The 70,319-nt window shown below is 53.5% G+C and overlaps 1 protein-coding gene across 1 annotated transcript; it reads right to left on the bottom strand.

Moving 5' to 3' along the window:
* Positions 1-11,881: 11,881 nt before the first annotated feature.
* Positions 11,882-66,861, bottom strand: EPHA8 (EPH receptor A8). The gene is made up of 17 exons (XM_058039496.1): positions 66,777-66,861; positions 53,695-53,759; positions 43,585-44,248; positions 30,697-30,852; positions 28,342-28,677; positions 24,773-24,897; positions 24,486-24,648; positions 23,276-23,372; positions 22,567-22,634; positions 21,971-22,096; positions 21,038-21,223; positions 20,368-20,429; positions 19,797-20,006; positions 17,677-17,826; positions 15,759-15,949; positions 14,627-14,782; positions 11,882-13,343 (listed from the first exon to the last, which is right to left on the bottom strand). The coding sequence occupies exons 1-17, from the start codon at positions 66,859-66,861 to the stop codon at positions 13,229-13,231; spliced, it is 2,955 nt and encodes a 984-aa protein (XP_057895479.1). The 3' UTR covers positions 11,882-13,228.
* Between the last annotated feature and the right edge of the window lie 3,458 nt (positions 66,862-70,319).

Genomic DNA, 70,319 nt, shown 5'->3' with positions numbered 1-70,319 from the left:
AGCTGATGAGCAGGAAGAGATAAAGCAGGATTAAAGAACACACAAGCTGGAAGTCAGACAAACGGGCAGGGAGCCATCCCCACTCCTCTTGGAGCTCTGACAGAAGGCACAGAGGAACAAGACAGGAAAGTCCCATTTTAGCTCCACTTGGCCCATTTCTGGTGCCTCTCCCCAGCGTGCCCAGACCAGTACAGCAGCTGGTGGCAGCTGGTGAGCCTGTCACTGGGAGAGCCTGCTGCCTTTCCCTTGCCTGTGCCAGGTTCCCAACTCCCAGCAGTATTTCTGCTTTGGCCTTTCATAGAATTACAGAATCATTAAGGCTGGAAAAGCCCTCTAAGACCACCAAGTCCAACCATTAACCCAGCACTAGCAACTCCATCACTAAATCATGTCCCCAGGTCCCTCATTCACACATCTTTTAAATCCCACCAAGGATGCTGACTCCACCACTGCCCTGGGAAACCTGTGCCAATGCCTCACCACCCTTTCAGGGAAGAAATTATTCCTAATATCCAACCTAAGTGGATATGGCCCAACCTGAGGTTGTTTCCTCTTGTCATATCCTGTCCTTCCAGTGGCTCAGGGATGCCATGGAGATTGTGTGGAGAAGCAGCTGATTCTGGTGGAAATATCACTGGTGCTGGCCTAGAAGAGCCCGTGGTTGTCTGCAGGACATTCCAACCGTCCCACCACTGTAGGAATGTGCCCCCTGTTGACAGAGTGACTAAATTATTCTTTGTCTGCTTAAAAAGGCAAAAAGCCCAGAAGTTTCTCTCCCAGTTTGGTACAAAGACACCTCATAGGACCTTTGGGACTTCAGACCTGGGGCTGCCAATTAGACAGAGGCCAAAAGGTCCCACTTAGGTAATTCACTAGAAAGGGAAGAGAACAAAGGAAATAATTGCTTTTGTGGGGTGTTTTAGCAGGAGCAAGAGCCCCTTGCCTCTGGCTCAGTTTTCCTCTGTAAGAGCTTTGTTATTTTGTCTTTTATTAAACCTTTTTCTGTTTCCAACACTACCTCAGAAGCCATCCTGCTAACTTTGTGCCATTTGGGGTAGATGGGCTGTCTCGGGTGTTACGGGTTCTCTGAGAGCTCATAAAAGCTGGCTTGAGGAGAAACCCATCACAGCCCCTTCCAGCCCTGCCTTACTTCCACCCCTACTCCACGCCTCTGTCAGGAGCACAAAACGCAGCAGAGATCCTCCTGCAGTTCAGTGGCAGCTGGTGGGTCCTGCCCTCCCCAAGGTGTGTCCTGAGCCCTCCAGCTGTGCTCCAGGGGTGACCAGGCTCCTTGCTGTGGCCAGATATGGGGTGTGAGCTCCAAGAGTAGAGTGCAGACATGTGCCAGGGAAAAACCTGGGCACCCCTGCACAAGACTGCTGTCTCCCTGGGACTGCAGCTGCTTCCAGCCAGACGGCACCTCCTGGGCTCCCAAAGCTTTCCAGCCAAAACTGACGGCTCCTTTGGGCACCAAGGGCACTGCCAGGCAGCTCCCCCCAGCTCTGTGGTGCCAGTGGGTCAGAGGCAGAGGAGACAGATCAGATCAGTCCTACATCAGGAAGACACTGAGGCAGGAACTTTGCCAGTCAGGGGTACCAGAGCTGTGCAGGAGCAGGGAGATATCATCGAGGGAAGAGCAAAGGAAGGACTGGCAGGGGCAGCCACCGAGGCTGGGGCTCATCAGGGATTGCCACGAGGCTGTGGCATCCCTCACCCTCCTCCCAGGGCCCCAGAGGATGCTAAAATGTTCAGGGGTAGTGGCTGAAAAGGTGATTGAACCCTCCAGGCTCCCGCTGGTCTGGGGTGTTAGGCAGCATCCCACACTGTGACCTGTGCACAGGGAGGGGGCTGGAACTGGGAACCAGCAGCCCCACATGTAGCAAGGGGCTCGCCTGAGGGCAAACCCAACCTCCTGTGGGTGACCAGGGCAGGGTGTACCTGTCCTGGCCCCATAAGCTGCAGGCTTGTGTCACAGACATCTTTTCATTAAAATCCTTTCTTAGGATTTTTTCCTGTTGAAGCTGAGAAGTTTCAGCAACAAAGTGTAAACAATGGTTATCTGCTGCTGTGGAATGCAGCAGGTGGATCCGTGATTGGTCTCGGGTGGATGTTTGGATTTACTGACCACTCACAGCAGAGCTGCTCTCGCTCTCTGCTGGGACACAGATCTTTTTTATCATTCTTTTCTATTCTTAGCTTAGTTAGCCTTCTGAGGACTTTTCCTTCTATTCTTTTTAGTATAGTTATAATGTAGTATATATATCATAAAATAATAAATCAAGCCTTCTGAACATTCTTGCCTCTCTCTTCACCTGCAACCCTTGTGACCACCAACACAGGCTTGCATCCCCAGCTCTGCCCCAAGGGAAGATACTGAAACCACAACAGGGAGAAGAAGGATTCAGTGCAAGCAAACAAAAATACCAGCAATTTCCTGCATGGCTTCTCCAGATGGAGCCTTCCCTACCTCCTCTTCCCACTGAGTGTAAACTCATGACGTGTCTGCTCTCATGTCCTACACTTGAGCTTCCAAACCCACACAAACACACAGGCACAGGGAGAGAGAGCCGCAGCAGGATCCGTGGGCAGTCAGCACAGGTGCCTCCCATGGACACCGAACATTCTTTGAAAACTGGGAATGTCACCCCAGCTGTGATGCTGGCCCTTGAAAACCTGCCCTAGGTGCCAACCCTGTGTACCAGTGTACCCTTTCCACTGCTCCTAAATTCCACAGTGTCCCCCAAGCCCCCCAACAGCCCTTGCAAAGCTCTGGGATGTAGAGAGGCTTGAAGAGTAAATGTGGATACAGACATGGTGGTGGACCTGGAAAATTGAAACAAATGATGCAGGACTACAGAGCATCAGCTGGTACAGAGCTCTTGTCTTCCAAGGCTGTTTCATCAGGCTGCTGGAGAACTGGGCCTGGTGCTGCTCATCCTTGAGTTGCTTCTTTTCACCCCGACAGCTTGATCCTCAACACAGGCCCTCCCCATTGCATCACAGAACCAAAGAGAAGTTTGGGTTGGAAAATACCTTAAAGCTTATTCCATCCCACTCCCTGCTGTGCACAGGACACCTGGACTGTCCCAGGGTGCTCCCAGCCCTGTCCAGCCTGGCCTTGGACACTTCCAAGGACAGGGCAGCCACAGCTTCTCTGGGCACCCTGTGCCAGGGCCTCCCCACCCTCACAGGGAAGAGTTTTTCCCAATATGCCATTTAAACCCAGTGTCTTTCAGTTTGAAGTTTTTCCCCTTTGTCCTGTCACTCTCTGCCCATGAAAAAAGTTAAAATCCCTCTTTTTTTAAAGCCATCTTTAAGTACTGGAAGGCCACAATGAGATGTCCCAGTTAGAGGCTGTGAGAATAAAGGTTTTTTCAGACTGCACCAGAGCTCTGGAATGGAACAGGATCCAGCTGTGGATTCTCAGCAAGGGCAGGGTGAGCGGGAGGGCTCAGTCCCTGTTCCAAAGCTGTCATGTCAGGGAAAACGAGGGTGTGCAAAGGCTGAGGGTGAGGTTTTGTCAGTGGTGGGGAGAGGATCAGACTGAAGGCACGGCTTTGCAGGGGCAGGGAGCTGGCAGCTGTCAGCTCTGGAGGGCTCATCAAAGCTCCCCGAGCTCCCAAAGCACACCCCGAGCATTGCTCAGCCCAGCCACGTCTGTCTGTCCATCCTGTCCTCCCAGAGGGGGGCGTCTCTGACAGGCTCTCTGCAGAGAGAAAACAAAACCCAGCTCCACCCAGCCCAGGCCCCTCCTGAATACATGTGCAGGGAATCTCAAATGTGCTGCAACTGTGCTTCTGCCGGGAAGGAGCTCTGTGCTGCCATCCTCTTGCAGGCAGGGTATTGTCCCTGTCACAGCTGTCCTCCGTGGGCACTGCCCTGCTCACAGGACACTCTCAGGGAGGTGAAACAGAGTCTGAGACTGGGAGAGATCCTGCCATGGCAGGGACACCTTCCACTGTCCCAGGCTGCTCCCAGCCCCATCCAGCCTGGCCTTGGGCACTGCCAGGGATGGAACAGCCACAGCTGATCTGGGCACCTGTGCCAGGGCCTGCCCACCCTCAGAGGGGAGAATTTATTCCCAATATCTAGTCCTAACATCCTAGTATCTATCAGAATGTCTAACATCCTAATTCCTAATATCAGGAGTGGGCACGTTGCCTAACCCTGCCTTCTTTAATTTTCAAACCATTCCCCCTTCTCCTATCCCCAGTGAGCACCATGGAATCCCTGAGCACCCCAGATGTTTTCCCACCCTGCCCACTGCCCTCAGTGGGCTGTGAGGAAGCTGAAGGAGAGGAGGTGGAAGGCTTTCAGGAGCAGCTGAACACAGGGCAAGGGAAGGGTATGGAAACCAGAGCAGGTGAGCTACAAGAAGTCTCGTGGTCGCTTTCTTCCAGGACAGCGTCTCCAGGCTCAGAGCACAGCAAGGCTCAGCCTGCAATCCCTGCTCCATTCCTTCTCTGCCATGTGCACACACAGGCTGAGCCTGCCACCGTTTCTCTGTGGGGGCACTGCTGCCCCAAGGCTGTCAGCTCTCCTGCAGCTCGGGCAAGCCCACAGCCACCCCTCCTGCTGCTGCCTGTGCACCCAGGGGATGTGGGACAGGCTGGGGGACAGGATGCTCCTGCTGCTGAAGGGCCAAGCCCTTGCTGCTGAAAAAGATGAAGGTGGGGAAATGTCTCAGAAAGCTGTGTGATGACATTTAGGTGCTTTATGGGCAGCATTTATCGATGGGTTCTGCTGCTTAGAGAGGTTTCGCTGCCTGGAAATTTCATAGGATGGAGCAGGGCTGGTGACGGGGGCCTCGAGGTTCTCCTGGCCTGCATCATGTTTATGGTGTCGCTGTCCCTTGTCACAGGCCAGGCTGTCCTGCAGCACTGTGTGTCCCATGCAGGGGTCCTGCCAGCCTCTCCTGATTACAACTCCTCTGCTCCCTGGCAGCCCAGCCCTGGGGCTCTCTGAGCAGGCAGTCCCAGCCCACTGCAAGCACAGGTGTGTGCTGATCACTGTCAGACACAGTGCAGGCAAAGGAGCTGAGGCATGCAGGGGCAAGAGCTCGGTTTCTGGCTCAGAAAGCACCAGGAAGCAGAGGCAGGAGCAGCACTGAGGAGATTGACACCTCCCCTCAGGCTGGATGTCCCTTACCCTGTCAGAGCCTGAGAGGGGCTGTGCTGGCAATGACAAACCACGTCTGTGCCCCTTCCCTGAAGTACCAGAGCACTGATAAATGAAAGGACCTGGAAAAGCAAGGATTCAGGGAGGAAGGTCAGGTATTGATAGGAGCAAGGGCTGGGGTTTGTTTTCTTGGTGAGACATGCACAGAAATGTGTCCATGGGCAGAGAAGGGGCCACACACCAGCAAGTCCCATCCTGTTTTCATCTCTCTGAGCAGAGACACCAAAGATTTCACTAGAGCTTTTGTTTCCTTTGCAAAGCCTGTGCTCAGTAAACTTTTGCCTCTACTCATGAAAAGCCCTTTTCCACACCAGGTACAGCTTGCCCTGGGCTCTTATTTCATCTACTGCCCCACTCAGGCCTACCTTGACTTCCCTGTGCTCCTTGTCTCCCTTTCCTCCTCCTCCTGCCTCAGCCACATCCTACTTCACCTGAATCTGTCCTATCCACCTTCCTGTTCCCACCACCCATCCCTCCGTGTCTCCTGAAGAGCTCCACTCCCTGGGCAAGGTGCTTCCATGCAATGTTTCCACCTCTCAATGACAGGACTGCAGCAATGGAGCTGCTGGTGGACTTGTGTCTCCTCTGAAGTGTCTGGAGTTAAGGAGGCTGCTGCTCTGCTCCTGAGAGCCTGCAGAGCCCAGAGATTTGCAGCTCCCCCGCAGTGGGGACCTCTCCCCACACCACAGCAGTGTCACATCAAAGAGCACAGCCTTTTCCTTTAGGCCCTGTTTGAAGTTTGCTGCTAATTTTTGGTATGCACGGAGTGGTGGTTGGCTCCTGCTTGTTCCTGGAATAAATGCTCATTGCATTGCTCTTAAATGATTGGAGACCTCCAATTTTAATCTTTTATTCATAATCTTCTTCCAGCTCAGATACAGAAAAAACATGTAAATTCAAAACCTGCAAGAATTGAAAATTTCATAAGTGCTGCTGACCCTTCACTGGCAACTCTGAATGTGAGAGAAATAAAGGAATTGTAATGAGGAACCTCGTTTTTGATAACAGGTTTAGAGGACCCAGGCATTAAATGGGGTTTCACTTGTTCCTGCTGTGAGATGCCATCAGTCCTGCTGGGCAGGGACTGTGATCCTGCTGCTCCTGCCTCTCTGCCATCTCCTGCCTCTCCCTCTCACCATCTCTGCTCTGAGGTGTGAGCTCACCTGGTGGCTTTGGGACATCCCTGCCTGTGTTGCCTCACCTGCTGGTCCCCAGGCTCACATCCCGTTGGCCACCAAAGCCCATCCATCCCAACTGCCTTGGTCCTGCTGTGTTCCCTCAGCTCCTGCCCAGGCACAAAGGCCACTGCTCCCCATGGCCTGCACCACATCCCTCACCTCTCCTTAGAATCATGGAATGACAGAATCATGGAACATTCTCAGTTGGGAGGGACCCTCGGGGATCATCCAGCTCAGCTCCTGGCCCTGCCCAGGACACTCCAGCAATCCCACCCTGTACCTGAGAGCGCTGCCCCAAAGGCTCCTGGAGCTCTGGCAGGGCTGTGCCCATCCCTGGGGAGCCTGGGCAGTGCCTGCACCCTCTGGGGGAAGAACCTTGCCCTGATCTCCAGCCTAAACCTCCCCAAGCACATCTTCTGCCATTCCTTTGGGTCCTCGGTTCACCCATCCTCTGCACCATTCTGTGCTTGGGAAGGAATATACCTGAACATTGCCTGTTGTTACCTGCTCAGTGCCACCCCTGCCCACTCCCTGCAAGGACCACTTCTCAGGACAACTTTGTGAGAAGAGGTTTGGAAGGCAGGGAGGAAATCAGAGACATGATGAGTAATAAGAAATCTTTAAGAGTAAAAGGCTCTGGGGTCAGGCAGACAACAGTGAGTGCTGGGACAATTTCACCTTTTTTCAGCATTAGCAAAATAGAAAACTTGTCATGGCTGAGATTCAAGATCAACAAGTTCCAAAGCCTTTACCCTTTCCACAAATTTCCCATGTGGTGTGCAACCCCTTTGCCCTTTTAACTCAGTAAACAAATTCTTGCTTTTTGTTTTTTTCTTCCTGAAATGAGTAGGATGGTATGTAGGGAAATACTTCCTGCTCTGCATCCAGAAACTTTTCTGGCACTTGCAGATTATCTGCACTTCTATTCTAGACAGACCATCATAAGCAGGAGATGTGCACTGGGGTTTCCCAAAACACAACTGCCAGGAGTTTTCACCCAGGAAAGTGAAGAGGCTTTGTTGTTTGACTGGATACTGGAGATTTTGACAGTGTGATATGTAATGTAGTTAATTCATGCTGTATAAACAGATATGTGTGGGTATAAAATATTGTAGAAATTATGTTTTAACCTCCCCAGCCAGGAACAGAGTTCTATTCAGATTGCAGCTAATTCCTGGCAGCTCAGGATAGCATCAGGCCTGTCTGAATGGGACCTTCCTGTCCCATTGTTGTCTCCTGTACCTGGGTGATAACATCAGGGCCTTCCTGGCCCGTGATAAACTGCAGTGTCCCAAGGATTTCACTAGATTCAGACACGTCCTGATTGCACCTGACTACTCAGGGACTGATACCAACTTATTTCATGCGAAAGCAAACTTCCCCTGTGTACCTAGACTTCTGTCTGCAGACCAGGATCCGTCTTTGTCTATTTCAACATTTGTATGGAAGTGGATTTACAATCGAGGAAGTGAATAGAAAGATGTGGTCATCTTTGCCTCAGGCACAATAAACTGTATATAAACTGGAGCTGCAAACACTCAGTGTGAACCTTTGAGGGGAAGCCATCACTCTGTTGGACGATGCTGTCTGGATTGTGGTGGTTGCTCGAAATTCTATTTTTTTTTGTAATTGACCAAATAAATAATTGTTCAGTTTTTCATAAATTTGGCTATCGATTTGATCATTTATAACAGACAGCCTGTTCAGAAGAGGGCCCGACAAAGTGCTGAGGGTGCAGAGATGAGGATCCTGCTCACAGGCACAGCAGACCCTGCCATGCCAGGCTCTGGGGCTGGGACATTGCTGCCTGAGGAGCGGGGCTGTGGGGCTGCCCCAGCACTCCCTGAGGAGTGGATGCTGCAGGAGCAGTGGGGCTGCCTGGGATGTGCATCCCGTGCCTGCAGGCTCAGCCAGGCTCCTTAGTCCCGGGTTACACCCACAGGAGAGAGGGGATGAAGGGCCATTGCCTTCCTCCTTCTTCCTGTCACAGCAGGGACTGCTCTGAGATGTGAGACCCGCTCTCCTGATGTGAGACCTGCCTCTCTGCTCTATTCCAGGCCTGCAGCAGAAGTCAGGGTGGCTGCAGTCCCTGCTCATCTCTCCCCAAGCCTGGCTGGCTTGAGGTGGGGAGACATTGGGCTGGTGGCAGAGCAGGCACTTCTGTCATCCTGGGATGAGCTATGATGGAATCTCAGTTCCTTTATGGTGGCTTTCAAGATATGACCTATAGAACACTTCAAAACCCATGCAGAACTTGACCCATAATCCTTCCAAGAGTTAAAGCAGCAGCTGGGGCTGATATTTCTATCCTACATCAAATTATCCTGAGTAATTTATTTGGACGTGATGCTAAACGACTGTGCTAAAAGCAAGGAGAGGAGGTGGTTTGGGAATACAGCCTTCTTGGCAGAGGAGGCTGGTGTGTGATCAGACAGGAATCGTAGCAGGAAATCCGAAGCCGAGTTCACCATCTGTTCCTGCAGCCCCGGAGCCGTCTGACCCTGCACAGGGGCTGGCAGCGAGGGGAGGGCCGGGCAGGGCTCAGCAGGGCTCAGCAGGGCTCAGCAGGGCCAGACTGCCACCTCCAGGCACTCGCAGCTCACAGAGCTCCCTGCTGATGGCACACAAACCAGCCGGGAAATGCTGCCCACAGGAGTTACTGAAAGCCTGGGGTAGTGCTGGTGTGAGTGGGAAAGAAAAGCTGTTTGACCAGGGAGAGACCAGCTCCCAGTGTGCAAGATGGGATGAAATCCTCTTGGGGGACGTTTAAGTAGGTGTGAAAATCCTGAGGTCCCTTTTGGTACAGGAAGGGGTTCATTTGCTGGTGTGTATGAGAGGATGCCCATCACCTCTCCTTGGATGGAAGACTTTGCCTCTGGACCAGCCCCAGGATCCTCTTCCCAAGGGCTTTCCTGCTGAGCCAGTTTCTCTCAGCCATCAGGATCCTGGCCCCAGCCTGGCCAGATGGGAGTGCAGGAGGTCTGAAAACCTGGCTCTGTGTCCTGGAGAAGTGTCTCCAGCGATGGGCCTTTGCCAGGATGGCAATTCCCTGGCAATTTCTTTAAAAATGACACAACTGTGCCTCATCTTCCTGGGGCTGTGAGCAGGGTGATGCCCTGGGTGATGCCCACAGGCTTTGGCAGTGATGCTGTAGTGGCCAGGCCCCTCCCCACACAAAGCCATGCACAGCAGCCTGGCTGAGTGCCCCTGCCCAGGGAAGGAGCCAGGCACCAGCATCATCCACCCTTCCAAAGGTTTGCTCTAAGAAATGTAAGGAAGTCTTGCACGTTTTGCACAGTGTGGACAGCGGCTTTATTAATAACTGAGATACAGCAGTGAAATGTGTGTGTGTGTCCTCAGTGAACAGTAACAGTTCCAGCATGCCCAGGCTGTCCCACTGTGCACAGTGGCAGCCCTGGACCACGAGCAAGGGGTGATGCAGCTGCTGCCCCTGTCTGCATGATGTGATGGGGCTCTGAGCAGAGCCTGCACAGGTGTGTGCACTGCACAGGCACCCGGAGGGGTGGGATGAGGTGACCTTCAGAGATTCCATCTAACCATATTTATCACAGAATGGTTTGGGTTGGAAGGGACTTGAAAGCCCCTGTTCCCCACCACATGCCATGGGCAGGGAGGGACACCTTCCACAATTCCAGGCTGCTCCAAGCCCTGTCCAGCCTGGCCTTGGACACTTCCAGGGATGGGGCAGCCACAGGAGAAGGGTCTGGAGAGAGTCAGGGTTATAGTGATGGGAGATGTAAATGCAGAAATGGGATAGGTGAAGGGGAATGCAGAGCACAGGACTTGTAAGCTCAGCCTCAGCACAGGGGCACTGAGCAGGAGCAGCTTGTCCAGCTGGGGCCTGTGCTGCTGTGAAGGGCACCAGAGAGAGCAGAGGGAGGGGGCCTGTGAGGAAGGAAGCTCTGGGTGGGCTGGCAGGATAACCTGGCAGTGTGCAGGGCCAGGACAGAGCCCTGGGCTGGCCTTTCCCCATGGCTGGGCTGGGGAGCAGAGCTGGGGGCAGTGAACAGTCACACTGTCTGTCCTTGAAGTGTGGCAAAGGCTGGGAGCACAAGGGCAGGCAGGGACAGCTTTAGAGCCAACCCCACCCTGCGCTGTGGGGCCCTTTTGCTTTTAGAGGGCATTTCCTGAAAATGGGGCTTTCTTTGTCCTGCAGCTCATCTGCTGGTAAATCCTTCTCTGACGGGCAGCTGGAGCACAGCTAAACACCTTCAGGAAGAGTTTTGCAAGCAGACCTACAATATACTTCAGCTCAGACTTCAGGAGATGAGAGCTGAGGTTTTACTGGTTTGGATTTTTGGTGTTAATTTTTGTTCTTTCTAAAAAAATAAAAAACTGCATCTCCAGAACAAGATAAGGCTGAGTCTAGGGAAACCTGTAAGACACCCCTGAGGTTGAGAGCAGCCTTTGCACATGAGGTACCTTGTTCTTGCATCATGTCCTGCATGAGATGCTCCTACACAGCGATGACTCTGGTTTTGGGGTGTCCTCTTCCAGCCCACAGCACCCCCTCTGGGAGCCTGCAAACATCCTCCAGGCTGTTCCCTGTGGGCCCATCCCATGGATGCTCCTGCCTAGCAGAGAGGCATCCTTCACTTGTGGGAGGCTTTCTGGAGCAGGGGTTTGGTGGCTGGCTGAGATCTCCCCCTGAAGCAGCTGGGGTGTCCCCTGTCCTCACTGCAACAGTGACAGCTCTGTGCAGCCCAGTGACAGTAACAGGCAAGGAGATGGATCACGGAAAGAGGGATTTTTATTGTCCAGGGGGAAGCACACACTCTGAACATAAAAGGCAAACCCTGCCCCACCATCCCCACAGCCAGGAGCAGCGCAGGGACCCCACACTGCAGGATCTGACTCATGAACCACCTGCAAAGGGGCCATCTGGCAGCTCCCAGCCTCAGATCCTGCAGCCCACCTGGCTGGGGCTGCCCAGCAAACCCCAAGGACACAGGTGTGGCACTGCTCTGGCCTCTGCTCTCACAGGTGTCCATGACAGAGTCCCAAATGTTGGGAAGAGAGGGCAGGGCCAGCACCAGCCCCCTGTGCTGCAGGGCTCGGCTGAGCTTCATCATACGCTGGCTGTGGGGAGGGAGTGTGCCAGGGCTGAGTGCAGGATGCAGGGTGCAATACAAATGAAACAACACATTGCATCTGTCCCCCTCACAAAAAGCTTCCATAGGAAGAAGTAAAATACCCACCATAGTCAGAGAATCCATCAGCACACAAGTGCTCTGCATGGACAGCCAAGCCAGCCCCGGACAGGCTGGTTTAGCCAGGATTATTGCAGCTGAGAAATGGCTTTAACCCACCCCCCACCCCCCCGTGCCCCTGTGGCCTGGCAGGAGCAGCCCCCAGGCCACATCCCACAGCACCTGCACTGGAGTGCTGCTGGCTTTGCTGTGCCGTGGCAAGGACAGGCTGCTGTGGTCAGGCTGGACCCTGCAGGGACTGAGGCTCCTCCCCAGTGTCCCTCCCCTCCTGTCACCCCCAGCCATGCTCCCAGCAGGTGTTTTTTGCAGTGAGATCAGCCCCACAACTGAGGCTTCTGTGCTTTGAGACCATTTTGTGTACCTAACATCCTACTTCAGTAAAACAGCTCCCAAACCCATAGAAAATTGTATTTACACCAAAAGGAAACTCCCAGCCCACAGCCTGCCCCACTCCCCCGTTCACGTGCAGCTCTGCACCCAGCTCAGCCTCTTGGACCAGCTCCACACATCTCTGGAGGCCACTGCTCAGCACCAGGCAAGCTCACCCAGAGAGATGCTCCTGTGGAGGACAGACCACTCTCCCAGGGTCACCAGCAGGGAGATCCTGTGCCCAGAGCCTCTGTCCCCAGCACAGGATGCTGTGATTGCAGCTGGAAACACGGCCAGGACCCCCCCTCTGCAGGTGAGGAGCAGCCCTGGGCACTGGCAGCCAGGTGATGGCACAGCTCCTGGGCCTCTCTAGGACAGTGTAAGAACAAAGCAGAGCTGTTTCTCTGTCCCTCTATCATGTGACATAGGAGCACACTCTGCCTTTCCTCTCTCTTCTGGGGGAGGCCAGGACGATTCTGCTGGCAAAGAAACCTGAGCTTGTGGCCCTAGAAAATATGCCTGGGCTGCCTGGAGGGCTGTGCTGGATCCATGGAGTAGTGCTGGTGGCTTGAAGAGGTGGAGAGTGTCCTGCAGCACTCCAGGGCTTCTTGAGTCTCCAGGCAGAAGGCCCTGGACAACTCTCCTCCCAGCTGGGCAGGATGGTCTGAGGGCAGAGCCAGGTGCTCCTGGCACTGCCACCTTGTTTTCTGTGCCCTGGCCTCCTGCTCTCGGTGGAGGTGGGCCATGGAGTCACCTTCAGGCAGGTGCAGTTGGGGAGGCCCAGGCTGGAGTGTGCTGGGAGGTGCAGGGAGCAGGGCAGGCCCTGCTGTGTGCAGGGTGCAGATCCTGCTCAGTTCAGAGATCCCAGGAGCTGCCTGACCCACAGGAGCTGTGTGCCACGGCAAGCCCAGCCCACTGCTCCTGCTTATTGCTGATGTGGCTGATGCTCCTGCACCTGCAGGAGAAGGTCCATCCCACTGGGTGAAGGGGTTGTCTCCAGTCCTGCACAGCTGTGGGGATACCCCCAGTCCCACAGGGAAATGGCAGAATCATGATGGGCCTGCTTGGAAGGCTGCTCCCCCCTTCCCCTGGGGCAAGGATGCAGCAGGACCCCCAAGGTATCTGGAACACCACATTTCCACCAATGCTGAAATCACAGAGATGCTGGCAGGGCTCCAGCTGCTGGCACCCCTGTTCCTGCTCACCCCCCTGCAGCCCCTTTGCCAGGGTGAGTGTTAAGGAGTGCCTGATGCAGCTCTGCAGAGCTTTTGGTCAGAGATGCCTCCTGGGGCCGTTTGTGTTCAGCAGCTGGGATCTCATGGCCTGGATGCTGCTCAAGATCTTCTTCTGGTGGCCCATCATGGTGATGCCCAGACTCCGAACATCCCTGGAGAACAAAGACACTGTCAAAGACACCTGAGCCAGGCCCCAGGGAGACAACTGCACCATGGAGCAGCCTGTGCCTGGCTCTGCTCCACCTGCACATCAGCACAAGGCTGGTCCTGCCCAGGGTCCATGGGCATTCTCCCAGGGACAGACAGACTGCCATTCTCTTGGACATGCCCTCCTGTGACAGCCCTGTGGGAGCAGGAGCAGCATCACTCCTGACAGGCTCACAGGTGACAAGATCAATGCTGTGAAATTGGATTCAGTTTTAGTGAGATGCCCTCAGATAACCCAGTCAGGAGGATGGATGATGAGCCTTCCCCATTCAAAAGATTCTCTGATGTGCATGACAAACAAGGATCCCTATCAGCTCAATCCCAGAGCAAAGGGCTCATGTACAGCCCTGAGCAATGCACATGACAACTCTCTGTATCTCTCTGCCTTCCCTTTCACTGCCACAGGAACCCCTGTCCAGCAGCTCCCTGCCTTTGGACAGGGAACAAGGCTCCTTAGAGGCTGGACAGGCTGTCACTGCTGGTAACAGCAAGGGATGAGAGATGTAAGCAGATGTAAGGGCAGGAGCTGGCATAATTGCCTTCTTTTCTGGTACTGCTTGGATGCTCCACTTGGAAACTCCCCAGACAGGTGGGAAATCAAGCTCCTTACAGCAGGAGGGTGATGAGACAGATCTTCTCCAGCTCTATCTACTTAACCCACCCTTGGTAACGTGTGAATGACCTTCCAGTGATGTCTCACTCCTGGCTGCACTGAGCAGGGAGCCAGTCCTGTGCACGGGGCTCTGACAAAGCTCCAAGGTAATGCCCAGCTAAGGTTGTTTCCCAGTGATCCTGGAGAAGCTGTGCAGAATAGCACAGCCACACTCTAGTCCAGAGGTGCCTTTTGCAGGGAAAACAAAGATGAGAAGCACAAGAAGACAGAAACCCCCTGCCTGACCCTGCTCTGACCAGGAGGCTGGGTACCTGGAGCACCTTGCAACCTGAATTACCTCCTATGGCCCTATGGTGACATTGGAGAGCCACCACAGAGCACTGGAGGTGACTTGGAGCTCACAGCCTCTCAGTACAACTCATACACCTTCCCTCAAAGCTCAGTGCAGCCTTGGACATTGTCCCAGGTCTCACCACCCTGTGCCTGGAGATACCTCTCCAGCCCCAGGGACCAACCAGGCCGAGCCAGCAGAGGCAGGAGGTCACTGTTTGGGGCTGGGGAGTTGCTGTGTGCCTGGGCACACCCAGACAGCACTGCTGGCTCCCTGCTACTCACTCGAGGTTCATGTGCATCACCATGCCCAGGGAGGAGTAGCCAGCCATGGCGAAGTTGTCGCGGTAGTGCCCCAGGCGGATGGAGTCCAGCCAGTCCTCCACAGTCAGGCAGCTGCTCAGGTCCAGGAGACCCCTGTCCAGGCGTGTCTGGGTGAACCTGGGAGCAGTACAGAAGGGGTTAGATGAGAAACGTTGGTCCAAGGTGAGCAGGCTGTAGGGCCACCTGAATGCAGCTATGTAATCAGGAAAGCATTAAGGTTGGAAAAGCCCTCTAACATCAACTCCAACTGCTGACTCAGCACTGCAAGGGCTGCCACTAAACCATGTCCCCAAGCGCCACATCCACACCTCCAGGGGCGATGACTTCACCACTGCCCAGAGCAGCCTGTGCCGGGACCTGACCAGCCTTTGTGGGAAAAAATTTTCCCTAATATCAAACCTAAACCTCCTGTGGCACAACTTGAGGCCATTTTCTCTTTTCCTGTCCTCATTCCCCGGACCAGAGGCCAACTGCTGCCTGGCTGACCCCTCCTGTTGGGGAGTTGTGGAGAGCCAGAAGGTCCCCCTGAGCCTCCTTTTCCCCAAGCTGAGCCCCTCCCAGCTCCCTCAGTCTGGAGCCAGGGTGCTCCAGACCCTTCCCCAGCTCTGAACACACTCTATCCCTCCATTTTTGTCTTGTCATGAAGAGCCCAGAACTGACCCCAGGATTCAAGGTGGGGCCTCACCAGTGCCCAGCACAGGGGGGCAATCACTGCCCTGGTCCTGCTGGCCACATTACTCCAGATGCCACTGTTCTCCTGCCCACGTGGGCACATAGCTGTGACACAGCTGATCTGCAGATCGTGCAGAGCAGGACAGAGAGAGCCCTAGCAGGCAGGTAAAGTCAGGGATGCTGCTGCATGGGCACTGCTGCACTTCCTTGGCCTTGGCATGGGGATGCCGTGGTGGGAGCAAGGGGATGAAGTGCAGGAAGTTCCTCCCTACTCACCACAGCCTCTGTCCACGGGCCCTGTGCACATCCATGCTCCCAAGGGCAGCCACTGGTGCTACAGCCAGTCAGAACTGCAGCCCACATGCTCTGAGCAGGATCAGGTCATTGGGCCCTGCTCACACAGGCGCCTGGGAGCCCTCACCTGTTGATGGTGCCTGTGCACTTGAGGCTGTCGGGGTTGCGGATCAGCTTGTCCAGGATGCCCACAATGTGGGAGAAGCGAGGCCGCTCGCTGCGCTCCTTCTGCCAGCAGTCCAGCATCAGCTGGTGCAGAGGGCTGGGGCAGCCCATGGGTGCTGGCAGGCGGTAGCCTTCCTCCACTGAGGTGATGACCTGCAAGGAAGCCACAGCTGCAGTGGGGCTGCACCCCATCCCACTCCAGCCCCACCGATGGGAAGGTCCATGGAAGCTGCTGGGGCCGCGGGATGGGAAGCAGAGGGATGTGCACAAGCTCCGTGCTAAACAAGTGAGTGGCTGCCTGCAGGCTCTGTGCAGAGCTGGCAGCGGGCTGGACTGTAGCAGACCCCATAGAATTGTCTAAGACCCCGTGGAGGGCTGAGACTTAACAGTAGGAATTGCTGAGTCATGATGAGACAGCAAAATAAACTCCTGTCTTCTGCCTCTCAGACCCCAGCTTATCTCTGTAACCCTATAGGTCACTTTCCCCTAACCCTTACTATTGGGCAAGTTTGGATCCCCCTTTACCCTATAAAAAGGGGCTGTTTTAGCCCATTCAGGAGAAGAAGAGCTGTTGCTGGAACAGACCCCTCAATAAACCATCGCTGTGGAACCACCAGGACCTCTCCTTCTCTTCTCTCTCGTCTGCTTCTCCCCACAGCCCTCTGGCACCTTAGCAAGCAAGCCAAGAGCTGAAATCATAAGAGAGCTGATAATCACTAAAGAGCTGAAATCCACTGAGCTTGCTTAAGGCAGCAGTGGCTACGAGCAGCCTGGGCATTCGGGCACTCTGTATCCAAGAGGGACTGAGCTATAGGGATGGGCCTGCCTTGCTTGGGGGCAAAGCCTGCTCTGCAGGCAGGGGAGACCTTTACTGGGCATCACACACACACACAGGAAATCAGTGCTATGACAACGGAGTTGTTTAGTGGTCCAGTGGCCTCAAATATTGCAGCTTCCCTCCAGCAGACAAGCCATGAGGGCTGCACTCACACTCAGTTTTTCTACAGCTGGGGTGTGGCACTGGTCAGCAAGGCTGGAGGAAATGCTGCTTGAAGAAATTTTGTGGAGGGGGTAGTGTAAGCCACTGCATTCATGCCCTACTGTCACCAAAGCCACCACAAAATAAAAAAAAAAATAGGAAGAGAGGGGGCTCCCAGCACAGGGGGACATTTGTAGTACTCATAGGTAAAAAAAGTAGTCCTGTGGTTCTGCAGAGCCAAAATACTCATTTTACTGCCTCCTCTTGAAAATTTTGCCCTCAGGTTGTGGTCAGGATTATAACCTACATTTTCCTTCAGATTTTATGCTACTCTTGAGGTGAGAATTGTTCCACACAACTCAGACAAGCCCAAAGCCTCCAGCTGGGTGGTGCTAGGCTGAGGCTCTCAGCAGCCTCATTCGGACAGTGGAAGGGATGGATGCCCAGCAGTGGAACTGGCAGGCTGGTCCAGTGGGGCTGCAGTGATCCTAGGAAGCCCTGACCCCTCCCAGGGACTGGGAAATGTGGCACAACATGAGCTGGCTCTCTCCAGCCAGCAGAAAGGCAGGATTGCAGACAGCCACAGAGCACACAGCCAGCGTGGCAGCGATCTCCCTGCCTGTATCTGTACTGGGAACTTAAGTCAGTGTCCCCAGAATGAGGCAGGATTGGGAAGGGCCAGCAGGTAGGTCCATATATGAGCTCTGGTCACTCCTGGGTGCCACAGGGCCGCAAAGGCAAAGGCTGTGCAGTGCAGGGATGGAGTGCTGTCGGCACAGAGGGGACATGCACCCTGTGCACGGCCCTGGGGGATGTTTAGAGAGGCAAGAGCTGATCCTTGGGCCCTGCTGCCAGCCCCAGGCCGGCTGGGAGGGCAGGAGGGGCAGCTGGCGGCACTCACGTCGCGGTTGGTCATGTTCCAGTAGGGCCGCTCGCCGTAGGCCAGCACCTCCCACATGACGATGCCGTAGCTCCACACGTCGCTGGCCGAGGAGAACTTGCGGTACGCGATGGCCTCGGGAGCCGTCCAGCGGATCGGGATCTTCCCCCCCTGGAAAAGGAGCGACAGTGGGGGCTCAGAGCGGGCAGAGCTCAGCATCCCGAGCTCTTCAGCTGGGACAGCTCTTGGACAAGCTGGGGTGGCATCTTCTAAAAAGGACTGAGGAGGGAATCTGCCCAAAAGAAGCCCAGAGGGGTATGTGAAAGACAACTTCAAGGTGTTTCCAGCAGAGCAAGGAGAACACTGTACTCTTTTACAAGGTCTTCATGCACAATTTGGTTCCCCGGTGCTCAAGAGACAAGGAATTCAAAGTGATGAAGAGGAGCCCTGGGCTACCAGAGCACACAAGCACAGAGCTGACTCTGTGTGCAAGCAGAGAGCCTGATCTGAGCATACAGGGAGAGTGATGGGATGTGCTCCCTGTCCTTCCCCACTTTGACAGGCAAGGACTGAAAAGGCAGATGCATTCAATTCAAGGACCATGCTGACAAAAATTGGCAATATATGGACTAAGAATGCTTTTAAGTTGGAAATGCGGTTGCCAGCCATCTGAAGAGGAAAGGTGCAGCGTAGGGGGCATTGGGTGGGCTTCCAGAGCCCTGGGACAGGAATGGTGTGCCACCACCATTGAGGGACACCTGTGTAGGGAGAGCTTCCTCCACCCAGCTGAGTCCTGCCTGCTCAGGCACATGCCTCGATAAGAACTGAGGATGAACAATGTGTCTTTTGGGAGAGTTCCTTGGGTGAAGCAATATCCTGAGCATGTTGAAGACAACACAGGAGGAATACAAGTTTCTGAACACAAAAGAAACCGCGTTTGTGGGGTACCCTGACTGAGACCTCACCAGAGATCTGACTCTGGCACTGCATCCTTGGGGTTCAGCTCTGCCCACACTATGCACTATCCAATCTTCCTCCAGAGCAACCACCTCTGGTGGGTTTCACTGCACCACGGTACCTCAAAGCACCAGAAACCAAGCAGCAGGAACCTTGCCCAAAGTGAAATTATCTGGAATGACATGTGGTTTCCTGAGATACCAGAAGGAGCAGATGAATGCATAGACACACACACAGAGGGAGCCCCTCTGGCTCAGCTTCTCCACTTTGCTGAAGCCAAGCAAAGACCATGAAAGGCCACGTTCTTTATACTGGGCCATGGTGCACTCATCCCTCAGAGCTACAGCTGCTCTGGGACATGCTCAGCATCAGCCACCCCAAAGGAGCCTGAAGCTCTTTCTGCTTCTTAGTCTTGGTCCTTCTGAGAAATGATGCTCAGACTCCTCTGCTACAGCGCCAAACTGGCCTCCATCAGGAACAGTCTGTCTACCAGATGTGTTCCAGGGGAGCACACTAATTCTTTTCATGGCTAGAGAAGAGTAAAGAGAGCTTGATTTATTTAACGTATTCTATGTATTTCATGAAAATGTATTTCATTTTGCTCCTATTGACCTCCCATGGAGGATGACATCAAGAAACAGAGCTGCCAGGTTGGCCAGAAAAATCTCAACAGGGCTTCACAGACAAAAGTGTCCTGCATGAAATAGAACCACAGGTTGCAAAATCAATTCCCACCTTTCCCACATCCATGAATGAGGCACAGTCACATGGAAAAACCAGTGTGTGGCCACAGTGTTGAAGGGTAGACCAGAACACCCCCCTATGGATGGAGGGCTCTAGGACAACTGTGGAGTGGATGGAGCTACAGAGCCTAGGGAAGGACTCCAGTGGGCACACAGAGGCCACACACACCCATGGGAGCAGTTGGCTGGGGATGTTTGATAACTCCCTGTCCTGCCGTCCTGCTGTTCCTTGTTCACTGCACACTCAGTTCTGGGATGTCCCTGTGCGAAGGACACTGCTTTAAGGCTCAGGAGCTCTTTGGGTTTGAACTGTTGGCTCAGATATCAGCAGGAAGTGACACTGCCATTCCTGCCCTACCTATTCTCACTTGAGAATCTCTGACTTTTCCATGTGTCTGGGGCAGCAACCAGCAGCAGGGACCAGCTCTGTGAGCCACCCACCGTGGTGGTGTAGGCAGCGTCGGGGTCGTCCTCCAGGATGCGGGAGAGGCCGAAGTCAGACACCTTGCACACCAGGTTGCTGTTGACCAGGATGTTGCGGGCAGCCAGGTCCCGGTGCACGTAGCCCAGGTCAGACAGGTACCTCATGCCTGCCCCAATGCCCCGCAGCATCCCCACCAGCTGGATGATGGTGAATTGCCCGTCGTGTTTCTGGAAAGGAAATAACCCAGAGTTCGCTTGTGGTGCTCACCACCATCCTGTTGGTGCTCCTGTCATTAAACCAGCCCCCAGTGCCTCTCATCTTTGGCTTTGCACATCCTCTGACCCCACTGCCTCCTGCTTGTGCCCCTGCCCACTTCCTGCCCTCGCAGTGCCTGTGACACGTGCTCAGCTTTTGCAGTGTCACTTCAGGGAGCCAGACACAATGCCTGGAGCCTGTGTCTGCTGGAGAGGTGAGGGCCCAGCACCCACAGCTCTCTCTAAAACAGGGGTTTCACTGGCTCTGAGGCTGAGGAGCAGGAACCAACCCCAGGGGATGTGCAGTGAATGTAAATACAAACTCACTCCTTACCCTGAGGAAGGTGTCTAGCGAGCCGTTCTCCATGTATTCAGTAACAATCATTACCAATTTGCCTGCAGAAGACAAGGGAGGTCAAGTTAGCAGAGAAGTCACCTTCCTCCAAGAAGCCCAGTGCCAGGTTTTCACTTGGAGAGACATGAATTCAGGTCTGTGGGTCTTCTGCAGCCCCTCAGACTGGTGTCACCCCTGCAGTGGGCAGGACTGGCCCAATGACGGGGATATGGCAACAACCCAGACAGGTATCCCTCCCTCCAGCTGCTATTGACATGGCTAGGTCAGTTTTGTTACCCTGCTGAAATTTGCATGCCATTAGTGTGAGTCTTTGCATCAGAATGTGCCTTTTTGGAGGAAGACTTCAAATTACGATTCAGTACAGGCAGCCTTTAAAATAAATGCCTTTGAGTAGGACATCTCCCAAACCAACAGTGATCTGGAGCACGCTGCAGAGCACGGTGTGGAACTGCCATGGGGAACTTTGCTCTGGAAGAGAAGGCAAGGGGATGGCTGTCCCAGGTAAATGCACAAATCTGAAAAGCCACTGGGGCAGTGAAAGCTGGAGTGCACCCAAAGTGAGCCCTGACCCACATCTCCCAGGCTGCCCACAGGGAGATGCATCCCAGCTCTGCTCTGCCATACACTCCCTCCCCTGCCAGCCACGTACTCCTGGTGACCACCCCCTCCAGGTGGATGACGTTGGGGTGGTCGAACTGTGCCATGATGCTGGCCTCGCTCAGGAAGTCCCGTCTCTGCTTCTCTGTGTAGCCAGCCTTCAGTGCTTTGATGGCCACGGGAATCTCCCTCTTCCCTGGCAGCTTCAGGCGGCCGTAGCACACCTCTCCAGACTCCCCTGCAAGGCAAGGGAAAGCGGGAGCATGGAGAGCTCCTCAGCTTCTTGTGCTCACCCACCAACACCATGAATCATCCAGCCTGTCAGCATACTCACAGCATGCCTCAGTCCCTCTGGGTTTCAGTCTGGATTTCAATCCCCTCCAACCCCTCCAGGATTCAATCCTCTGAAAGGATTGATAAGCTCTTGTTTCTAGCTCAGGAAGGGTGGGAACATCTGAAACCACCTCTCTCTGGTGCCTGTCACTGAAGGCAATGGGCCAAGGGCAGTGATTACAGTGGCATCATTCCTCTGGGTTCGGCCCTCAGGGTGCTGCTGGTGAAGTTCCAGCTCCAGCTCTGCACTGTGTTTCTCAAAAAGTCCCTGTTCCTATGCAAAATTCCCTTTTGTTCTGAAAATGTGCCATTTTGCTTGCAATTTCATTTGCATCTTGTCACCCAGGTTTTTTCATGGGTGCATGCTGGGACACCCATGGGGACAGGCTGAGCCATCTGCTGTGTCAGCCGGAGCCACCAGCCCCACACCTGCTGACGAGCAAGCCCCTGCACCAGGCTGCTCCAAAGGGTTTATTTCACTCCCGCAAACCCCCACTCTGTCCAAGGTTTTGATCTCACAAGGCTCAGGAGCAGATGAAGCCCTGCTGAGCACGGCTCTGATCCCAGTGGGCCAGGAGCACAGCTCAGCCTCAGAGCATGGATTTCCCTGAGCAGACGCCAAGCAAAGGGGCAGCTGGGCACCAGCACTCACCAGACCCGATGACCTTCTCAATCTTGATCCGGGAGGCCTCTATTTCACGGGTGAACTCGTGCACAGCTTGGCAGGGGTCCTCGTATGTGTGGGGGTCCACATAGAACTTGGACTCGGGGAACTTCACTGCCGGGTTGCAAAGTGGAGAGAGGAGATCAGCACTCTCAGGCAGCCCTGCTGGGAGGAGGGACACCAGCCACAGGGCAGAGGGTGGGCAGGGGCAGGGCAGGCTGAGGAGCCATGGAGATGCAGCACAAGGAACCCTAAGTCACGCTTTGGTGCAGCAGGGTCCCCAGAGCAGTTCAGGGCCTGGCTGCCCAGGTGTTCTCCACATGATTGTCCCACTCCCCCACTCCTGCCCCTGGCCTGCTGCTCTCTGGGATGATCCTGCTGCACATTCAGTGCACAGTGGTCAACATTTCAAACCCCATTACCAGGATGCCCCTGGGATCAGATCACTCAAGTCTCCTAAGACAGGTTCCCAGAAGGAGGCAAGATACAAAACCCTTCCCCCTGGAAACCACAGCTCTGTCAGGGGGTAACAGTCCATCTCTGTCCATCCATGGGGCTGGAGTTCTTCCCAGAGTGTGTCCTACCTTGCCCATTCTGATAATGCATCTTCTCCTCATCAGAGTCCTGGAAAGCCTTGCTGTACCCACAGTGCCTGCCACAGGAGGACAAGGGTCAGAAGAGAAGCCCCCATCCGTCACCCCCACAAGCATTCCAAAAGCAGGGTGGAAGGCAGTGCATGCTGGGGCTGTGGGCAGGCAGAGAAAACACTTGGCCATCCACCAGCTGCATCCCTGCATCTCACTGCACTGACACTTGGGCGCTCTCCAGGTGCTCTCCAAGGCTTGGCAGTGCTAAAATCAAGTGTGCTCCACGTGCCTGGCTCAGCATGCTCATACAAAGCACACAGTCTCCCTTGGATCTGTCTGCTGTAGAAAAGATCTCTCCACCCCTGACCTACCCACCAGTCCATCCAGTCAGCTCTTGTACTGGTAGTGGTTCTGGCACTGGTATTGCTATTGCTCGTGCTACTGACATTCCGTATATCATATATTATAATGTACACACTGATTTATTACTATTCAGCCTGCTGGCATGAGGAGAAGATCTGAAGACTGGCTCTGCCTCAGGGAAAGTGGTGACCCTTAAAAGAAGTCTCTTGGCTGCTTATTAACCCTGGACCTATAGATGCTCTGGACAAACTGAAAGGAGAAAAGTTGTGCCCAAGTTCTCCCCTCCCTCCTGTCCCTGCTGGAGACCTCCAGGAAGCCTCACTAGCCTCAACGAAACTCTTACCTCTTCTTGCAGATCAGAACCAGCAGTAAGGTGACAAGGCCAGTGATGAGTGACAGACAGATCCAGACAATCGTCATCGTGTCGTACCGGAGAGACACTGGAAAAAGCAGGGTAGGAAGGGACTGGGCTGGAATTCACTGCTGAGCTCAGGCACATACCCACCCCATGGTCGTCAAAGACAAAGCCTTGGGCTGGCATTGCGGTAATGGTCTTCAAAGATGAAGCACTGTCCCACCTATTCCCAGTTTTGAGCCTCTCCCAGTGTACAGGGACTGTTTACATGTGGGGAAATCAAGGAGAGATCTGAGAAAGCCATGGTGACACAGCAAACCAGTACAGAGAGGAGACTGGAGCCTCAGGACCTCTCCAGGTCTTCCCTGCCCTAACTGTTCCATCCTTCCTCCCTCTTCTTTCTGATGTATAAGCATAGAATCACAGAATCATTAAGGTTGGAAAAGACCTCTAGGATCATTGAGTGCAACCATTAACCCAGCATGGCCAAGGCCATCACTTAAACATGTCCCCAGGTGCCATATCAACAGATTGAGTGAGCACTTCCAGGCATGGTGACTCTACCACTCTCCTGGGCAGCCTGTTCCAGTATCTTCTTTCAGTGAAGAAATATTTCCTATTGTCCAACCTGAACCCCGTTTCAACTTGAGTCTGTTTCCTCTTGTTCCAAACATGTCAGGAATGCAACCTGTAGCAATCCCTGCAAGCTGAAACACTGGGGGGATGTGCCTTCAGGTCCCCTCCCTGTGTGGCAGAGGAACAGTGGCCATGGAGAAGTATAGGGGCCTGAGTAAATATATGTATTGTAGTAAAAGATCTCTGTGTTGTATAAGTGACCCTGCCCCAATTCTAGTTATTGTAAATGGGCTGCAGGTGTGATGTCCTTAATTGGGTGGCAGCTGTAGCCCATGGAGGTAGCTGGGATAAAAGGGGGTGGGGCAGCCAGGGAGAGCTGGAGAGGAGCCCTGACTGAAAAGCAACAACAATACTGCTGTGAAGAGTTGCATGTGAGAAAACCAGCCAGAGAAGGTATGGGACTCTAGAAATATGAATATAACAAGTGGTGACCCCGACGTGATAGAAGACAGGACAGCCAAGAGCTGGGAGTCTAGAAATATAAATACAACAGAGAAAGGCATCAACAGGCCCCAGGCTCCCTGCCCCACACTTCCCACACCCCACATGTCCACACACTCACCTGGCTTCCCTGTTTCCACCTCCACAGTCTGACTGAACCTCCCGCAGCCGGCAGAGGTGCGAGCCCGCACCTGGAAAATGTAGCGGGTTGCAGGCTTGAGCCCAGAGATGGTGGCAGTGGTGCTCTTGGATTTCAGAGTTGAGTAGCTCTGCATTTCCTTGTCCTGGAGAAAATCAACAACAAAACCTTCTCTGCATTAGCACGGCAACCACGTGGTCTTCCAAAGAAGCCCTTGTGCAAGGCTGGCTGATAGCAGGGGGCTCCCTGAGAAACAAGCTCAGTGTTACCTTCTCATAGTACTTGATCTCATACTCCAGGATGATGCCGTTGGGCTGGTCCGGCTCTTGCCACAGCAAGGTGACACTGTTCTGGCCTGTGCTCTCCTGATGCACCACCACCACCTGTGATGGGGCTGGGGACCAGACAGGGGGTTAGGTGCCTGCTGAGGGGGGCAGCAGGAGACAGCAACAGAGAAGGGTGGAACCAGAGCCCCAGGCAGGACCCCAGGCTTAAACCAGGTTTCTGGTTTAATTAAAGCCATGTGGAGATGAGGGCTGTGATGGGGGTTGCAAACAGGCTTTTCCTTGTTTTGGCTGCATCAGTCTCTTTCCCATGGAGTAAGGCAGCTCTGAGAAGATGGGAGAGGATGGAATTGTCCCAGCACAGGCAGGAGGGGACATGGGTGATTTGTTGTCATCTGGAGCCAGAAAGGGGAAGGACCAGTGTGGTTGCAGGTCATGGAGAGTGTGGAGGCTGCTGGGCCTACACAAAAAGGGTCCATTACAGTTCCTTGGGTGGAGAGACCCTAAGTCAGAAAAATCTCTGTTCAAGGCAACTGAGCAAAGCCTCTCCCAGGATGCTTTGCTGTGTATGCAAATATGCCCCAGTTCTTCCTCCCTGGTTGGCCTCTCCACCCCTTTTTCCTAATATGTATATGCCCTAGAGTGTTCTCCCTTCCCTGCTGACCCATTGACCCCCTATGGCCACAGTGTCCTGCCCCCTTTACCCTATTGGCTGCCACCCCTTGTCCTGCCTCTGTACTGCCCTGAGCCCTCAGCCCATTGGCCCTGATGCTCTGCTGTGCCTCCCTCATATTTAAACCTGGACCCTTCACTGTTCTTTTATCTTTGTCCCTGGACCCTTTCATGCATGGCTGGAATAAATCTCCTCCTCAGAGCTCTATACAAAGACCCTTTCCACTTCTTTGTCATTGGTGATTCTACAAGAGCTAGCTACCTGAAGTGTGTGCTGCAGTGACTGTGTGTGTGTGTGTGCTGCAGTGATGGTGTGTGACTGTGCCTGTGATGGTGTGACTGTGTGTGTGTGGGTGTGTGTGTGCGTGCGCATGTGTGCTGGCATGACTCTATGTGTGTGTGCTGGAGTGACTGCGTGCGTGTGTGTTGGAGTGATTGTGTGTGCGTGCATGCTGGAGTGACTGTGTGTGTGTGCTGCAGTGATTGTGTGTGTGTGTGCTGGAGGGACTGTGTGTGCGTGTGCCTGTGACTCTGTGTGTGTGCTGCAGTGACTGTTTGTGTGACTGTGCCTGTGACAGTGTGTGTGTGTGTGTGTGTGCTGGAGTGACTCGGTGTGTGTGTGTGACTGTGACTGTGTGTGTGTGCTGCAATGCTTGTGTGACTGTGCCTGTGATGGTGTGTGTGTGCTGGAGTGACTGTGTGTGTGCTGCAATGATTGTGTGTGTGTGTGCTGGAGTGACTGTGTGTGTGCTGCAATGATTGTGTGTGTGTGTGTGTGTGTGTGTGTGTGTGTGTGTGCTGGAGTGACTGTGTGTGTGCTGCAGTGATGGTGTTTGTGTGCTGGAGTGATTGTGTGTGTGTGCTGGAGGGACTGTGTGTGTGCTGCAATGGTTGTGTGTGTGTGACTGTGCCTGTGACGGTGTATGTGTGTGCTGGAGTGACTCTGTGTGTGTGTGTGCCTGTGACTGTGTTGTGTGTGTGTGCCTGTGCCACCGAGCGAGCAGCTCCGTTACTGGAGACCTTTCTGGAAGGTCGGGCACCGCTGCCTCTCGCGCCACTGGCAACGGGCCAGCGGCTCACAACAGGAGATCCCTACTGCACAGTCCCCTCTTGTTCTACCTGTGGTAAAGAGAGAAGGGCAGAGGAAGAGGGAAAGGGAAAATGCTAAGTGTGGTCAGGGTCTGAGCAGCAGTCTAAAAGTGCCTGGGGGTGCTCTGCTGCCCTGAGATATTTGTCATCTTCCCAGTCCTGAGCTGGGAGCCTGTGACTCTGTTCTTGTACCTGTAGGCATGCCTGAACTGTAGCTGTCACAGTTGAAGGAACCAACTCACCAGCCTCTTTTCCTACTGGGAAAATAACCACTAGGAGTTCCCCAGAGTGTGGTGGGTGCTGTGATGGCCGGATGCAGTCATAGGGTCTGACTCATGGGAAGGTTTCGGGCCCCACTTGGGAGCTTCGTTGTCAGGTGAAAAATGGGATGTGGCAGCTCTGGGGAAGACAGAGCTGCAGTGGCCATGGCTGCAGTGCAGGGGTGTCACCAGGGCAGCACAGAGACCAAAAGAGGCCACGGGGACTGCAGCAGCAATTTTAGCTCATTGGGGATGGCTCCTCTGAGAAGCAGAAAATGCTGCTGGTACAGAGCACCCTGTACCAGATGGGGAGATGGGACAGGGTGGAGTGGTGCGAATCAGTTAAACTGCAGGAGCATGGGCAATGCCTTTCCTCCAAACAGCCCAGGGAATCTGTGCTGCACTGCCTCAGCCATTGGGGCTGGGGGCAAGGGTAACAGCAGCCAGGAGGTTCCCTCATGCAGTGTTGGGGTCCCTCAGCCACCTGGAGGGCAGGGGGCTCTGTCACATGCAGCAGCTGGAGCACAGAAGCTGAACTACTAAATTCCCAACCCCGCTGCTTTCACAGCACCTGCTCAGAATCCATTTTGCAGCTGAATGGTCAAAATAGGAATACTCAGCACTTCCTGAGAGCATATCCGTCTGAGACATCAGGCTGAGGCAGCTCATCAGCACTTGGAGGGATTGTGAGGGATCAAGCCAGCAGGACTGAGCCATTTCCACATGCTGCAGAAGTGCTACAGGCTGGCATTAGTGACAAAGGGACCTGTTCTCATGCCAGCCATGAACTAACCAGCAAGGCTCCCAAGTTTCTCCCACTGATACCCCTGCCATGAGACCAGAAGGGGCTCAGCATCACGGGAAGTTCTTGTGGGCTCATTTCAAACTGGGAGGACTGACAAGGAGGGTCAGTCCCTGCCCTGATCCTTCTGCTGACAGTGTGCTCCATGGAAAAATGCCACGGACCAAAGTCCTGTCTTACCTGGGCTACAGCACTGCTCTGAGGAATTTCCTGAGGAAAGATCATTTTGCAGTGAGGGATTTGCAAAGGTGAGACATGCATGGCATTGGTGTAAGATAAGAGCAAAGTATGAACTGCTGCCTGGCCCTTTGGGAAGGGACAAAAGGCTGGAGGATCAGCCTGAAACAGTCATACTCCCCTTAGTGTTCCTGTCAATAAACAAGTGTTCTCTGTGTACCCTGTCTCTTGCAGAAATGGAGCCACCAACAGTGTCTGCAAGCTGAAGTGAGGGGAATGGAGAAGGGAAAAGGATCCCATGAAGCAGAAGCAGAGTAGGGTAAGAGTTACCTTGGGTAGCAATTTATCCCCAGCCCATTCCAGTTCCCTGAACCCACCTCCAGCAGCATAAAGGACATGGGTCCTATTTCTCGGCTGTCCCAAGCCCATCACCAAACCAGCCCTTCACTGCTGGAGCAGGTTCTGGCTCCTGCAGACACTGCCTGGAGCAATGCTGGAGAAACATCAGCATCACCCGCGCAGGCCGGGTCTGGGGGTGGGTCTGCTCCTCCTACCTGCCTGGTTTGTCGTGATGTTGGCCACCGCGGCTCTCCTGGACTCCAGGCTGAGGTCGGAGACGCCGTTGACGGCCTCCACCCAGAAGGAGTAGTTGGTGTGCGCCAGCAGGTTGGTGACGGTGAGCGCTCCCTGCACCAGGCGCATCTGCTGCGGCACGAAGCGGATGCTGCTGCCGCAGGCCTCGCACGGCCCCGCGGCGCCCGCGCAGCGCCGGCAGCGCACGTTGTACACCACGTCCGCACGGCCGCCCTTGTCCAGCGGCGGGCCCCACTCCAGCGTCACCGAGGTGCCATTCACGCTGGAGATCAGGTTCACCGGAGCTGAGGGCGGCCCTGCAAGACAGGCGGGGATTCAGGCACGGCGAGGGCTGCTGGAGCATTGGAAACGGTGGAGCGTGGGACCAATGGATTTCGGAACCCAGGACATTCCTCTGGCTGCCCTGGAGGACTCCAGACCCTGGCAGGGGGCTCAGAGACCTTGGCACGGGGTCAAAGACACCTGTGCCTTGGAAAAAACTCCCAACTTTGTATGAAGATGTACAAGCCACAAGAGTTTGAGTAGAATGATAGTGAATTTACCACAGGGTGGAAAAGTAGAATTTTGGGGTTTTTAGAAAGGGAGTTCAAGAGGCAAGATGGAGGAATCTGGGCGTGTTCTGTCTTTTTCTTTCTTCTTCCTAGCCTCCATCTTCTGCTGTGATGGTGACACTTTTTGATTGGTTTAGAGTAGAGACAGACTGTCTAACATAGGTGATAGGTATTGGAAAATTATTGTAAATAAAGTACACGTAGTTTTTTGGATAAAAAGATAACACCGGCCTGAGGGCAGTCAGTGTGCCTCAACCCGACCTGCCAGACAGTCTTCAGCAGGTCAGAGAAGAAATGTTATAGATAAGGAAAAATAAACAACCTTGAGAACGAGAGCCAAGGAATCCCGTCTTCTTCTTTGTTCTCGGGGCTGGGAAAAAGAGGCTTTATGACACCTCGGGGTCATCTCGGCACCAGAGCCCCCGTCAAATGGAGATGTGCCTTGGGCAGCAGGACCTGAGCTCACAAACACTGCTGCAAGGGACAGAGAACTGCCCAGAGCAGCGAATGTGCTGGACACAAGACAGCAAAGACACAGGCAGGGCACAGGGTGAAATGCCCTGGAGGTAAAACAGTCAGGATCAGGATGCCAAATGCCAGACAGTAAGAGCTGCTGTTAGCTCTGGGGGAAGCAGGAAGCAATGGTGAGGCATGAAGTTTTTTGGGGAGAGCCACAGCTGATGAGCTGGATATGCTCACCTAAAGGGAAAGGTGAACTCACATTTCCTTGGCAGATTAATAAACTTGGGTGGATATTCCTTAGGGAAACACAAGTCAGGTGCTGCTTATCCCTCCTTCACCCTGGCCTCAGCTAGCAATGCCACACCTGTCTGTCCTCCTGGGCCAACTGCAGAAAGGAGAACCCCCCCTGGGATGTCCTTGTCCCCTTTTAATAGCACTGGGCCCCTCAAAGCAGCATATTGCAAAGCTGAGTATGACAAACCCTGGTGTCACCCACAGAGGAGGAGAGCACAGCAACACTTGCACGGACCCCATGGCTTCCCAGGGGTGTCTGACCACTGGTGCACTTCTGGGAAGGGAAAGCTGGGGTGGGGTCAATCACTTCTCCCAGGTAAGAAGTGACAGGATAGGAGGAAATGGCCTCAGGCTGTGCCACAAGAGGGTTAGATTGGGTATTGCCTTCTAGAAAGGAAAATTGCCTTCTAGAAAGGATGCTCAGGCATTGGAACACGCTGTCCAGGGAAAAGGTGGAGTTACCATCCCTGGAAGTGCTCAAAAAAATGTGTGGATGTGGCCCTTGGGGGCACGGTTTAGGGGTGAGCATGGTGGTGGTGCTGGGCTGATGGATGGACTTGACACACACAGAGGCTTTTCCAACCTTAATGATTGTGTGACTCTGAGCCCGCTCAGCTGCGTTTGGAGAGCAGCAGGAGAGGGCTGGCACAGAGGCAGCGAGGGAGTGCAGCTAAGGAGGGCTCTCAGCTCACACGCCAGAGAGATGCTCGGGGTTGTAGGGCTGGTGGAGCACCTTGGGCAGCAGGTACAAGGGGGCTCAGGCAGGAGCACCAGCCGAGGATGTGACACTGCCCCAGGGCAGCACAGTGGGCACAGGACAGCCAGGGGTGCTCAGGGGATACTCAGGGGGTACTCGGGGGATACTCAGGGGGTACTCAGGCGATACTCAGGAGGTACTCAGGGGATACTCAGGGATACTCAGGGGATACTCAGGGGGTACTCAGGGGATACTCAGGGATACTCAGGGGGTACTCAGGCGATACTCAGGCGGTACTCAGGGGTACTCACGTGTGCAGGCGGCCGAGGGCGGGTCCTGCACGGCGCGGTAGAAGCTGCTGTCACAGTGGCACACACGAGCTGCCCGGCTCTCCGAGTGGCTGTGCAGGGGACATTTGGCGCACAGCTGGTCCCCAGGGGCTGATTTGTAAAATCCCAGCTGGCAGGCTGCAGGGAGAGGGGCACAGGTCACAGGGATGTGCCTGGATGAGGAGCATCCCACGGCTCAGCAGATCCCAGCAGCACAAAGCTCAGCTCTGCTCTCACGCAGTGCACAGCAAACCAGCCTTTCTCCCCTGCACCTGGGCGAGTCCCCTCCAGCTGCTCGTCTGGAAACTCGGCTCTGTGGAAGCTTCTGTTCCCCCAGCTGCACTTACTGCCATCCCAACACCTGTTCCCCACTGCTTCACAAGCAAACTTGGGTGCCTCTGCTGTTCAGGAGCTGCCTGCAAAGCTCCAGGTATTGTTGCCCCTGTGCCTGCTGTCCACACTGTCTGCCCTCAGGACAGAGACCATTGCAAGGATCAAACCATGGAAGCACTGGAAATCTATTGGCAACTACTCCAAAATACCATTTATGGGGCAAATTCACAACACAGTCCACACTTCACGGGGGTTGCCACAAACACTGGCTATGCCCAGGTTCCCAAAAGCATCTATTGGGAAGTTTCAGAAATTAAATCTCCACAACTGGGACATGGTACATGTCCCTCTGCAAGACCCTGGGGAGCTGCCACACAGAGCAATGAGTTTTCTTACACAAAAGGATGGGGAAAGAGCCTCTCTTGTTGCATAGCACAGCAAAAAGGCACTGCATGCCTGCTGCCCTCCCTCTGGAGGCAGAGGTACACTCAGGCCCGATGAGACAGCCTTGGAAAAAAGTTTTTTTCTGACAATACAACCTGCCGGAAGTTCCTCTGCCTCCTCCTGACGCAGGAGCTCATCCCACACCCATTGCTCTGCTTCATCCTACCCCTTCTCCCAGCAGCCCCTCAGGTAGATCATCTGTCACACAAACAAACAGCTTGTCTCTCGTTAAAAATCGATTTCTTCAAGAGCGACATGTGGCATGTCAGGTATCTGTCTGGGGGTGGAAGGATCTGCCCTCTCCTGCAGACTCAGATTGCAAATAAGGGAAAGCAGGCTCTGTCTGGGTCCCTGTACTCATGAGGCACTTTTAGGACCAGTTCTAGTGATTCAAGGATTATTCCTGACTCTGACTCATCTCTGTTTTTTCCCACTGAGGTAGTAATACCTTCATTTTCTCATCTTTACCTCCAGCGGCCAGATTTGCATACAAGCCTCAATCTTTGCTTTCAGCCATGCAAAAGGGTTTTTTTTTTGTGATCCAGCATCCTCAGTGGGCTGTGTCCCTCCATGCTGTTTGTTCTGTTTCAAGGTGCTGATTTGTTTTCTTATTAATAGCACTCCTTTCCTTGCCGCAGGTCTCCCTGGACTGATGCTACCAGCACATTCCACCTCTCACACACCGTCCAGTGACACAAGGGCCTTTTTATAACTGAGCCACTCTAGCAACGGCAGCTGAAGGCAGTGCTCCAGTCATGTATCCCTGGTGTGGGGAGCACTTGCTGGTCCCTCTCTGGGCTCTGTCTGCAGTTTCTGTGGCACTTTCACACCAAATGCTCAGGAGTGATACCACTGGCAGGACGGACACGTGCTGCATGTGCCAGAGGTGGTGGCACAGGCTGGTGTCACACCTTGGTACAGCAAAGGCCAGCAGTTCCAGACTTTGTTCCTAAATTTCTGCTTCTGCACTCCCCAAAGGGCATCAGGGCAAGGAGCAGAAATGCCCAAAACTGGGGATGCAAGGGAAGGCAGATGTGAAATTGCAGCAGCTTAGGGCTGGTTTTGTTCCCCAGCTCTTCTGGCACCTTTCACCCCCTCAAGGGCATCAGGAGAGGAGAGAACACGGGGGATGCAGATTTTCAGGGGATTTCATGTCCTCCCAAGGACAGCCCAAGACATTTGGCAGGCTCTGATGCTGACTGGTCCTGAGGATGCCAAGAGATTCAGGGACTCTGCCCTTGCCAAGTGCCCCCTGATGCAACACCTCCAGTCTGCATTATGTGAGCATGGATACATCCTGTTCTCATGTGGGGACAAGCCTGGGAGGCAGCAAGTGGTGGGAAAAACCCCACCAAACTCCCAAAATAAATCATAAGAAAGAAAATTTCCCAGTTTTCCTGTGTGGGAAAGGATGAAAACACTGCATGAGCACAGATGGGAGCTGAGCAATGGGACAGCCCCAGCTGGTGCTGGGCAGGTGCAGGACAGGAACTGCTGCCTTTAACTTGTGAATGTCCCTTAGACCTGCAAACCATCACCTCCACCCATGCAGCAAGCAGCCACTTGTGGCTCCAGAGGCACTGGAGTGCTTCCCTCCACCACTATTTAATTAAGGGCAGAGAAATCAGTGCTACCTCAGGTAGGAAAAGACAGGCAGCAGGAAGGATGGGAACACGAAGCACAGCAGATTTGCACAGAGCAATTGTAATCACTTAGCATTTAATGCTGTAAAAAACCCATTAATTACCTGTAGCAACGAGTCACAATTATTTTAGACGCACTCAAGGGGAAAATTATACTAAATGACAAATTACAGGTGAATTTGTGCACCAGGGCAGAGCCATCAGGAGCCAGTTCCCAGCACATGGACAGCGTGAGCAGGCAGGGAGGGCTGGGGAGCACCTGGTGCTGGGACAGGCACTGCTGAGGGGGTCAGTGCCCACTTCTGAGGGGAGCAGGACATGTGCAAAGCCTTCACGGGAGAGGACACCAGCTCCAGCCTGCACACAGTATGAGACACCTTCAGTACAGGACGCCAGGCATGTCCTGCTCTGGACTGAGCTCTCTCATGCCATGCCACTGACTTGTGGAAGGCCAGGACGTCCCAGGTTAGCTCTGGGAAGAGCAAACAGCAGAGCCTTGACCAGTAGGAAAAATTCAATCAAATGCACCAGGTCTGAAACACACTGGGCTCCACAGCCGTGGTTGTGGCACACACAGAAGCCTCCCAAGTCTGCAGCCAGCCAGCAGAGAGGTGCAGAGTGGTTGTTCTGCTGTTTTCACGGCAGTCAACTATGGCCACCTGCCAGAAGTGCCCTCCCTGGAGCCCTGGGGAAGGTGAGGGTATCTTTTACTCATATTATTTTATGGAGTTGACATCCTTGCTCTGAATCTGAGGATCTCAGGTCCTGCCTCTTTGTGAGCCACCAGAAGTGCTGCCATGTCCTGGTGCCAGCCCCAGCTGCCTGTCCCTGCAGTTTGGTCTCACATGCACAGTGGGACAGGAGCAGCCCTTCACCTGCCACTCAGCCCAGGACTTGTACACCTGCATTCTCCCTGCAGCCCAGACCCCTGGGTGATCCTGGTGTCACCAGCAGAGCCGACAAACCCGGTGCTGAACGTGGGCAGAGCACATCTCCAGCCCTGTACTGCACAGGTGAGTCCCCCGCGATCACTGCAGACCCCTCTGGGTCTATCCCGTGGGGCTTGCACTGATTCCCCGCCCTGCCCTGCCCACCTTGCCGGTCTGCCCAGCCCACCAGCCCCACTGGCACGTGTCACCTGCCCAAAGGACCCTGCAGCAGCAGGTTTGTCTCAGGAACAGGGAACGTGGAGGGCCCTGCCAGCCATCTGGAGTTCGGTCCATTTGTTTCACTCCCCCTCCATCCTCTGGGGACAGGACAACATCTGCTAATGAGCTGGCAGAGCTCAGGAGGTGATGGATGGAGCTGTCAGGGATCCGCTAGCAGGGAAGGAGCTGCTCCTCTCCCTCTCAAGTGCTGCCTGGAAGCAGAGCTCTGCAGGTGGCCCTGGTGGGACCACCAAGGGCTGCTCCAGCAGGGCTGCAAATGCCAGCACTGCCCTCATGTCAGCCTCTCCTGGCTCTGTCCTCTGCCCAGGAGCTCTGGGCACGGTGAGGGCATGGCTGAGGGTGACATGGGGCAGCCCTGTGACACTGGTGCCACCCTTCCTGACCCTTCAACAGATCTGGGCATCTGCAAGCAGCAGAAGAGCAGCCATGTGTCTCCCTTTGGCCATGCTGAGAAGAGATAGAGATGGAAATAAAGGTGTCACAGCCACTGTGACAGCCAGAGACAGGCACCAGTCCCAGAGCCCCCCAGGCTGCACAAGCCAGCACAGAAAATCCCAGCCTCCTTTCAATCCAGTTTCAGCATGATGCCTCAAATCTCAGCTCCCATATGACACAGACACTGAAACAGAAGCCAGTTATTCTCAGTCATGTCTTAAAATGACACATTTGCCTCACTGCCCAAAATCTTCTGTTTTAGCAGGGCTGTGCTCCCGTTTCCCTGCAATCCAGGTCAGCCCAGGCTCTGTGGCCTGGAGGGAGTTTGGGGGCCTGGCTGGGCTGGAGCTCTCAGTGATCTCCTGGAGCAGAGGTCATGCTTGGCCCCAGGGCCCGCTGGTGCTCACAGACCCTCCTTGTGCTGCTTGTCTCCACTCTGCCTCAGCCCTGAGCACCACATTGGCCTGTCCACAGCCCCACTCCCACCCTGGAGCCCCTTTGCACTGCTCACAGATCTTCCCATCCCCAACACAACCCATCTCACCACCACACACCCCTGAACTTGTCTCCTGCTGCCCCAGACTCCACCTCCCATCACTTCCCCACTTCTTGGCCCTTCTTCCCACAATTAACCCACTTCACACCCCACTGTACCCCTGAGTCTTTCAGAGGGGGAAACAGGAGGAATTTTTTACCCATGAAAGCTTTGCAAAGCCAGAAGGACCCTGTGCTTGTGGCTCCCAGCAAATGGCACACACAGCAAAGGACACCCTGCATCCTTCTTGGTGATACCCGGATTTCACTGCCACCAGAACAAGCTGTATTTAGGAGGGTCCTGGTCTTCCAAGTGGAGTAAATTGCACTTGTAGTGCTGGGAAAGCTGGAACTGCAGTTGTACAGACTGGTTGCATCCCAAACTGGAAATCTACATGATGCTGCCATAGAAAAATCAGCAGGTCTCAGAGTCACAGAATCACTCAGAGCCACACCTCTAGCACAGAATTCCAGAATCCCAGAGAGGTTTGGTTTGGAAGGGACCTCAAAGATCATCCAGCTCCCCTTCCACCTTCTGCTAGACAGACTGCTCACACGCCCATTCAGCCTGATTTTAGTACTGTTGGGCACACACCTTACACTCTTCTCTTTCCCACATCTTAAAAAAAATGCAAAATAAAAGCAGGAAACACCCAAGTCCCAGTTTGCTCTGAGTGCTGCTCTGCTGCCTGGTGCAGACATCTCCTGTGGGAGTGGAGGTGAGGCTGTGAAGATTTGTGTAGGTGAGACACCCTGACATGCTCAGAGCAAAGGCTTTTTTATAAAGCTTATCCAGAGAAAGGCTACAGCTTGCTGGAGTAGCATGGAAACAGGCAGCCTAGTGCCAGAATTAGAAGAAAGCTGTTTCCCAAACTCAGTCTTGTCAAAGAGTTTCAGGCAGAAGTATCCAAAGCTTCTGAAAAACCCCACAGATTTCACCAGGCCAGAAGCAAACACAGAAAGCACAGTGTAGAGGAAGGGGTGTCACACCTGCAGGTGACAGTGCTGGAGGTAACTCTGTGTCCATGGCAAGGCAAGGAAGAGGAAAGGACACAGAGGACACCGAGAGCTCCATCCCATCCCTGGCAGGAGCTGCAGGGCAGTTTGGGGGGCACGGCCTGGCATCCCCGTGGCTGTGGATGTGTCGAGGGGCTGAGCTGTGAGATGAGGGTGCCCAGACCTGCAGGGCCAGCACAGTCCTCACTCCTCTGCCGGGCTCCACCAGCCTCGGGGTCTTTCTCCTTCCTGCAGAAGTGGCAGCAGCAGCAGCAGTTTTCAGAAGGGGAAGAAGCCCTGACACAAACAGTGACATAAGTGGCATCTGGAGCTCCTGCCAAGGGCAGAACAGGTTTCTGGCAGGGCCCTCCTGCTCTGTGGGATGAGGAGAATCTTCTCCATGCAAGGCAGTCTCACCAAGCCTCTGAACTTGCTGGTGGGGAATTTGAGATTCCTGCCCCTCAGTGTGTTACACTATCCCCAGTGCAAGGACTGGTGCAAAATTCCAGGTCTTTCTTGTGTTCTGTGTCCTAACTCCCCAACAACAGCTTCCCAGGCACCTGCACACTGGAAATCCAGAGGAACAGCCTGTGTTCATCACCCAAAGGCAGCCAAGTTTTATGGAAGAGTTCAAAATAAAAATCCCCTGAAAATCCACATTCCCAAACTGGTGAATGTCCTCATCCATCATAGCCCAGCTGCTCCTCACCACTTCTCAGAGGGACACAGAGACCTGCTAAGCACAAATAAAATTTGATTAATCCCCATCACTACCCTGAACTCCAGCTCACTATCATTCTCACCCTTCATTTCTGTCAGCACCGAAACACAGAAAACTCAGAGGAAAAGTGGCACACAAAATATTCAGCCAAGGACAAACCCTATATTGTTGTGTTGGTGAAATACAGTGGTGCTCTGCAGGCAGCTCCATCCTTTTTGTTTGTTCCTTAGCAGAGAAATAAGTAAAGGGATGTTGGGGTTCTGCTTTGTTTTGTTTTCCAAGCAAATGCAATTAGCCACTACATTTTAGACGTGGGAGTGATGCTAGGGATCCTGGGATCACTCTGTGCTGCCTCCTGCCTTCTCCAGAGATCTCACTGGGCTGAATTAGCCACACACACAGCCCAGCACCCCTGGGCTCCCTGCCTGAAGCCAGGTCTGTGACAGTGAGCTGGAGCTCCTGGTATGAGACAAGTGTGAACCCAAGGGTCCCCCCGAGGCTGGATAAGCCTCTACAGGAAGAAGTCTTTCCTAATGAAAAAAGAAAGAGAGCAGGTTTAGATGGCATATTGGGAGAAATTGTTCCCTGTGAGGGTGGGCAGGCCCTGGCACAGATTTCCCAGAGCAGCTGTGGCTGCCCCTGGATCCCTGGCAGTGCCCAAGGCTGGGTTGGACAGGGTTGGGAGCACCTGGGACAGTGGAAGGTGTCCCTGCCATGGCAGGGGCTTGGAAGGAGATGAGTTTTAAGGTCCCTTCCAGCCCCCAAACCTTTCCATGATTCTGTGCTCCTAGACAGTCACAGCTTATGTGTCTTGGAAGGACAAACTGGCTCCTTCCTTCCTTCCTTCCTTCCTTCCTTCCTTCCTTCCTTCCTTCCTTCCTTCCTTCCTTCCTTCCTTCCTTCCTTCCTTCCTTCCTTCCTTCCTTCCTTCCTTCCTTCCTTCCTTCCTTCCTTCCTTCCTTCCTTCCTTCCTTCCTTCCTTCCTTCCTTCCTTCCTTCCTTCCTTCCTTCCTTCCTTCCTTCCTTCCTTCCTTCCTTCCTTCCTTCCTTCCTTCCTTCCTTCCTTCCTTCCTTCCTTCCTTCCTTCCTTCCTTCCTTCCTTCCTTCCTTCCTTCCTTCCTTCCTTCCTTCCTTCCTTCCTTCCTTCCTTCCTTCCTTCCTTCCTTCCTTCCTTCCTTCCTTCCTTCCTTCGCTTTGGGATAACTAGGAGGTGACATGATCTCACCAGTAAGTATTCCCTGTATTTTACAGAGCAGCTGATGGCCTTGCAAACCACAATGAAAATCTTGTGAGTCACCAACTTTTTTTTATTCTGTTGTCTGGCATCACAGAAAGGACTTTTGCATAACTCCCACAGCACCACTTTGGAACTGTTTCTGCTCCTGGCCTTGGAAGCTTTGTCTTGGTACACTCATGGCAGAGCCCCTCTGTGTGGGACACCTGGGGCATTGGTGCCACCAGCTCTGGGTACCAGGTACAGCAGGCAGAGGATGCTGCAGGCAGGTAAGGCTGTGGCTTGGGCCTGCCATGTGTGTGCTGGGACTTGCACAGAAATTCCTCTTGAAATCCACACCAAGAAAACTGAAACATCATCCAAGATGTTTGCTTGGAGCTGCCATAACGGGATATTCTCATAGGATCATGGAATCACCAAATGGTTTGGATTGGAAGGGACCTTAAAGCCCATCTCATTCCACCTATGGCTGGGACACCTTCCAGTAGACCAGGCTGCTCCAATCCCCATCCAGTGCCTTCTCCTGGCACGTTTCTCCTCAGGTGTTTCCAGGGCTTTCCCTGCCCCTGTCCCAGGCTTTGGGGTGCAGCTGGAAAGGGTTTCCCCTCCTTTCACACAGCTCTGCACCCCCCTTGCCCCACCAGCTGTGGGACTTCCTTCATAAATGTCCATGGATACAAAACTGTATTCACAAGCACATAATTACCAAGCTGGGTATTTTCTCCTCTTAATTAGCAATGCCGTGGTGCTTTAATTGCTCGATTAAAGTTGCCCACAAGGAAGTTTTAAGGTACATTAAATCTGCTGATTGGTTCATCAGCATGAATCCCACCAACTGGAAAAAATTAACTGGCTTCCAGATTGCTAACCAGACTCTCCAGATCCATTTCCACCAGCTGTGTGCCACAGGAGGCACGAGAGAGCTCAGCAGTCCTTTGTCTGTTCCCACCTCTCCTTCATTTTGGGGGCTGGAGGGGAAGGGTCCCAGCAGTGGCAGTGTCCCTCTCCTTTGCCCAGAGGAAAAAGGCCATTTTCTTGCTGAAGCAGAGCTGGGTACAACTAACCCAGGGCCAGATCCTCGTTCAGCCACACACATCAGACCCGTGTTTGGTGGCTGTTCTCACTCAGGCTGCAAACACCCATCCTCGTGTACAAACAGGCTGCTGGAGCAGGAATTAGGAATTGCTCAGTTCCTGCTCCCTCATCACCATTTTCCAAACAGAAGGTCCCAAGAATGGAGGGAAAGCAGCCAGAGCAACCAGAACACCCAGAGGATAAGATGTCTGTTTCCAAACTTCAGGCAGAAATGTCTGAACAGCTCCTGAAAGCCATGGATATTCAACAAAGAAGCTCTTCGGGAGTGGCATTTCTGCCAAAGGCTCATCCACCCACTCTGACAACAGGAAAGGGAGCCTGCCCTCTGTTCCACTTGATTATTAACAAAAACCCTTCCTGGGAGATTCTGTGCTCCTGGGGGTCCCCCATGACTGGATGCTGGATGGGTTTGTGTCAGCTCCCAGAGAGCAGCACCATGATCTGTGGCCATGGCACTGCTGCTGCTGCTGCTGCTGCAAACAAACTCCCTCTGCATGTACAACCTGTGAGCAGCTCAACAGATTTTAGCCCAACTTGAAGTTTTGCTCACTGATAGCTGGCGAGAGATACAGCCCAAGGAATAACTGGGACTTGACTCAAAAGGGGGACTGTGATGCAAGGACCATGGATTTACATGGTCCAAGGACCAAGGTCTATCCACCAAGGACCACCACCAAAACCCAAGGTCTTGGTGGCTCAGGAGCCTGACAGCCCTCCCCAAGAGGGGCTGACCAAGGCTGGTAGAGGGCTGTGGCTGAAGAGCCACTGCCCTCACCTGCCTGACCCTTCAAATCCATCCATCCATCCATCCATCCACACACAGGACAGGGTACCAATGGCCCAGCTCTCAGCCTTTGGGGAGGTGGATTATGTGCCTTTCCCGGGCCACAGAAGCACAAACAGGCTCCCCTTTCCCATCCCTCCAATTGCACTGACCTTATTGAAATGGGTATCTATGTGTCCTGCACAGCAGTTGCATATCAATAAGGCGAATTATGCTGATTGTCTCCTTATCTGATAAATTGCTGGGACAGATCCCTTTCCCTCCTGCTCTTGCTTATTCTGCTGTTTAGGCAGAGCAGTTGCTATTTGCTGTGTGTAAGAGATGTTAATGTGTTGTGTGTGGACTGTTGCATTTCAAGGAGGAAAGAGCAGCCCGAGGCTGTGGGTTAGGGGGCGAGGGAAGAAAAGTCCTTCAGAACCTTGAAAACAGAGGGAAAAACAAGCGGGCTGTGCTGTGCCAGGAGGAGTTTTATCCTTGGGGTGGCTGTGGCACAAGATACTGTGGGGCTAAATGTTGGGAATGTTAGGAGCTGGCAGACCCCAGGATGTCATCAACAGATGTAGGAATTCCAGCTCAAATCCCATTTCTGTCCAGTAAGGTGCTGTAGCACATGTGCCCAGTCCAGCTGGGGAAGGGGGTTCTCTGGAGGGGAATCTGGCAGAGGCATTAGGCACAGATCTGGGGACAAATGTCTGGTGTGTGTGATTCTGGGGGCTGTGATTCAATGCCAAGCCAGCTGGCATCCTCAGACAATCCCAGTGCCCCTGGGCTGAGATCTGCCCCCCTCAGTCCCATGGAAACTGCCCCTCACATCCTTATTGCAAACAGCAGGACATCGGAGCAAGGCAAAATGTGGATCCTGCTGGGATGAGTGCAGGAACAAGAGACCCCAGCCACCAAAAAGGGCAGAAGGATCCAACATGATAGATGACAGCCAAGCCCCATCCCTGCAAGGCCAGGCTGGACAGGGCTTGGAGCAATCTGGTCAAGTGGAAGATGTCCCTGCCCATGGCAGATGGTGGAACAGGATAAGCTTTAAGATCCCGTTCAACCCAAACCACTCTGGGATTCTACAACTCTGTAATGGGGGTGAAAGGCAAAGAAGTTCCCAATGTTCCTATACATCACTCACCATGTCCCACCTCACCCCTTCCCTCCCAGGTCTGTGGCACTGCCTTACTTCTCCTCTGAAGGGCTGGGAACAGCCCTGGCTGTGGTCTGGTTTCCTGAGCTGTCTTCCATCACTCTGGCAGGCCCTTAGGAAAATGAATGTTAAAGAGGAGGGGAAGAAACCTCCACTGTTCAAATATCTTTAGCTTTGACAAATAAGGCGTCTGGCTGTGAAAGGCAGAAGGAAATTAATTTGGAATCATATTTTAAACACTGCCATAGAGGCAAAGTATCTTCTCTAATTTCTCCCCCTCCACACCTCCTCTCCCCAAGCAAAAAATGAATTTCCCTGATATTTATAGAAAGATTATTAGGGCCACAAGGAGTGATTTATACCATCTCATCCCTGTGACCGAGAATGAAAAATTGCTGGGGCGACAGCCACTGGAATCCTGCTTTTATCCGCCTGACAATTAAAACGGCTAATTTCCAACTCCAACAGATCTGCTGGGCTTATAAATCATCCCCAAAGGGCACTTTTCAGCCTGAAAAATGAACTCTGCCCCAATCAGGCACAAGATCAGAGATTTGCATCTGTTTGCCTTCATGTGTAAATACACGTCCTGCTGCCCCAGCAAAGGAGATGCAGCAAAGGAGCCCCTGTTCACTTGATGTTGGGTGATCAAACTGTGCTGGAGCCAGAAAAATGGTACAGGGAAGGCAGGAGAGTGAGACAACACCCATGTCAGAGAAAGCCCAGTGACATTTCTGTCCTGTTTCTGATGCCACAAGGCTTGGAGAGTTTTACCAGAGAGCATTACTGGGTCTGAGTCCGTCTGTGGGGCCACCTGGGTTCACCTGCTGGACCACACTTCCTCCTGTGCCATGCCTGTGGTAGGAGCAACCCCACCAGAAACAGGCAGGAGGGCAGAGAAGGGGCTCTGCAGGAGAGAGCAAACCTATCCAAGGAACCACATGAAAATGAGGCAGGCAGAGCCCAGCACCAATGCCACAGCCTTGCTCAGCCTCCTGCCTTTGGGGCGGGGATGTCCTGGGGCAGAGTGTGCAGCACAGCCCTGCTGGAACGGAGCAGCAGGAAGGGCTGCTTTGTCTGTCTGAGCCAACGTGCAGCTCCTTGTAGTGGTGGGGCTGGCACAGCCCACCAGGAGGCCCATGCCAGTGTCCCATCCTGCAGCAGCACACGCCTGGCCCTGTAGTGAGAGTCCTATGTATTGGATAAGTGGGTCCTAGCTATTCTAAATGAGCCACAGCTGCTGCCCAACTAAGGACTTCGCAGCTGTAACTCATTTAGAATAGCTAGGACCCACTTATCCAATACACAGGACTCTCACTACACGGCCCCACATACATCTTGCACCCACTCTTTAACATGATGGAAGACCTTTCCTGAGTTATTAGATCTATCCCAGGACAACTTTCAAATCGACTGTCACAGACAGAAGGAGTTCCAAATAAAAGCATTTATTCTGCCCATCCTTCCCACTCTGTAACTGGAGACCTGCAGGAGCCAGCGTGGGTCCCAGCAGCCCCTGGATCCATTCCAGTCTGGTGTTGGACGTCCTGACCTTGAGCCAAGCCTCCCGAACTTGACGTTACCACGAAACTCAAACAAAGGCCCCGCACTCATATTTGTGCTGCTCCCCCTCCACACATCCCATGAAGAAACAGAGAGCAAACAAATCTGTGTGGAGGGCTCTCCTGGGGAGCCCGTGCTCTGTATGCACACATCCCTGTGCTGCTGCTGGTCACCCCAGTTCCTTATCACAGTTTGTTCAGTTGGCAGCTCAAAGCTGCCCAGTGGCACTGAGGGCCCCTGGGAAGGCTCCCCACACCCTGCACGAGGGGCTCTGCAGCAGCCCTGGGAGGTGAGAGATGGAGGCAACGACCTTGCTCCATGAAAGCTCAGTGTTTTCCTTTTTGCTTTTCTCGCTTTTAAACCCATTCCAGCAGTGGGTGTTTTGGAGAGGCCAAGTAGTGCCTTGCTGGAGCACACCAGAGATCTCAGCACCAGTCAGAGCTGCTGGGGGCACTGAGCTGGGATCTCTGGGCCAGTGATCCATGGTACAGAAAGATAGAACCAGAGCAGCCGCTGTCCTGCTGCCAGCCAGTCCCCATCCCAAAGCCCTGCCCTGTGCACCAGGACCTGTCAGAGCCACAGGAACTCCCAGGGAGTTTGTCAGTCATACCAGCCACATATTTGGAAGCATGAAGCCAGCCAGCAAAGGCATGGACAGCCCTGGGCCTCCACAGAGACTGGCTGTCCCAGTTTCTGTGAGCAGGCTTCTGTCGTCAGCCCTTCCCCAAAGAGGCAAGAGCCCCTGGCAGGCACCCCTTCCCTTGCAGGCACTCACCCATGCAGGAATCCCGCTGCTCCTCATAGCCAGCGCTGCACACACACTTCCCGATGGGCACCAGCCACTCTCCCTCGGCACTGCAGTACATCTTGGGGGTGTCCCTCTCCTCGGAATGGCCCACGCACTCTCCCCGCACTTCCACCAGGGAGGACGAGTCTGCCCCGGTCACGGCCTCGGAGAAGGACGCCAGGTTCCTCACGGTGGCCGGGCACTTCTTGTAGTACACGCGCACCGAGACGATGGCGATGCAGGCGCCGATGTCCTGGAAGGCCAGGTAGAAGCCCCTCTTGCTCAGCGGCCCCACGCCCCGCACCTCTGTGTTGAGCTTCAGGCGCCGCACGCCCAGGTCCACGTTGGTGAAGCTCTCGTCTGCAGCGATGGTGTCGATCTTGAGGAACTGGCTCTCGCGGGTGCTGGTGCCCAGGTCCCGGTCGGACTCCATGTAGTAGAGGTTGAAGGTCTCCTTGCAGGTGCCCAGCACGCCTGGCATGCTGTTGCAGTCCCTCAGCGTGAATTTGATCTCGGCGTACACGCGCCGCGCCCCGTCCCGCTGCACCCAGTTGGTCCGGAGCCAGTTGTTCTGGTTGGGGGTCATGACGTTACACACCTGGTAGGTGTGGATGGGGCTGAAAAACTCATCCATTTCATTGATTGAATCCCACTGCAGGACAGAGAAAACGGGTCATTCCAGACGCTCCCAACCCCTGGGGGAGCAGGGAGCATGCAGGGCTGTGTGCCATCTCTGCTGCTGTGTCTGGATGGGAGGTCACTGCTGCCAGAGCAAAGGGAAATGAGGAGTACTCATTAGCTGCACTGATCTGGGCAGTGACACCCAGGTGTAGCACTGTGGGAGGTGCAGCACGCTTGGAGAAAGGAACACTACCTGAGGTCCTGGCAGAAGCTGATGGCAATGTGTGTTTGGGAGGGCTCAAACCCTCCAGGTCATGTCTGCGAGCACCTTTCCTTGGTGCTCAGCCTATCATTCCCAGCAGCAGCAGGAACCACCTGCCTTGTGCTCACCTGCATCTCCACTGGCTCGTGCACTGCCCATGCACAAACTAAACTGGGTGCTTTCCATCTGGAGAAGGAGTTTCTGGGTGGATACCAGAGGGTGAAGGGGAAGCCTGTACTGAGCACAGCACTGTCAGCAAGAAATGTGGATTCATGGGGGCTCAGAGGTCTCTTCTTCCCTGCAAGGTGGTGCCAGTGTGGCTCCTCAGTGTGAGCCCACAGTGCCCAACCCAGCTGAGAGGCTGGATCAGGGCTGGCTCTGGGAACCAGAATGTTCATGGCTTGACAGCTCCAGGGTGAAAATTCCATATACTTGTGGCTGCAGGGCAAACCTGGGGAAGGGATACTGGCAAAAGCAGGTTGCAGCAGGCAGGATTGCAATGGAGGGTGGTCTGGATGAGTTTAGAGGGACAGGGACATGGGCGTCACACAAGGGAGGGATGCTACATGGGTTTAAGTGATAGGAAGTGAGAAGAAGCAGTGACATTTTGGATATGAGTTCCAGAGGCGAGGAACAAGTAGAACTTAGCTGTTGAGAGCTACATGACACTTCTGGAGGCTCAGTCTTGCCTGGTGTCTCCCTCTCCACTCTCCCCACATGCCTCACCAGGACACACTGCACTGGGGGCTTCTCACCACCTCTTTAGCTCACATTTCTGCTCAAACCAGGTAATCCAATCATGCCCCCATGGATGGGCCAGGGACCCCTGAATTCTTAGGAGAGAAAGGGAGGAGAAAGAGGAGCAGAGGAGAACTTCAAACCATGTGGCTTCTTCCCAAACTTAGAAACAGGCTTTGAAGTCCCACCCCCATGCCCAAGCCCAGCCGTAAGGGACAGTCTCAGAGGCAATGCTGCAGAAAGTGGGGAAGGCTCTGGCACTCCTGCTCCTTTGCCTTCCAAATGATCACCACCTTTCTACCCCCAGCCTCAGCATCCCCCTCCAGCACCTTCCTGGGGTCCTGGCTGTGCCTGGAAGCTGGCAGGGAGCAGCCCCACCTGGGCACCTGTGTGTACCGAGCTGTCTGTGGGAGCTGGGGGAGTCAGGTAAATCCCCAGCCATGCTGCACAGAGCAGGAAAACAAATCTTTTAGGCAGGATTTTAAGTACCTTAAATTAAACCTCTAGGCTTGCTCTGACAGGGCAAAAATGGTGTTTTCTTATGCGAGTGGTGACTTGTGTTTCATTAGACACAAACCAGCAGTCCCGAGAGAAGGATGCTCTGCTCCAAGAAGGTGAGCTGCAGCCTTCACCCTGGTGGTGTGGGAGCTGACAAGGATGCAGATCCCTGGGACCTGCGCCCGCCAGCCTCGCTGGGTGCTGCCAGCAGTGCAGGGACAGGGCACAGCTAGGAGAGGGCAGCACACCTCCAGAACATAAGAGATTCAGGAAAGAGGTATCAGTGATACCTGTAAAGCAGTCCACTCCCTTCTCCCCTCTCAGATGGGAATGTCCTTCCCTGTTTGACCTCCCTGACCTGCTGCTCCTGGGGATGTGTTGTCATGCCTTCTGCTCGTGTGAGGGTGATCAGAGCACTCACTGCACTCATGTACATCTCCAGTTTTCTCCAGCATCTTCAGTTCTCTCCTGCATTTAGGAGAAAACCCTGCTTCTCTGTCCTAAAGAGCCTAAAGGAACATGGAAAAGGCAGCAGCTCCAGGTGCAAACTACAATGGAAGCTCATTTTAAGGGGAATATGCTGGCAAAGGGGGTCAAAATCAAATCCCAGGGAAAAAAAAATGTTTTGTGATACATTTAAAAAAATTGCCTTCTGAATTCCCAGAAAAGCCCAGGTTTGTCCTGGGATCACTGGGAACATGCCCTGCACTCCAGTACTCAGGTGGACAACGTGGAAAAGGGCCAGGCTACAGGTCAGCTTGGCCAGAGGGAGGAGGGCAGCAGCCCAGGGATGAGCCTGTCAAAGGTGCTGTGCCACCCAGGACCCTGCCCTGCTGCACAGGGGCCCTGGCAGTGTGTGCCAGCCCCTGGCAGTGTGTGCCAGCCCTGGCGGTGATGCAGAGCAGAGCAGCCCCAGTCCCACTCCCAGGGGCGCTCAGGCTGCTGCTGCGGCGCTTCCGAGGGGGTGGAAGCCGCTGTCGAAATTAATTGAGCACAAATTAACACAACATCTGTTTCCTGTCTTTTCCCTGCTGAGTTTCCCGGGGGAAGGGAAGCAGAGCTGTGCACGGGAGGAGCCACACAGTGTGAGGGCAGAGCTGTGGGGGTGAGCAGGGATGTCCCCACAATGCACAGCCATCCCCCTTCGGCACTGCCTGGGCGAGCAGGGCTCTCTGCGAGGGTCTGGCAAGGGAAAGATGAGGTTATTGTGAGCACCAAAATGCTCTGGATCCAGCTCATCTGGTTGGTTTTGGTCTCCAGACATTCTCTCCTAAATCTGGCAGAGGAGATGGAGCTCCCTATGCCACGTCCCCACATGGCAGTCCCCATGTGGCAGTCCCAGAGCAGGCAGCATCCTCCCTGTTGACAGAGCAGGAGATAAATGCTCACCTCCAAGTACCAGCAACAGTCAGTGTCAGCCACACCCCCAGCCTCTGGGGTGAATTTGGAGAGTTTGCACATGCACCATCACTCTTTCAAACTTAGGGCTGTTTTGCACAGCAGCTGCACTGTCAGTTCTGTCCCACGGTCCCTTGGGATCCCAGTCTGAGACCAGCCCAAAATGCCACACCTGGCCTGCAGGGAAAGTGCACTAAGAATGGGGCAGGCAGGCTACCTGAGCTCGTGGTTCACATGCCACAGGTTCATCTCCCAGCATGTCACAGCTCAACCAAGGTCCCATAGGCCCTACCAGGTCCCAGGAGTTACAGGGCCTTTGGGATCACAGAATCCAAGAAATTATTTGGATTGGAAGTGACCATCTTGTTCCAACCCCCTGTCATGGCAGGGACACCTTCCACTATCCCAGGCTGCTCCAAGTCCTGCCCAGCCTGGCCTTGGACACTTCCAGGGATGGGGCAGCCACAGCTGCTCTGGGCACCCTGTGCCAGGGCCTGCCCACCCTCACAGGGAAGAATTTTTTTCCAATTTCCATTCTAAATATACCCTCCCTCAGCTTAAAGCCATCACTGCTTAGCCTTGCAAAAAGTCCCTCTCCAACCCTCCTGTAGGCCCTTTCAGGTACTGGAAGGGAGATGAAAGGACCTGCTTCAGGAATGCCCATGACTGGAGGGGTTTTTCTGTCTCACCTTAGTTCCAGGCTCTGTGGGCAGGAGGGGACCTCCGCGACACTGGGCACTGCTGGTTCAGGAACGCAGGCAGCATGCACACCCCAGGCACTGCTGGCTCTCCGTTCACGGGCTGAGATGGTTTTTTGAACCAAAGATCAGCTGGGCCCCACCATTGTGATAAGATCCCCCAGCGAGATGGAAATGAGGACATCATAATTAACGCGGTGAGCGCGCGCGCTGGGGAGGATGCGATTGCATCTGCATTCAGGAGTTTGCCTAATCGTTTAAATTAAAGTCAACACCAGTTATAAAATATTTGCCAGATTATGAAAGGCAAGAGATGCAAACACCAGATATCTGGGCAGCTGAGTAAGGTCTTATAAGTCTCCCAGGGCCTGTGTGGCACAGCAGAGGAGAAGAAGGAGGAGCAGAGGAGAGGCTGTGTCCCCCTGGCAGCAGCTCAGCCTCCCACCATCCTCAGAGTGCAAAGGAATGAGTGTCCCCAGCCCTGGGACAGCTTCCAGGAGGGATGCCAGGTCTGCCTGGCATAGCAAAGCTTTTGTGGCCACTGAGACATCCAGCACTTTCCTTCCCAGCACGCCATGGCACCTTCTCACACCATTGTCACTGGGAGAGGAAAAAAAGAGAAGGCTGTTATTGAAGCTATAAATCATTAGATGGGAGGCCTTAATGGAGATAATCCCCATGAAATCAGTCACTGCTGTGCCTAAGGAGGGATTTGTCAGGCAGTTAACTACCCTGAGCTTCACTGCAGGTGATTAACTACTGCTAGTGACCAGCATCTGGGGAATTAGCAATAACCCAGGATTTACTGAACAAGCACTGGGAGATGAGCTTTTATCTCAATTACCAGTCTAAATCTTTATTTTCTAATGTTCCTTTCCTACACTTTTTTTTTCCCCAAAGAAAATTAATTTCACCACAGCTTGAGCTGTAACTTGCTGGTACTTTGGACCCAGGTAGAGGCTCCAGCTTGGAAGAGAAACCCAAGAAATACAACAGGGACATCAAAGTGAAGGAGAGCAGAGACATGGCCTAGGCACACGGGAGAGCCCCAATATCTCTTGGTGGTCTGAGAAGAGATGAACCTGAAGGGGGATGGGATAGCAAGGACACAGCACAGCTCACACAGGGGATGGGATTTTACAGAGTGAGCTTGGGGCAAAGGGAGACCTTGCTTCATGACACATGAGGATCATCCCAGCCATGAACTGGCTGCTGGCTGCAGGATCAGACCCAGGCAACAAAAAGTCTCCTGATGTGTAGGCATGGCTCTGCAAATAGCTCAGTCCCAGGGCTGAAATCCCCATTCTTAATGCACAAATACTGCTGGGAGTGTCTGTGCTTTCAGCTGGGGGTTTCAGCAGATCTGGTGCGTTTCTGACAGGGTTCTCTCTGGGTATGTAGGACGAAGGAGGAGCACCCTTGGCTAACTGTGCCCAGGGGCTTCAGGATGCATTCCTTTCTGAGGAGCAAAGGAGCAGGGATGGGGAGATCCAAAGCCCTCTGTAGTTCTTTCCTCGTTCCCATCAACAAAGCCAACATGGAGCATGCCAGGTGGGATTGTACAGGGCCAGGAGCTGGACTTGATGACCCTTGTGGCTTCTCCCAGCTCAGGACAGTCCATGACTCTGTGACAGATGCTGGGGCAGCTGCCTGGGTGGCAGTGCCCAGCAGCTCTCTGGGCTGACCCCAGCCCCTGCTGCAAGAGGGAAACTGTGGGGCCACCACAGAAGGTGCTGGTGGGAGTGGATGGGGAGGTCATGGGCAGCATGGGGGGCCTTCCTCCAGCACTCAAGGTGCTCCCATTCTAATTAGCTTTTGCAAGGCATCATTCAAGCTCCTTAGATGCCCTGTGTCTGAACAAAATAATTTCCTGTTTGACTTTGTAAATCAAAGTAGACGACACAATAATTATTAATAATATGTTGACTTATCTCATCAGTGTTTTAATTAGTCAGTAGAAAGGCAATTTGCAGCAGGGCCGATCAGCTCCCTCTGATCCAGCAGGTCATGTGCCCAGCCAGGAGAAGGGAGAGAAGGGCACTGGGGCACTGGGGCGTTTGGCTGGGGAGAACTGGGATACAGGAGGCATGGCAAGGGAAGGGGTTGACCACACTGATAACAGTTTAATTTTCAATGCAAAGGGAATTGTTCTGGGAAAGGAGCGAGCTGCAAAGCTCCTGGGAGCCCTTTGAAGTTATAATTGAGAGGAGCCGCAGCCTGCGGGACAGGGATGCTCCCGGTGACCCCTCTGCTTCCTGCACGTGTCTCTGGGGTGGAGGTGAGGGGGGGGATGCAATTAAACCCCTGAGCAGCAATTACAGCCAATTACCCCTCAGTTAATTGTCTGTCAAGAGAAAATGTCAAAACAGGCCAGGCACGGCTCCCTGATGGCCTGACATTCCCCAGGGCCCACGGCACTGCTGACCCTCACTGTGCCCACTGCTCCCAGCTCCTGCTCCTCTGCTCTTGCTGGCCCTGGCAAAGCCAGACAGGGAAGGAACCTTCCAGTGAGGCAAGTAACCTTCCAGTGAGGGAAGAAGTTCACCTTGCCCACAGGTGTGATGAATGGTGCCCGTCCGGTTTTGCCCTGGCTGTGCAGGTGGCTCTGGGATCTCCCGGCCAGAGGATGAAGCCTCTGAAGTTGCTGCCTTTCCTCTGGATCCCCAGGGGTGACAGGACCTGCAGGTGCCACAGGGCGAGCCATAGGGCACTAGGCAGTGAAACAGCAGACACAAATCCTCTTCAGAAGTTCCTCAGGCTGGGGACCAAGGCTCTGTGCTGCTTAGTGCCATGAAAAGACCCAGGCAGAGCTACCCACCTGCTACTGTCTGTCACACCCATGTGGTGGCCCTGGTGGAATGGAGGTGTGGGTACAGCACAAGGAACATGACTCCAGCCAGCAGTGCTGGACCCTTGGCAGAGGATGCTGTCTGTGTCTGCCCACGGACGGAGCTGACACACTGTGGGGAAATCCTGCACTGTGGCTCAGGCAGGACAGCTGGGAGGCAGCAGGAATGGGGGGCCACTGCCATCAATCTTTCAGCTAGAGTATCTAAATTAAGGAAATGGCAGTAAAAATAAACCTCCATGAAAATCTGGCTTCACAGTACAATGCCTCTACACAACCCCAGCCCAAAGCTACAGCATGGGGCAGGGACAGGGACAGCCCCAGGGACACCCAAAGCACTGGGCACAGATGGTGACCAGCAAAGGGAGTTCCTTCCTTAGGGCAGGGATCACACCAGATCTCTCCCACCTAAGCCTGAACTGCACTGTGGGGGCTGCATCTGCTCAGAGCCAAAGCATTGGCACTGCCAGCAGGAATTCTACCCCAGCTCCCCTGAGACACCAGCACCCCAATGCAGCTGACAGCAAACAGATCCCAGAGCAAATTTCCTACTCAGAAAGGGCCTGGAGGTGAAGGACCAGCAGGGAGGGAAAGGAGTGAGATGGGGTTTCCAGATTAGTGATACAATGGCCCATGGAGGAAAAACCATGGTCCAGACCGGTGTTTAGGGGAGCCATTAAAACATCCAGCTGGAAAAATATATGAAAAGTTGAGGGTGTTCAAGACAGTTTCCACGCAGGTATGTGGTCATCCTGTCGGTAACAGGGCAAAAATTTGGGCATAAGCACAGGGTAAGTGCACAGTGGAGTTACCCCACGCCTGACTAAGGTCCTGTAGGACTCAGCAGCATGGCCAAGAGGTGGCTCTGGTGTTGGGTGGTACACAGCATTTAATGTTGTGAGCCTTTTTGGTTTTCTTTTACTTTTTTGGCATCCAGTACTATAATTTTGTTTTATTCTTTGTTACATTTATTTACTCTTTTTAAAATTTCCCTACTGTTTAATTCATTACATATCATTTAATTTATTATATAGATTATTCATTATATTATTATTTATTTTTAATAAACATCACCAATAAGGTGGGGAACTCAGATGTACTGGTGTTCAAGAGCTGCTGGTGAAGGACTGCTGGGCATCTGCTGCAGAGAGCCCTGAGACTCAGCCCCAGCCCCTGTGGTCACCGTGCAGTCACAGCTGACAGTCCAAATGGGGAGGGGCTCTGGATTCTTCGCTGGATTTGTCAGTGTCCTGCACAGGATACTGCACCTTAGCTGGCCAAGGAAGTCCCTGGTGTGCTGAGAATGAGGCTCCTGTAGGCTCAATCCTTTTGTCTGCTTTGGGAGTGCAAGGCCCTGCCCAGCACAGCCAGCCCAGGGGATTCACCCTCACCAAGGCACCTCAGCGATGCAATGGATTCCACCTGCACTCCTGACAGGGACCAAGGGCTGGGCACCCAGAAGGACAATCCTGGGCAGTCTGCAGGCAGCTGTGGCCTGACCATGGGCAGGGGTTAAGGACAGATGTGGACAATGGAAAACAGCCCTGTTTCCCAGAAAATCCCAAAAACATTCTCCCTTGCAGGAGAGCAGAGGAAGCCCCGAATGTGTGTCAGGCTCCTCCAGGATGCCACAATCTGGCAGCGGGGCTGGGATGAGATGACAGCTGATTAGTGACAGGACAGCAGTGACAGCCAAGGGCAGCCATGAGCAGGACAGCATCTGCCTCATGCAGGCAGAGGCAGAGGAAAGTCCCCTGGCTGCAGACCAGGGGCAGGCAAACCCTCGCAGCGATCGCTTTTAACGGGGGCACGTTAACAGCCTCGCCACAGGACCCGCAGCATTTACCAGCACCAGCAATTTTGCAGCCAAGGATGTTTTTTCCTCAAAGCTGTGCTGCTCTCAGAGCTGAATGAATTGACAGGTCTGAAGGCCCGTATTTATGCAGGAGATCACATTACATTAGTTCCACAGTCCCCTCTGACCTTGTACCTCTCAATCTCTTACATTCCCAGGATACTCATCATTGCAACAACTAACTGCTAAAATTAGACTTGAGTTAACAATTTAATATATTTACATATATGATAAAGTCTGATAGAAATCTGATCATTGGTATTATTATGAATTCACTGTTCTGATCACTCCTGCTCAAGCAGTGCAGGGACTGAAAGTCTCAAGCAACAGATCAATGAAAATTATTAGAGACCTGGGAAGATTTCTGTGGGAGGTGGAATTGAAAAGATTAGGACCATTTAGTTCAGAGAGAGGATAAAAAGAATGGACATGAAAAATCAACACAGCAGCAACAGCCAGGTAGGCACCCCAATTTTGCACGTTTTGTGCCTGCAGAAAGCCCCACTGTGCCTTGCAGTTGGTCCTGTGGGTATTTATGGGATTGTTTCTGTTCACTAAATGAATGAGAAAAATCCTTCCAGCCAGGTCACCCTGACATCTGGAACTTACTATTTCCAGAAAGCTACTGTGTCAGGAAAACCTGGGCATGGAAATGCAAATGAAGGGAGAGTGTGGGAAGGGTCCAGCTGGTGGAGATGGCAGGCTGGGGGTGAGGTCACCAGCCACCATCCCTCCTCTGCACCCCCACTGCTGTAGGATGCCATCCACAGGGGAGGCTGCCCTGCCCCTCTTGCCCAGTGCTCACAGAAATTCCTTGGATTCCAGCTGGTTGGGACCTTCCTGGTCATTTGGGGCTGTTCCCCCGATGCTCACAGTGCAGTGAGGAATGAGACACTTCTTAGCATGTCCCAGCTCTTGAGTCCCTTCAGAGTTCAGGACCTGGTGACGGCCTGGTCCTTACCAGGGCACACGGAAGGTGAAATGGCATTTCCCAAACAGCTGTATCCCTCTGCCAGTCTATCAGGCTGGCATTTTCCCAACAGACATGGTCTGTTTGCCTCATCAGCACTGACTTGGGGCTGAGATGTCCATTCCCTACTCATCCCCTAACTCCTGCCACAGTGACCCATGGTGACCCATCCCACTGGGGTCCCCCTGCCAACAGTCACTTCATACTTACCCCATGTGAGGGATAAGTCATCCAGCCCCAGTCTCCCAGGATTGTTGACGTGTCTAGCAAGTTCACTGGAAAACACAGGAGTAAAAGCTGTGTTAGAAAGCTTTGTCCCCATCCCCAAGGAACAGAGCCACCATGAAGAAGCCTCTTCACTCGCCATTTCCTTGAAAATGCCCCCCATCCATCAATCTTTCTTCAGGGATAGCCTGGCTGGATATGAGTCAGGTATGGAGTTTGGGGATGGCAATAAGGGATGCTCCCCAGAGCTGGTGGTTCAGGATAGAGTTGAGTCCTGGCCCCAGCACTGAGAGCAGTGTGACCTTTGGGGGAGAGGAAGCTGCAAAGAGCAGGCTGGAGGGAATGCAGAGCAAGGAAGGGTTGTGGAAACAAATTCCCAGCATGAGGTTGTCCACCAGTCCCACCGTGGGCCAAGACTGATGCAACTGGAGCATCATTTCTCAGCTGGACACTTCTCCTCTGGAAGCCCTTTAGGCACAGCTCCCTCTCAGCATCCCTGGTTTGAAGTCTGCACTCCAGCAGCTGCTGTAATTGCACACTGCAGTGCCCAGCTCCAGCACAAAGAGACTCCCCGTGGTCCTGGCTGACACCCCACGGGAGAAGTCCATCAAAGCCGGCCCATCCAAATCCCTGCCACCACCAGGAGCCCGACTTAAAGAGGAGACAGAGGCTAACTGCAGGAAGAGGGGAGCAGATTGTGTGGTAGGAGAGGTGAGGATGCCTTCCAGTGTGCTCAGAAGCTTCCTGTGGAAACCTGTGCAGTGGCAGCAGTGGAGGAAAGCAGGATGCCATGGAACTGCTGCCTCTGAGCCATCTGAGCCCCATGGTCAGACCCCACAGCATCAAGCAGAGGACAGCCTTGCCTTGCCTGATAAGCTCGAGTTGCTCAGCACCTGGGGAAGGAGCCCCAGCTCCGTGGTGCAGACCCAGAGGGATGGAGGCTTGGGGGAGGCTGCCAGCAAGGTGCCTTGACCCTTGGAGCAGTGGGCACCAGGACCCTGATGCCTCAACACCTCCAAGAGCACCAGGCTCCCACAGGGACCCCCAGTGCCTCCAGCTTTCCCCATTCCCTTTATCCTGGAGCCACCCAGTGAGGTCAATGCCGCAGGAAGCTTCATCCTTGCTGGCTGCCTTTCCTCACCCTTGAGGAGCACCAAAGTGGACCTGGAGGCACCTGGTCACAGCATCCCTCTGCAGCACCAGGGCTGGGCTGGCCCCGGGCTCAGGAGGGATGGTGCTCTTGTTGCCAGGACCAGCTCGTCACAGCAGGGACAGGGCATATCAGGACAGTGTCTCCAGTCCCTGCAGAGCCTGGGCTCAGCATGAGGCTGCTCTCTGTAGCCTGAGGAACGGGTGCCACTTTCATTTACTATTACCAGGCAGGGAAGGAGAGGGGAGGAGAGAGGAGCAGAGACGTGAGCTGGCTGTGAAACACCCGGACGTCATGCTCCTGACAGAGCAGATTAGGAGCTTTTGAGGCATTTATTAATGTTAGCAGAACAATTTGAAAGAATTTCCAGGGTTTCTTGTGTGGTTCCATTGGCCCAACAGCAGGCCAAGCCCCTCCACTCCCTGCGCAGCACTGCTCCCACTGCTAAAGAGGCCCCTTGCCCTCAGCACAGAGTAATTACCTCAGAGATCTCAAATCCATTTTTATTTGTTATTGTTAATCTGAAGATTTTCTGCCTATTTTCCCTGGGTAATTCACCCAGCAGGAGCCCAGGCTTGGGAGTTTCCCTGTTCACAGTGCAGGACCACAGTCCTGGTGACCCTCAGCAGGCAGGTTGCACGGAGGGGACAGCTTTTGCAGACCCTCTCTCCCCCCCACCGTGGTCTCTGCACCCTCTTTCCCACGCTGGGATGCTCAGCAATGGATGTGGCTGCCTCCCCCTGCTCTGCAAGCAGCAGGAGGAGCCTGCATGAACCGGGGTCCAGCGGGATCATCGCATTGTGAGGAATGATGCTGAGAGCATACAGTGGGTGTACCCCAGACTTGTCTGCCAACAGCCTGTGGGACCTGGAGCCAGCTTGCTACACCTCATCCCACCACCCTGACTGTATGGTCATCACCCAGTCTCACAGAGATGTTGTCATGACCTGAAGGAGTCTTCTCCTTTCAGTTGCTTTGGTTCCCAGACAACCTATGCCAGCTTGCATCCCACCCATCGTCAGATTCCTCTTTGCAGGAAGAGGGATAAGTTTCTTTTACTCCCTCACTTCAGCCAAGTGCTCAGAGCCCTGCATTTTAAGCCCACACAGCAAGCACTGCACAAACACAAAGGCACTGTGTGTCCTAGAGCTCCTGTTAACTCATGGAGAGCCCACCCACTGGATCCCAGTGTCCATCCAGCAGCACCGTGACACGCTCCTATATGGGGACACCAACGCTCTCCCCAAACCCAGCTGGTTCCAGCCCAGGTCCCAGCCCAGGTTCCAGCCCAGCTCCAAGGGCAGCTGCCACCCCCAGTGCCCGCTGTGCCCCGTGCAGCGAGCCCCCGGCCGCGCTGCCCTCGGGGCCGATGCTCTGAGCCCCCTGCGAAGCCGCAGAGTGAGCAAGGCCACCACAAAGGACCCCTTTCAGCTCAAACATTTTTTCAGAAAATGTGCTGGTTTGGGAGACCTCTCTCCTACAGCTGGGCAATTCTCTTTGATGCTATGGACTGTCTGCACGTATCAGTCTCAAACCGTGAGCTCCATTTTGTTTTTCTCAGCACCATTTTGTCATTTCCCCATTCTGTGCCTTGGCCTTGCCTCGGGTATTGAGCCAAAACACCAGGAGGTGTCAGGGGAAATTCTCGCCCTGGTGGAAAAGCTGTCAAGCCTGATTGCCCATTCAAATGTAAGCACCTAGGAGAGAGCAGGTCGTTTCCCAGCACAACTGGGGTCTGCAGACAGAGCCTCACGTAGGGCGGACCCTCATGCTGCATAAAGTTGCATCGTGCAATGGTGCATGAGCAGTGGACATTGCAGCCTAGGCAGACTAGGCAGGAGTCAAAGTGTGCAAATCAGTATATGATCTATGTATGTATTGTATTTATACCTATATCTCTGCTGTTGGATCTATATCTGTATCCATTTCCATACCCATATCTACCAAATCCTATATCCTGCCTGGGATAAGTGAGGGACCTGAGAGTGCAACTAGCATGCAGAGGATGTGAGTTTTACTTGGGACCATGTATCTCTTGCCATATATCTGTATCTATATCTATATCTATATCTATATCTATATCTATATCTATATCTATATCTATATCTATATCTATATCTATCTATCTATATCATCTATATCTATATCATCTGTATATCTCTATCTTATCTATATATTTATACCAATATCTATATCTGTATCATATATATCTATATCATCTATATCTATATCAATATAATCTGTAAATTTCTATCTTGTCTATATATTTATATCCATATCTATATTTATATCTGTATCATCTATATCTATATATTTATATCTATATCTATATTTATATCTATATCTATATCTATATCTATATCTATATCATCTGTATATCTCTATCTTATCTATACATTTATATCCATATCTATATTTATATCTGTATCATCTATATCTATATATTTATATCCATATCTATATTTATATCTATATCTATATCATCTGTATATCTCTAGCTTATCTCTATATATCAATATCTATGTTTATATCTGTATCATATATATCTATATCATCTATAAAGAGTGAGTGCTTACATACCCTTCCCAACACTTTCACTGCTGGCCACAGCTCCTGCAGGGATGTATTGCATCCCTACAAACAGATGTGGGGACACACTGGAATCTCACATCGAAGCATCCTGGGCTCAGGAATGGGGTTGTGGTACCTAGGGGAGCTGGTGCATCCTCAGCCCACCCCGGGTTCATGGTGGGGTGGTGGAACAAGCCTGGGGGTGACACACTGGTGGATGTGCTGAGTCCCAGCCTCTGGAAAAACAGTGGGGGACCAAAGAGGGCTCTGAGCACCCTCACTAATTGTTAACTCACTGTGGTCCTCCCTCTAATTACTCCACCATCTCCCTCTTAGGCAGGGGCTTTGTAGCGCAGGCGTGGGGAGGAAGGGTCACTGGGAGCAGCCCTGTTCCCTTGGGCTTCAGTTCCTCTCCATCACAACTTCAAAGGCCTCCCAAGATTCACAGCAAGGCTCCCCCCCCCGCCATGCAACAATGCCTTTTGCATCGATAATTAAACTCTTACCAGCACAGCTTGGCTGCTCCCCACTACCCAAAGACCAGCAGGCTCAGCTCCAAAACTCTGCACAGCCCCACAGCCCCAGCCCCTCTTCATGGGGGAATGACACAGGGACGGTTATCCACAGGGGAAAGAGAGGCAGCAAAAGGCTTCCTGAGAGGAGGGGAACAAGAGCCAGTGGCATTCATTCCTTGTGATCTGGGGCAGAACTTGGTGGGGCCAGGGTGGGTCAGCTGTTTGTGTCCCACCACTTAATGCAGGGGCCAGCTGAACAGGCAGCTGTGACCTTTCCAAATCAGGAGGCGAAGCTGAGACACAAAGTCAAGTCTTACTGGCCTTGGAACACGGCGAGAGGACAGGATGGGAAGCTTTGCTTTCAGCCTCCTGATCCCTGGGACAGTATTTATCTTTAAGGAATGAAAACCAGCCATTTATTCCCCAAGACATGAGGCCAACGGGGAGGGCTCAGAGGGAGGAGCAGCCTGCCTGGAGGGCAGATCACATCCCCCCTTTCGGGAGCTTGTGCAGGGATGCTCCCCACAGATCCAGGCCAGCACTGGGTTGCTGCTCTGCCAGACCAGCAGCCGGATTCAGGCAGGATTTTCCTGCAGGCAGCTGCTCATCCACAAGGCTGCACATACTCAGGACACAGCGGGGATGGGGCTGCCCTCGGCACCCACCGGCCTCGGCTGCCCAGAGAAGGAGTTTAGAAAAGCAGTGCGGGTAGATCCAGGAAATATCATCAAATCTGGCAGGAATTTTGGATTTCCACACTTCTGGAAATGCCAGAATCAGGCTGGAAAACAAAATAAAAGAAAGCAAAATAAAATAAAATAAAATAAAATAAAATAAAATAAAATAAAATAAAATAAAATAAAATAAAATAAAATAAAATAAAATAAAATAAAATAAAGGAAAAAAAAAACCAGAGAAGAAAAATACCAAACAAACCAAAGAAATAAAAAATAAACACCAAAAAGAAACACCAAAAACCAACCCATCAAGCTAAAAAGAAACATTTTCAAATGAAAGCAGTGCTGCTTTTTGGCTGTGCCCTAATTCCCATTTCAGGATTTCTTCTCAGACCTCCAGATTGTTGCTGTGAACTTTCTGCATTTAATTTTATATCATTTTGTAATGCATCAGGAGCGGCAATGCCCATAAGGACTGCCCAGAGGGTCACCCCTTTTCACTATACCCAGAGCAGGAGATACTTTGATGTAGGAAGAAAGCTTGTTTGTTCAATCAGTGCTAACAAAAAGCCTCAGTTCAGGTTTTAAAAATAAAATTATCAACCTGATCCTTCCAGCCCCTGCATGATATCATGTAAGATAATGTGCAGTGCAAGAGCACCTTACCTACCCGTGGTAGGACTGAGGTGTTGTGAAATAATGCAAAAAATGAAACCAAACAAAACACCCTGAATAAAGTATTTCTAAGGCTAAAACCCTTGAAATTATAGGGCAGGTTTTTTCTTCCCAGAAAAAAAAAAAAAAAGGCACATCAAAAGCCGAACAACAAAAAGATGTTCCCTCTCAAAACTACAGGTGAGAAAATAGAGATGTAAAATGGTCATGTATCCTCCTGGCTTAGAGACTCCCAATGCTTGTGTGCAGGGGGACAGACAGGGAGAACTGGGCATGCTGGTGTAGGAGACCCAAATTAAACACACTCCCCACCACTGGGCAGGGTGTTACAGTACAGGTGTGCATCGCAGTACAGGTGCACAGCCATCCCCAGTACAGGTGTGCAACCATCCCCAGTACAGGTGTGCAGCCATCCCCACTACAGGTGTGTACCCCTGGTACAGGTGTGTACCCAGCCCCACTACAGGTGTGCAGCCATCCCCAGTACAGGTGTGCAGCCCCAGTACAGGTGTGTACCCAGCCCCAGTACAGGTGTGTACCCATCCCCAGTTCAGGTGTGTACCCATCCCCAGTACAGGTGTGTACCCATCCCCAGTACAGGTGTGTACCCATCTCCAGTTCAGGTGTGCACCCCTGGTACAGGTGTGTACCCAGCCCCAGTACAGGTGTACAGCCTGGCACTGTGGCATTCACTGGTTCCAGTGCAAGCTGAAACTGGAAATGTCAGGACCCCCTGGGCTGTCCCAGCGCTCAAGGATGAGCATGTGGGGCTGGACAGGGCTCTGAGTGAGGGTGACCCCACACTCCCATGTCCCTGGTCCTGCAGCTGGTGGGAAAGGAACTATTTCAGGCTCTAGGGGTGACTGGGCTCGCTGTAATTCAGGGCAGAAGCCAGAGGAAGAGGTGGGAAGGCCCTGGGGATAGGGGTGTGAGAAAGGTCAGGGATTCAAGAAATTCCATGGAAACAACCAAAGTGAACAGGGGAAGAAGCAAGACTGCAGTGAGGCTGGGGATGGAGAACTGGGGTCCCTGTGGCCCTGGAGGAGGCACAGCTGGTGCGCCCAGGTCTGGATTTGGCCATCTGGGAGTCACACGTGTCTTTCCTTCCACAACGTCCCCAGCCTGAGGGACAGCACAATGACACGGCCCTGTCCCTGAGCAGAGAGGAGCCCATGCCAGGCACAGCCACCCCTTGATATCTCATCTGGCTAAAGCCCTGTGAGAACAGATCTATTCAACTCCCACACCACCAAAGAGTGGCTCCTGGCATCCTTGACCAAAGCCAGAAGCTTGAGGAACTGGTAATGGACCTGTGCCCTCCCTCTGAGCTGCAGTTCAGGTACAGGGACAGCCTGAACACCTCATGGTACCAGTAATGCAATATTGTGACAGCCTTTAAAAATTACACAGGAGTTTTCTAACACAAGATAAACGTCTTCTGCTTGCAGTCAGCAACACCTCTGTGGTACAGAGTCCAAGAAAGGGGAGCTGTGTCCAGAGGGGTTTGTCCCAGTGTCCTCGCACTAGTCCTGACTCCTTCTTCTCTTTTCTCACATCCGTTTGGTATAATAAAATAGACACAAATGCATTTTCACCTTTAGTCACCATGTTTTCCAACCTCTGCTGCATTTTTTGGACATTGAAGCTCATGCCACGTATGCTGCTAACACTGTCCCAAGTCCTTTTCCCAGACTATCTCACTCCCCACACATAAGCTGCGTGCCCCCTCAGTTATCTCCTGCCTGTTTGGGATCTGGAAGATTTCTTATTCCATACTGCCACTTCTTCCCATGCCACCCAGGCAAACCTGGCACTGGAGATCTGTGCCCGTATCAGAGCCAGGGCAAACCTTGCAGCACCCTGAAAATGCCATTCTGCCCTTCCCACCGATCCCTGTGTCCCTGCAGTCCTGGTAAAGCTTTGAGTGTTATCCTCTCTGGAATCCTCACTAGGGAAACGTGGGTTTTACAAATGTGCTCGCTTATCTGGATTATCTGGAGGGGCTTTGCATGGCAGTTTTTCAGGCTGTCGTATGCTTTTTCCCTAATTTCTCTGAGGACATCTTTGCTCTCGCACCAGTTGGCCACCCTAAACTGTGCTGAGCTGTTTGTACCCCAATGACATTTTAAAAGCAAGATAATTTCTTTTAAAGGCTTTTGCCTTTGCTCTCTTAAAAATAGCTTTCTGAAATGGAACATTTTCACAGACAAAAATACCAACACTAACTGCCTTTCAGGGGACAGGCTGAATATCTCATACCACTGGTAATTAAATATCACAAAAGTCTTTAATAATTGCATGGAAGGTGCATAATACAGAAGGTATTTCATCCAAGGAAAGACCCAGGAACTTGTGGCATCGTTGATGCTGGGATGGAGCTGGGATGGATTCATCTATCCAGCTGCAGCCAGCACTGTTGTCACTCACTAATGTGGTAAATAAGCATTTTAAATATGAGAAACTGGACATAGAGCAGAAGATACCGTAGGCACAACTATGATAACCAGGGCTGGAGGTAAAGAAAAATCACAGAAGGGAACCTGCAGAGCCCAATCTGTTCGTGTCCACAAGGGCTGCGAGGTGCACGGATTGAGTTTACCACTTTCACCGCTGAAAAAGACGGGCTCTCTAATCCTGCAGGAAAACCCAACAAGAACAAACGGCTGGAAGGTGAAGCCAGGGAAATTTGTATTAGGGAATGAGGGGCCTGATTTTTAAAGGCTGGGGCTGACGAACCCTTGGAAGGGATTATTAAAAGCAGCACTGCCTTTGCCGATGTTTTCAGATAAACGGTGAATACTCTTCTGGCCGCTATCCCTGGGCCAAATACACTTCATTAGGCTTTATTGGTGTGCCTGGATCTGATCCATTACGGAGTTCCATCCTTAGGCTTTATTGGTGTGCCTGGATCTGATCCATCAAGGAGTTCCATCCTTTACACAGTTGGTTATGACACCGAGTATCGCGCACCGACACGGGCAGGACAGGGGGTTTTGTTTATTTTGAAGGTAATACAAGTGCATTATCTGACCACTGCCTTTGGGACTGGTAAGGCTGAAGGGGTTAATCGCCTCTGTGACAGAGGAATCATTTTGAGCGTTGGCCACGCAAACTGGCTGGGTTAGAAGAATAAGAACTATCAAAAACTGTCAGGGTATGAATAGAGTTATCATATGAATGGATGTGCCCCTGGAGATAAAGGCAGCACCGAAGACTGCCAGCGAGGCCAGCAGGGACAGGCAGAACACAGGACCCGAGCAGAACAAAGAGCGGAGGTGGCGGGATGTCTCCAGAAAACCTGTGCTCCCCGAGCTCTGCCGCCGGCACCCAGCACTGACCTGGCATGTGTGGGATGAGCTTCCACCCTTCCCGAGCATCTTTGGGGCTGGGGTTTGCTGCTGGCTTGTTGAGGGGTTTTTTTTGAGCAAAATATTTTGCTAACCACCTTTCAGCAATCGAAAAAATAAGGAATTCTTTCCTCTCCGAAGCAATTCATCAGGTTTTCAGTTGTACTTAAATTTGGCTTCATCAGATCCATTTCCACCATCACCAAAATGGGTGCTCATTTATTGTCACTGGAAACAACCCCTTGCAATTTCAGGAAACGAGAATTCAAGGAGAATGAAAAACCTGCCAAAGTAGGTGTGTTTCGTACACAGGTGTGTTATTTTTCTGCAAATTTTGGAGGTTGATTTTCCAGAAGTTTTATAAGCTATTAATACAAGAGGGATGGAAATGAAGATGGCACCAGAAACATATCCCTGTAAGCCTACCTAAAATTATGCAAATATTTGCTTTATATCAGCATTTTGGGAGCAATCAAAAAATTAAACACCCCCAGATTTTTTTTTCACTAATGTAGCCTAAACTAGCTCCCTGTTTTAAACCAATGCTTCTCCATCCCCCATCATCAAAAGTCTATAAGCTTAAACACTCTTGTTTCCTATCCTCAGAGAGGAGCACAGACCCCCACAGCCTTTTTAAAACGGAAAAGGCGATTTCCTCTCCCTTTCAATGTCTTGCTTTTCCCGCAGCCCCGACTTCGGCATTGCTGCAGAGAAGTAGGAAAGAAGCATTGAATAAACATGCAGATTAGTTTTTACCTTTTTTTCTGTTTGAGCAGAGGGGCAATTAATGAGATTACAAAGAGAGATTAGCGGGGGAGACCCCCATGAACCCTTCCTGCGGCCCCCGTTTCAGCAGCGCAGCGAGCGGCTGGGTTTTCCCAAGGATTCTGGTGCCTTCCCGCACCCCATCCCTGTTGAGTGGAGGAACAAAACCCCATCACTGTGGTACAAGGAAAAGATGAGCATCCTCTCCTCGGCTCAGCATCCTCCCCGTCCCCATCACCTGCTGTTTGCCTCAGCCAGCACGATGTGCCCCCAAAAGCTGGGGGAAATGTCCCCAAATCCCCCTCCCCTGCTTCACCAGGTCCCCACATGGAGCTCTCCAAGCTCTCCTGCGGGCCACGGGGTCCATGTTGTGATGGGGAGGAAGGTCACCCGTCTCATGGACGGAGGGCAGAGCTGAGCTGGGGGCACCACCTGGGAGGGAGCAAACCCCCAGCAGCAGCATTTGAAGTGCCATTTTTTGACAGAAAATACAATTTTGTTACCCCCCACCCAAGTTCCAAATGTGGTGATTTCTGCTTGTCTGATTTTCTTCCAATTTAACGAAGATATTTTGTATTTTATTGTTTGACTTCAATTTGTGCTATAATATAAAATACCTGCTTTAATATTTTCACCTATGCAACTCAGTCTGCAATAGTGTAAATATTTTTAGTCTCTCATACTTCATATTATTGATATATCTTATATTGAAATATCATATATATTGAAAATAATTTTTCTACCTCCCTGCTCTAAAGCAATTTAATAATTTCAGACAATTCTTTTTTCAGTACTCCAAATAAAAATATAAAAATCTTCCACATCCTGCAAATTTTTACCCCTCTTTAAAACAAAATCTGAGTTTTGGCTTTCAATGCATTTCGCAATGGCTGCTGTGCTGAAATGGGGGATTTCCCATGGAATAGCGATTCCCTTTTCCTCTTATTTCTCGCACACGCCTCTACACAAGGCTGAAAGGAATAAAAAATATAAGCTTAAAACTTCTTGGAACAAATATTTCAGGAAAGAGAAAGGCACTGGGAGCTCTTGGCAAGGAAAAAAACTAGGGTTGAAGCTGTTTTTTTAAACAGGTTAATACATGTTTTTATGCACCAACTGCCTCCCAATACATGCACGCAGAGTGTAGCACACCGTGGCCTGAAATTTGCTTTGTGGTTGTAATTTTCTACCTTGTGGTTCCCAAACCAGCGCCGGGTTTGCTCGGCAGCACAGCCAGAAATGCAGGGCACGGAGAGGCTGTGGGAGCAGGCAGAGCTCATGGGCAAACAGGCTACACCCTCACGCCGTGCCCGTAGCCGCCACACGCTCTGGGACGGGGCAGCCAAGCCTGGCACAACTGGAGGGTGGCATGCACCAAGGCTGGGCTCTGCTCTGCGGCATCTCCCACATTTCCAGTCCCACCCCACGCCGGGGTGCTCAACGACCGCCACCACAGCCGATCCAGCGCGGACGCTGCTCCCAGCCCAGCACTGGCGCACTGGGGACCGGCAGAGCCACGGCCACAGCCCAGCTCCAGGGCTCGTGCTGCGGACCTGGCTGGCACTGAGTGCTCCATGCCAGGGCACAGCAGAGCCCCAGGATCCATGAGCATCATTGTGGTGGTGGATGGAGCACCACCAGCTTTCGGCAGGCTCCCACACCTTTTCTTGATGCCAATCAGTGCCTCCTGTCTGGTCTAATTGAGACCCAGACTGCTCGGTCCGCCCCAGAACCCAGCACATCCCCAGCCCTGTGCAACCTCCTGACCAAGGCTGTGATTGAGGATCGCTTTCTTTTCCAACGAATCTTGTGGGAAAGCCAGGTCTGTCCCAGCTGGCGACAGGCAGACAGCAGTGCAGGGCCTGGCCATCCATGCAGACACCACAAAGCCCAACTCAGCATCCAGGATCTCCTCCGTAGAGTACAGCAAGGAGGCCCTTGCCTCACTTGTCAGAGCCCAGCGTGTGCCAAGTCCGGGCAGGGCTGTTTGGCTTTGCGGGGCTGCAGCACTGAGAGCCTGGCGCTGCACAGGCAGCATCCTGCACCACTCCCTGCCCGGGGCATGGGGCAGAGGGCAGCTGCTGCATCCCAGAGCAAAGACCAAGCAAGGGCTGGGAGTGTCGGGGTGCTGGGGCCCCATTCTGCACCGTCACAGCCCATCCCCAGCAGTGAGACCCTAATGCATCCCCCTGTGTGGGCAGCAAAGCAGATGGGAAAAGGAGCAGGAAGAAGGCCAGGAAGTAGCATTTGGCAGAAAACAGAGCTAGGACCAGCAAATAGCTGGAAATTGGGGAAAAAGTGAGGAAAATGCTGGTGGGTGTTGGATGATGGCAGTAAGCACAAGGACCCAACCCAGCAGGGTTCTTCAAAGTGCACGAGGCACAGGGGTGGCAGCCCTTGGGCCCCAGTGTGCTGGAAGGATGGCAGAGATGCTGGGGCAGGAGAAGGGAGAGATGCCACCACCTCCATGGGGCAGGGACACCGGCCCCGGGGCTCGCTGCAGAGCCTGTGCCGTGCTGGCCGTGGTTCTCAAGCACAGCAGAAGGCAGGAAGGATGCTGCTGCCGGTGCCAAGGACACGCTCGGGAGCGGGAACAGCAGATCCCTGGCGATGAAGATCAGCAGACCTGGGAAGCAGCCGTGCCGCCGCTGCCAGCACAGAGGGAGACAGGCGAGCGGGTGGGTGGCAGGAGCAGCACTGCCGAAAGCCAGAGGGGCCTGGAATACTGGAGAAGGGACACGGACGAGGGCCGGGGATGAGGGCAGCCGGCAGCTGGGTAGAGTGGCCGGCTGGAGAGAGCAGGCCTGACGTGGCTGACTCCAAGATGTCGGGAGAGGATCCTCAGCTGCATCCCTGCTTCCTACTTCAGAAGTTTCCAGCCCTTTCTCTCACGAGAAGTTTCCCACCTGAATGCTCTTTCCAGCTCCCCTCATCCTCCGCACACCTTCCTGTGCCCACCCACCCGCTCCATCACAGCCCACGCTGCTCGGCCAACGCGCCCAGCCCCGCTGCTGCCAGCTCCAGGGATGGGGATCGCCATGGATGAGCTGGCGCCGGTGTCCCTGTCCTCTCTGCAGCCACCCCTGCATGCTGCAGCAGAGCCCGGGCACAGGAGGAAGGCAGGGCTGCCGGCATTGCTGCAGAGTCAGGTTCTCCTGACCGGCTCCGAAGTTTTTCCTCTGGTGCAAAAGCTCCAGGATTAGCAAACTCAGGCAGGCAGGAAGAACCTGGAGCTGCACTCCCCTGGGAGCACAGAGAAGCAAAGCCCGGCAGGGCTGAGCCCATGTGGGCTCATCCGAACAGCCACAGCGATCCCGCGGGTGCCCCTAACACTGCCCCGTCACTCCAGGGCCACCCCGGTTCCTACCTTCGCTGGTGGTGGCCGAGAGGCAGGCAGCCAAGGTTATGACGATGGAGAGCGAGGATGTCAGATCCCCCAGTGCCCATGCCATGGTCCGGCGGGAGCCACCAGCGCAGGGCCACCTCGGTTGTCCCAGCACCTCTGCGAGCGAGCTGCCTCTGCCCGGAGCTCCGGCAGTGGCCGGCAATGCAAAGGCACTTTGCGCACATTGCTCGCAGCCACACGGGCGGGCGGCAGGGAGGGAGCAGCCTGCCCGTCACCGCTCGCAAGCCAATGGGCTGGGTGGGCTCTGCAGCGAGCCCCCCTTCCCGCGCCACACGCGCTCTGTGCCCGGAGCCGGGCTGGCCCGGGCTCCCGCTGCCCGCTGTCCCGCACCCCCGCCCGGGGGCGGCTCCGAGAGTCCCCGCTGCCCCGCATCTCCCCGGCCTCGGGCTGCTCCCACTGCTCCCACAGCCCCCGCTGTCCCGCATCTCCCATAGCCCCCGCTGCCCCGCATCTCCCCGGCCTCGGGCTGCTCCCACTGCTTCCACAGCCCCCGCTGCCCCGTGTGTCCCCCGGCCTCGGGCAGCTCCCACAGCCCCCGCTGCCCCGCATCTCCCCGGCCTCGGCCTGCTCCCACAGCCCCCCCTACCCCGTGTGCCCCCGTCCCGCTCCGCTCTCCTCACCCGCCGCCGCCAGACACAAACTTGCGGCGCTGAGGGGAGCCCTGCGCTCGGCCGGGGTCAGGTGTGAAGGGGATGGGGTTACCCGTCCGTCTCGGTGTGCAAGGAGAGGAAAATCCCTTGTAACTGCTGCCCTTCACCCCCATCCCGATGCTTTCCGTGCCACATCCTTGTGGGACAGACACTCTGCTCGCAATTGACCTGTGGCAGTGGGAGCAGGGGACAGCACACGGGGCTCACAAGGCACTCTTTGCTGTCGCCTGACGGAGGGTCAACCCTCTCCGAAGCAGTTTGGGAAGACACAGCAATTGTGCCGAGGCAGAAAGGCTGGGCACTGGGCAAGGGTGTCCTGGGACCAGCTCCTGGGATTACCTAGGGAACACAAAGCATCCTTCCCACAGCCTCTGCATCCCTCTTGCTTGGAGCCACCAGAATTGCCAAGCCAGGTGAGTACCTTGCTCAGCATTAAACACTCGACATCTGTCAACAGACCCCCTACAGCCACCACTGCTTCCCCATCTAAATGCTGAACAATCATTAATACCTGCCCGTGGTAACCACAGACGCTGACTCCCGTCCACGCCACGTGCAGTGACTCATTTGCTCCTTCATGCACTCGTGGCCAGTGCATTGTGACTGCAGCTCTACCCTGCCCCTGGAGCCACCCCTGGGCAAGGCACACAGGGCAGCATAGGCATCTCTTCTGTCGCCTGTCACGGGAAACGGAGATTTGCTCAGTGGGGACAGGGAAGGAGAGGGGTGCTGCACACCCTCCATGCCACTCTGTGCACCCTGTATGTTCCCTGGCGATGCTAGAGCCCATGCTGGGGCACCCCATGGTGCAGCTTTCTACGTGGAGGAGTGAGGGGAGCTCCCTGCCCGCCTCCCAGTGTGTAGTGGCAGTGATTTCTCACTCAGAATGGATGAGGGCTGTACCTGTGGGGATGTGTCTGCACCACTCATCACCAGGAGCTGGGAACAGCACAGAACCTCGGGTCCCTCCAGGCTGTGTACCCTGCCTGCCTGGGAAGCAGGCAGTGCAGAGACAGTGCTGGAGAGATCCTGTCATCAGCAGGATCACAGGATGGGCTCGCAGAGTGCTCAGGCAGGGACACAGCCGTGCCTCAGGGGACACCAGACACTGCCAGGGCAGCCGGCGGAGGCCGAGGGGGCTCTCAGGTGACAGGTACAGCTACACAGGGCACTTTGCAGTGGACCTCAGAGCAAAGGTCAGGGCTGATGGCCTCCAAATCACAACAAGCCACCAGGAAGCCCCCCAGGATGCCACAGTAGTTGCACCCCTGCAGCTGGTGGGAAAGCAAATTTTCTGCCAGCTATCACATTGCTACTCTGACCCAGACATTTCCATTTGCTGAAAGGGCTTGTCACAGCTCAGTGCTGGATCATTCAGCTCCCTGTCCCACAGTGCCCAAGCAGAGCCAGGCATTCCAGAGGGATGATATTCACACTGCCACCATCTGCCTGGCTCTTTTGAAACCCCCCTGGAGAGCTACCTCCAGCTCTGGTGCTCATCTGGAGAAGAGAAGGTTCTGGGGAGTCCTTATAGCCTCTTCCAGGGCCTAAAGGGGCTCCAGAAAATGGACTTTGGACAAGGGATGGAGTGATAATGGGAAATGGCTTCACACTCATACAGGGCAGGGATGGATGGGATATTGGGAAGAAATTCCTCCCTGTGAGTGTGGTGAGGCCTTGGCACAGGGTGCCCAGAGCAGCTGTGGCTGTCCCATCCCTGGGAATGTTCAAGGCCAGGCTGGGTAGGGCTTGGAGCAACGTGGTCTGTTGGATATGGGGTGGAATGAGATGGTCTTTAAGGTCCCTTCCAACACAAACAAGTCTATGATTCTGTGATCTCAGTCCCAAACTCTGGATAAAGCTCTGGGGAGGCAGAAGCCAGCTTTGGCCTTCCAGCACTGAGTGATTCCACTCCCAGTGCCATTCCCCCAACCCTGCAGACCTTCAGCACATCCCAGCTGCCCACATGGGCTCTCCCAGCCCCATGTGTGACAGGACTGTGGGTCCTCTGGGGCTTGCAGAGGGGCCAAGAGCCAGCAGCTGTTGCATGTCCCCCCAGGTGTGGGTTTGCTGTGCTCCAGCACTGCAGAGAAGCTGTGCTGGCTGTCACACACTGTAGAGCAGCTTTGCAGGAGCCAGAAATGCCCTGAAATCCCTGCGAGGGCATGGGAGGCCTCTCAGCTACACTGTCAGCTCTGGGGAGAGGGGATGGGTGTTGTGGAATGCCTGCAAGCAGAGGTGGGTGCAGTCAGTGTGAGCTCTGTACCACAACACAGTGCACACTCACTGGGCACACAAGGGCTGTGGGGGTAGGGACAGATGTTCTGCTTTCCCTGGACACTTGGTTTCGTGGTCAGGATGTGCCTTGAGTGCGTAATCAGTGCATGTGCATCGAGGCTGGGCACTGTCAGGGGTGCTGGAGCTGGTACAGGATCAAACACTTTTGGGATGCTCCTGGCTGGGAATGCAGACCCCTTCCACCCAGGATCCAGTGCAGCCACACGGGGTGGTCACAAGGCATCCCAGGAACTCCAAAGAGAGCAGGAACAGAAGCGTGGAGGGCATCACACCAGGATCCCTGTCCCCACCTGCAGCTGTCCCCAGGCTCCCATTCAGCTACCTCTGGCCTGAGCCCAGCTGCCTCCCCCTTCTTGCTGAGTGCTGCTGCCTCCTCTCCTTGATGAGTCTCTGGCCACGTCCCTCAGCCATGGTCCTGCACCTGGCTGTCACTGAGATGGGGAGGATATTTATAGATGCAGCAGAGAGAGGAGAGTGCAGCTCAGACAGACAGATCAGCAAAGGAGGGAAGCAGGCCTGGATTTACCCCCTTTCAGCAGCTCCCACGTCGCTGTGC

The sequence above is a fragment of the Melospiza georgiana genome, chromosome 22 (genome assembly GCF_028018845.1).
Source record: "Melospiza georgiana isolate bMelGeo1 chromosome 22, bMelGeo1.pri, whole genome shotgun sequence".
Classification (NCBI taxonomy): domain Eukaryota; kingdom Metazoa; phylum Chordata; class Aves; order Passeriformes; family Passerellidae; genus Melospiza; species Melospiza georgiana.
Note: the sequence above shows the minus strand (reverse complement) of the source record. Positions and strands in the feature narration are given on the sequence as shown.

What these genes read in the sequence shown, in the direction of transcription:
- EPHA8 (XM_058039496.1), bottom strand. Translation starts at nt 66,861, where the DNA reads ATGGCATGGGCACTGGGGGATCTGACATCCTCGCTCTCCATCGTCATA. An exon ending in CGCTAGACACCTTCCTCAGG is followed by an intron (nt 20,007 to 20,367) that starts GTAAGGAGTGAG and finishes TTTCCTTTCCAG; the next exon opens with AAACACGACGGGCAATTCAC. An exon ending in TGCACAGGCACCATCAACAG is followed by an intron (nt 14,783 to 15,758) that starts GTGAGGGCTCCC and finishes TACTGCTCCCAG; the next exon opens with GTTCACCCAGACACGCCTGG.